Source organism: Pseudophryne corroboree, chromosome 12, assembly GCF_028390025.1.
Source record: "Pseudophryne corroboree isolate aPseCor3 chromosome 12, aPseCor3.hap2, whole genome shotgun sequence".
Classification (NCBI taxonomy): domain Eukaryota; kingdom Metazoa; phylum Chordata; class Amphibia; order Anura; family Myobatrachidae; genus Pseudophryne; species Pseudophryne corroboree.
In genome coordinates this window covers 37,794,264-37,866,352 of record NC_086455.1, presented here as the reverse complement: position 1 = coordinate 37,866,352, position 72,089 = coordinate 37,794,264, and the positions used below count along the sequence as shown (strand labels likewise).

Genomic DNA, 72,089 nt, shown 5'->3' with positions numbered 1-72,089 from the left:
ATAGCCCTCCCTGCATCGCGTACACAGACCCGCCGCCTCCTCCACACACATCCAGCTGTCCGCTCTCCTGCTGTGACAGGAGGCGAGTGCTGCAGTGACGTCATCTCCTGCAGCACTCGCCTCCTGTCACAGAGAAGAGCCGGCACACACACACTCCAGTCTCCGGGGGCTGCGAGCATCTACAGGCAAGTTGGAAACACCCCCGGAGCGATACCCGAGAGGCCACGCCCCTTTCACAGCAGACCACGCCCCCTTTTCGGCCGCGGGTGGGGGGAGAGATGTGTGTAACAGTAATACTGACCCGGTGACGCCTCTGGACACTACTGTTTACCAGCCTGCAGCAGCTGCCCACAGCCTCAACGGTGAGTCCCTCCGGCCATCCTACCCACTGATTCTATGTGTGGGCGCCACTTTACACAAGTCTCCTCTTCTGGTGCCCTCCCCCTCCACTACTTTCCCCCCTCTCTTCATCAGCTTCCTCACTGGGGACCCTCCCTGCCGACCCGCGTCTCTATATCCCCTCCCTACCGCCCCGCGTCTCTCTATCCCCTCCCTACCGCCCCGCGTCTTTCTATCCCCTCCCTACCGCCCCGCGTCTCTCTATCCCCTCCCTACCGCCCCGCGTCTCTCTATCCCCTCCCTACTGCCCCGCGTCTCTCTATCCCCTCCCAGCCGCCCCGCCTCTCTCTATCCCCACCCTACCGCCCCGCGTCTCTCTATCCCCTCCCTACCGCCCCGCGTCTCTATATCCCCTCCCTACTGCCCCGCGTCTCGATAGCCCCTCCCTACCGCCCCACGTCTTTCTATCCCCTCCCTACCGCCCCGCGTCTCTATATCCCCTTCCTACTGCCCTGCGTCTCTCTATCCCCTCCCAGCCTCCCCGCCTCTCTGTATCCCCTCCCTACCGCCCGCGTCTTTCTATCCCCTCCCTACCGCCCTGCGTCTTTCTATCCCCTCCCTACCGCCCGCGTCTCTATATCCCCTCCCTACCGCCCGCGTCTTTCTATCCCCTCCCTACCACCCGCGTCTTTCTATCCCCTCCCTACCGCCCCGCGTCTCTATATCCCCTCCCTACCGCCCCGGGTCTCTCTATCCCCTCCCAGCCGCCCCGCCTCTCTGTATCCCCTCCCTACCGCCCCGCGTCTCTCTATCCCCTCCCAGCCGCCCCGCCTCTCTGTATCTACCTGCTGCCCCGCGTCTCTGTATCCCCTCCCTAACACCCTGCATCTCTGTATCCCCTCCCTACCGCCCCACGTCTCTCTATCCCCTCCCTACCACCCCGCGTCTCTGTATCTCCTCCCTACCGCCCGCGTCTGTCTGTATCCCCTCCTCCCTACGCCTCTGTATCCCCACCCTACCACCCCGCGTCTCTCTAACCCCTCCCTACCGCCCGAGTCTCTCTATCCCCTCCCTACCGCCCACGTCTCTCTATCCCCTCCCTGCCACCCTGCATCTCTCTATCCCCTCCCTACCGCTCTGCGTCTCTCTATCCCCTCCCTACCGCCCTGCGTCTCTCTATCCCCTCCCTACCGCCCTGCGTCTCTCTATCCCCTCCCTACCGCCCGCATCTCTCCATCCCCTCCCTACCGCCCACGTCTCTCTATCCCCTCCCTGCCACCCTGCGTCTCTCTATCCCCTCCCTACCGCCCTGCGTCTCTCTATCCCCTCCCTACCGCCCCGCGTCTCTCTATCCCCTCCCAGCCACCCCGCCTCTCTGTATCCTCTACCTGCTGCCCCGCGTCTCTGTATCCCCTCCCCAACACCCTGCATCTCTGTACCCCCTCCCTACCGCCCACGTCTCTCTATCCCCTCCCTGCCACCCTGCGTCTCTCTATCCCCTCACAGCCGCCCCGCCTCTCTGTATCCTCTACCTGCTGCCCCGCGTCTCTGTACCCCTCCCTAACACCCTGCATCTCTGTATCCCCTCCCTACCGCCCCACGTCTTTCTATCCCCTCCCTACCACCCCGCGTCTCTATATCCCCTCCCTACTGCCCCGCGTCTCTCTATCCCCTCCCAGCCGCCCCGCCTCTTTGTATCCCCTCCCTACCGCCCGCGTCTTTCTATCCCCTCCCTACCGCCCTGCGTCTCTATATCCCCTCCCTACCGCCCGCATCTTTCTATCCCCTCCCTACCGCCCGCGTCTTTCTATCCCCTCCCTACCGCCCCGCGTCTCTATATCCCCTCCCTACTGCCCCGCGTCTCTCTATCCCCTCCCAGCCGCCCCGCCTCTCTGTATCCCCTCCCTACCGCCCCGCGTCTCTCTATCCCCTCCCAGCCGCCCCGCCTTTCTGTATCTACCTGCTGCCCCACGTCTCTGTATCCCCTCCCTAACACCCTGCATCTCTGTATCCCCTCCCTACCGCCCCACGTCTCTCTATCCCCTCCCTACCACCCCGCGTCTCTGTATCTCCTCCCTACCGCCCGCGTCTGTCTGTATCCCCTCCTCCCTACGCCTCTGTATCCCCACCCTACCACCCCGCGTCTCTCTAACCCCTCCCTACCGCCCGAGTCTCTCTATCCCCTCCCTACCGCCCACGTCTCTCTATCCCCTCCCTGCCACCCTGCGTCTCTCTATCCCCTCCCTACCGCTCTGCGTCTCTCTGTCCCCTCCCTACCGCCCTGCGTCTCTCTATCCCCTCCCTACCGCCCTGCGTCTCTCTATCCCCTCCCTACCGCCCGCATCTCTCTATCCCCTCCCTACCGCCCACATCTCTCTATCCCCTCCCTGCCACCCTGCGTCTCTCTATCCCCTCCCTACTGCCCTGCGTCTCTCTATCCCCTCCCTACCGCCCCGCGTCTCTCTATCCCCTCCCAGCCGCCCCGCCTCTCTGTATCCTCTACCTGCTGCCCCGCGTCTCTGTATCCCCTCCCCAACACCCTGCATCTCTGTACCCCCTCCCTACCGCCCACGTCTCTCTATCCCCTCCCTGCCACCCTGCGTCTCTCTATCCCCTCCCAGCCACCCCGCCTCTCTGTATCCTCTACCTGCTGCCCCGCGTCTCTGTATCCCCTCCCTAACACCCTGCATCTCTGTATCCCCTCCCTACCGCCCCGCGTCTCTCTATCCCCTCCCTACCGCCCCGCGTCTCTCTATCCCCTCCCTACCATCCCACGTCTCTGTATCCCCTCCTCCCTACGCCTCTGTATCCCCACCCTACCACCCCGCTTCTCTCTATCCCCTCCCTACCGCCCTGCGTCTCTCTATCCCCTCCCTACCGCCCTGCGTCTCTCTATCCCCTCCCTGCCGCCCTGCGTCTCTCTATCCCCTCCCTACCGCCCTGCGTCTCTCTATCCCCTCCCTACCGCCCTGCGTCTGTGTGCCCTCCCTACCGCCCTGTGTCTCTGTATCCCCTCCCTACCGCTCTGCGTCTCTGTATCCCATCCCTACCGCCCTGCGTCTCTGTATCCCCTCCCTACCGCTCTGTGTCTCTGTATCCCCTCCCTACCGCCCTGTGTCTCTGTATCCCCTCCCTACCGCTCTGCGTCTCTCTTTCCCCTCCCTACCGCCCTGTGTCTCTGTATCCCCTCCCTACCGCTCTGCGTCTCTGTATCCCCTCCCTACCGCCCTGTGTCTCTGTATCCCCTCCCTACTGCTCTGCGTCTCTCTTTCCCCTCCCTACCGCTCTGCGTCTCTGTATCACCTCCCTACCGCTCTGCGTTTCTGTATCCCCTCCCTACGGCCTTGCGTTTCTGTATCCCCTCCCTACCGCCTCGCGTCTCTGTATCCCCTCCCTACCGCCCTGTATCCCATACACGGTCCATACCACCGGCTCCTTGATACCTCCCTGACAAACCCTCACCAGGAGTACAGGAGCCATAACCCCCTGCGGTGCCCCCCATAGTTACCGGTATATCGGTGATGCTCCGCTCTGCCGCCTCCTCCCTATCCCTCACACAGCAAGCGCAGGGCGCAAGCCCAGCACCGAGCACATGACCGCGCTGTCCATGCCCATTGGCCCTGGTACCAGCTCCAGCCATCGCCCCCTCCTCCTACTGCACCTGAGGGGGGCGCGCACATAGCGCATGCAGAGGGGACTGGTGCACCTGCGGCCGCGTGGAGACCTTGCATGCGCAACATGTCCGTGTTGCTACACCTGAAGGATGGTACGGTGTAGAGAGAGGACACAGCTGCCCCTGCTCCGCATTGTACCAGCACTTCCCTCTGTGTCTAATGACACCATTTACCTCTTCATGCGGGTATGTCTATATCACATACATCCTTATCCGTGTCCTATATATTGTTACAAATAAAATGACATAGGTATAGGTCCCGCACCCCCTTCCCCCACACCTGCATCCACCTCCCCGTCCACTCGCAGCATCTACATACTCCCTGCCTCATCCGCGGTCCCCCCCGCACCCGCTACATTCGTGCTCTGCAGGCACTGTTTACGCCGTCGCAAGGGGCTACGCCCCCTTCACCATTGGAAGCACTTTTGTCGTGCAATATTTAACCACTAACAAACCTAGGAATGCAGGTAATACTCATACAAATATTGAACCGCAGCAAGGCGTGCAGGGGTTAAGGGGGCGTAGCCCCTTTCGACGGTGTGAAGAGCGCCCGTAGGTTGCGATGAAGCACCTAGTATATATATATATATATATATATATAAAAGAGAGAATGGTATGGCTTAGGCAGAGCCTCAGGAATGGATACATCGGATTTCTGCACAGGAATTATCTTCTGCAGGCACTGAGAGTGGCAGTCACTTCCCCAGGAAAGAAGTTGCATGGTGGTCCAGTCCACCTCTGGGTTATGCTGCTGGAGCCAGGGACCTCCGTCTTATTGGTGGCAGTGTTTTCTGTGTCTTTCCCCCCCCAGCTTCCGACCTGTGGGTCTAGCGTCAGGCGTTGCCGGGCAACGGACGGACGGGCACAGCACGGACGTCGGGCCACGTCATCTCCTGGCGCCTCCTCACACGCCGGACCAGGTCGCTCGGGGCTTTGCGTGCACGGGTGTTGTGGCGGGTTCCTGTCTCTTCATAAAGGTGAGTGGGTCTTTTCTTTCTTTTCACACAGGTACATCTTGAGAAAGGGGTTAAAATCCCCGAAACGTTGATGTTATTGATGTATTGCCTAATACATTAACTTTTTTCATCAGTCTCCGAGTGCCGCAGGTTTTTGCTTTTCTATGCCATACGTTTTCTGAGGGCACCGGGGCAAGTCATTATCCTTTGTGGGAGTGCCGGGCTATCTGTTTCAATATCCCTTTAGTAGCTGCCGCACCCGGACACCTCCTACTTGAGTCAGGGCACCCCTATTGTTTAACTTTATATTTTTTCAGGCTTAGCTCCTTTTGCCTGCAACCTTTTTTTTAAGGAGACAGTGTGCCAGTTGGACATTACTGCAGTGCTACATTTGGGACACATTTTTGGATTTTAACACATTAGCACTTAGCACTTTACACTGCAGTTTTTGCACACCCCAGCACTTGCACTTTTTCGGGAGACACAGCAGCACAGCGCTAATTAACATGGATGTTCACCCTTCTACCTCTACCTCTGATGGCACTAAAGGGTATGCACATTTGAGCATTAACAGAAGGGAAGTGTTTGGATTTACAGATGATGACGCTGATCGATTACGCTTTAAAGAGCAGCTGTCATCCACAGATCAACAATACAGTGCAGAGGACCTCTTTCAACAGCTATTCAAACTGAAACGTAGGGAAATTGACTTCATGCTTCACGGCATTTCCCTCTCCGACTACCATCGGGAATGCATGATCCCTAGGGGGTTCAGGGTAAGGAATACCCCCACAATCGGCAGATACAATCCAGAGTTCTGCAAGAAATGGATTGGTATTACCAATAAATGTAGTTTAGATCTCATGCTGCTGGTAATAGAGGAGGCTGGCAAGGAACTGTCGGCCACCAAAGACAAGATCAATGCATTCGAAACAACACATGCAGCTGTGCTATCACAGGAGGGGTTCCACAACTTGCAGCAGAAACTGCAAACACAGTGTGATACATACCGTCGGGACCTGATTAAATTCAAGAAAAACAAGCTCCACATTGTCCAGGAGGACTATGACACCAACAGGGTACACCGCTGGCTGATGGGGGGCAACTCTGGCAATCAACACACAGCTCAGCCCAAACCCAGACAAGGATGGCGGAGACGCAGAGAGAACAAGCAAAGATCTGGAGCCTCTTCCAATAGCGACAGTGAATTTGCTATGGGTGATTCAGATGTAGCTTTGGACAGCCCTGCGGTCCCTTTAGGGTCGATGCCACCGGCGGCACCCAAAGGAAGAGGTCGACCACCCGCAGGGCCGGTCAGAACACGCGACTCCTTCGATCGGGCCGCGAAAAACAAAACTTAGTTTATAACTTGTCCAAGCGTACCTTCTCCCCAGCGGAATTGGAGGTCCTGGGGAACGGTCTCTCCTTTGTCCCCACGAATCAGCACAAGGAGTTGGACTGGAAGGTCGATCTATATCAATTTTCCCGTAAATTGAGGAGACAAGAATTTTTTTCACTGCACCCCACCTCTGCCAATGCTACCACTACCCCAACCATTCTTCAACCTTTCCTCAATAAAAGAAGTAGGTCCACGTTTGACCCCCAGTCGTCCAACCCGTCCATCAAATCGTTTATTAGATTAATAGACGAATCTATGAATAAATACACCAAAGCATCTAAAATACAACATCACAATCTCTCTAAACAACAGTGGTCGGCTCTAAAGGATTTAGGATCATATACCGACGTTGTCATCCGCCCCGCGGACAAGGGGGGCGGGACTGTTATCCTTGACTTGGCCTACTACAAAACGGAAATTTTGGCCCAACTTTCAGATCTTGACACTTATTGCCAACTGGATACAGATCCATCCTTAGAATATAAACTGGAGCTGGACGGGATTCTAGCCGAAGCCAAGGACTCCGGCCTCATATCAGACAAGATTCACAAGGCATTGACACAGGACTTTCCTCTGGTCCCTATCCTCTTCACAGTCCCAAAAATACATAAAGATCTCAGCAAGCCTCCCGGCCGTCCAATCATTTCCGCACGCCAATCCTTATACCAACCTGTGTCCCAATTTTTGGACTGCATTCTGCAACCGCTTGTTCTAAGGCAACCCAGTTGTCTAAAAGACACCACGTCCTTTTTGTTGCTCCTAGACTCCATAGGGAAAGTACCCCATGGGACCCTACTATGCACGATTGACATCTGCAGTTTGTACACCAGTATTCCCCATGATGGAGGCCTGGGTGCCATGAGATCATTTCTACTCAGGGAGGACATGCAGGACGTGGACTTGGATCTATTCATGACCTTGTTGGAGCTAACTTTAACCAGGAATTTTTTTCTGTTTGACGGCAGATTTTATTTACAAAAATCGGGCTGTGCCATGGGAAGCAACGTGGCACCCTCGTATGCCAACATCTTTATGTTGCAGGAAGAGAAGTTGATGTTCTTCCAAGACCCCACGGTTTCCCAGTCCATCGCCCTCTTCACCAGGTACATTGATGATATCTTCATCCTTTGGACCGGGGGTGAACAAGCCCTAATAAATCTACTTGACTCCATCAACACCAGAGCTTCCCCCATCAGGATCACTTATCAGTGGTCCCCGTCTTCCATCAATTACCTAGATGTTCTGGTGTCCTTGGAAGCAGGGAAATTGATGACTAACATCTACAGCAAACCAACAGATAAGAACACCCTGCTGCGTGCAAACAGCCACCATCCTCGCCCCTTGAAGCAGGGCCTACCCAGATCCCAAATGCTGAGAGTGGCACGCATCTGTAACCAGCCAGACAAGATTGAGGGCGAATTGGACAAGATGGTCACCAAATTCACCGAAAGGGGATATTATTATTATTATTATTACATTTTATTTATAGGGCGCCACAAGTGTTTCGCAGCGCCGTACAAAGGACAGTACAGGGAGACAAAACTTAGCATAACAGTAAATAAATAACAAAAATGGAGTGCAGGTAACAAAGAGCAACACAGTTCTCAACATAATACAGCTTAGATGTAAGTAGCGAAGGAGTAATCATTGTACTACTTGGGGCTGGCGGCCATAGCTAGAGATGAGCCTTTACCAGCGGGAGAGAAAGCAGGTAAAGGTGGTCGCTGAGTGAAATGTGTCAAGAAGAGGACAAGAGGAAGGAGGGCCCTGCTCTGAAGAGCTAACAATCTAGTGGGGAGGGGCAACAGACCGATGACATGAGGTACAAGCAAGCAGGTAGAAGCCTGATAGTGGTATGCGAGCAAAGCAGAGATGTCCAAGGCATGGGGCAGGGGGATGGAGGAGCAGCTTAAGGACTAGGTTATGCATTGGAGGGGTACGCTTTGATAAATAGGTGGGTTTTCAATGCCCGTTTGAAGCTTTGCAAGGTCGGGGAGAGTCTAATGGAGCGGGGGAGCGCATTCCACTGAAGGGGTGCAGCACGGGTAAAATCCTGAACTCGTGCATGGGAAGCAGTGATCAAGGCAGAGGAGAGGCGACGGTCATCAGCCGACCGTAGTGGGCGGGAGGGAGTATGAAGGGAGAGGAGGTTGGAGATGTAGGGAGCAGTGGAATTAGAGATGGCCTTGTATGTGAGGGTGAGGAGTTTGAAGAGGATTCTGTAGGGGAATGGGAGCCAGTGTAGATTTTGTTGAAGGGGAGTGGCAGAAGTGGAGCGGCGGGAGAGGAAGATGAGCCTAGCTGCAGAGTTGAGGACAGATTGGAGGGGAGCGATGTGGGAGCAAGTGAGGCCAGCGAGGAGCACATTGCAGTAGTCAAGTCGTGAGATGACCAGTGAGTGGATGATAAGTTTAGTTGCACTCTGGGAGAGAAATGGCCTGATGCGCGCAATGTTGCGTAGCTGGAACCGACATGATTGCGCCAGAGCTTGGATGTAGGGTGCAATGACAAATCAACTTTGGTACGTACCAAACAAGAGGTGTTGTCGCAGAAACGAGACGAGCTTTTACGCCCCATGGCGAGATCCATGGGCAACAGAATCCCATGGACTACAACATTTGACACCTCCAGCCCCATTTTGAATAGAGCAAATCGAGCACTCTGGCCCATAGTGTCCACTGACCCTTCCCTCCCGTTTAAACACTCTACCCCCATGATGTGTTACAGGAGGGGCCGTAATATCAAGGACCTAGTGGTCCGTACGGACATTTCAAACCTTTCCAATTTAACAAAAGGGACCTTTTTGTCAAGAAAACCAGGATGCTACCGGTGCTTGGGGTGTACCACCTGCAGCCATATGATCACCGGGTCCTCTTTTACTCTCCCTATTACGGGTATTAAAATCACCATCAGGCATGTTGTCTCCTGCACATCTACGCATATCATCTACCTCATTATTTGTCCCTGCAATCTCTGTTATGTAGGGAAAACGATCAGAACTTTGAGGGAACGCATGGCCCTCCATCGGTCAGCCATAAAGGCTGCCATTGCAGGGTCCCCCTCTGACCAGCCGGTAGCCAGGCATTTTCAGGAGAACAAACACCTGTTGGGGGACTTGAAGCACGTAATCATCGATCACATCCCAAAATCCGTTCGAGGGGGCGACCGCGATGGTGCCCTCCTTCGTAAGGAAGCGTCCTGGATCTTCAGGCTTAACACCATCCACCCAGCGGGACTTAATGAAAGAATCGTGTGGAGTACCTTTGGGTAACCGGAACCCCCTTATGAGAGAGACCACCGGATGCTTCTATGATTTGGGACTTGTCATTTTGTGACAGAATATGTCGCCTCCCCTTTTTTTAATTTTTTTAATTTTTCCTTTTTTTTTAATTTTTCCTTTTTTTTGCTTTATTATGTATGTCTATTCTACGGGTCATGTAGATTTAGCTGTCTTTTGTTACACTACTTGTTGTCTCCCCTCTCTTCTTGCACCCATATGGACTATAATGGTCTTTGTCTCCGGGACACTCATATGGTGTCCTTTTATTGCATGCTAGATCTGATGGGAGTCTCCTTATCTCTATCTGTATATTTGCTATTGTATACTATGCATTGTGGACCTCCGTCTTATTGGTGGCAGTGTTTTCTGTGTCTTTCCCCCCCCAGCTTCCGACCTGTGGGTCTAGCGTCAGGCGTTGCCGGGCAACGGACGGACGGGCACAGCACGGACGTCGGGCCACGTCATCTCCTGGCGCCTCCTCACACGCCGGACCAGGTCGCTCGGGGCTTTGCGTGCACGGGTGTTGTGGCGGGTTCCTGTCTCTTCATAAAGGTGAGTGGGTCTTTTCTTTCTTTTCACACAGGTACATCTTGAGAAAGGGGTTAAAATCCCCGAAACGTTGATGTTATTGATGTATTGCCTAATACATTAACTTTTTTCATCAGTCTCCGAGTGCCGCAGGTTTTTGCTTTTCTATGCCATACGTTTTCTGAGGGCACCGGGGCAAGTCATTATCCTTTGTGGGAGTGCCGGGCTATCTGTTTCAATATATATATATATATATATATATATATATATAAAAGAGAGAATGGTATGGCTTAGGCAGAGCCTCAGGAATGGATACATCGGATTTCTGCACAGGAATTATCTTCTGCAGGCACTGAGAGTGGCAGTCACTTCCCCAGGAAAGAAGTTGCATGGTGGTCCAGTCCACCTCTGGGTTATGCTGCTGGAGCCAGGGAAGTCCGAAAACAATCGGCTGAGAGGACTTGGGTAATACCATGAACGAAAGGACATCAGAATGTAACACTCCCACTAAGAGAGTTATAGGATAAGTCTCATGGGTGATAGTCCCATGAGGAATAACACGCCCATCTACTGCTGTGAGAGTTATTGCTTGTGGAAGCTTTTTAACAGGTATTTGGTAATGAGAAACCCAGTCTGCTAAAATAAAGTTCCCTGCTGCACCGGAATCAAGGAGAGCAGACACAGTCTTGAGACCGGTGGGTAACTGCAAGGATACAGAATGAATGGATGTCTATTTAATTGCATGACCTTTTAAAACTTCCTGTGTGAAAAGGGGTGGTCTTCAGGTTGCCGACTGTCGGGATCCCGGCGTACAGTATACCGGCGCCGGAATCCCGACAGCCGGCATACCGACAGTTTTTCTCCCTCGTGGGGGTCCACGACCCCCCTGGAGGGAGAATAACACTGGGCCCGCAGCGTGGTGAGCGCAGCGAGCCCGCAAAGGGCTCATTTGCGCTCACCATGCTATCGGTATGCCGGCGCCGGTATGCTGGTCGCCGGGAGCCCGGCCGCCAGCATACCATACCACACCCGTGAAAAGGACATCGAAACATTTCCAGTGAATCATTCCTGTGAAATAAAGAGACACATGGGGGATATCCAACTGCCCGCGGTCGATGAAAGCAGGTAATTGTTTTGCCCCAAGTGCGGCAAGCTCCTTCCCCCGATGCCGGCACTTATCACTGATTATTATTCGGGTGCCTCAGACACCAAAGCATAATCCGCAATGAACAGCTGCTGGAGCCATGATAACACATGGGATCGGGGACTTATCCCCGATCCCATGTGTTATTGCTGGAACGGGGGTCCGTTTTCGCCCTGCCCGATGAAAACGGACTGTAATAGGATACCGCAAAAATGACCATCCGTTATTAATTGCGATATACTGCTGTTTTCACCAGGCGTAAACAGATCGTGGATAATAGGATACCCTCCTATTTTGCAACCAGTTGTTTTCCTTTAGTAAGAGATACAGTAATAAAATGAATAGAAGAAGCTGCTACCACTCTGGGCACGTGCATCAGCTCTGTTCTGCCACTTAAACTGCATGTTATGGCGGCAATTCTACTAATCGCATTATAAACTATTGTGGTCATAATTTGAGCCGCTGGGCAACGGGAGGGGAGTTTCTGGGCAACTAGAAACCCCCCTGCCTTTGCCCATTGTTACCATGTTCTTAAAAAAAAATGCCTGCACGTTGTTTTACATGTGTTGTAAATACAAATAAGTTATTTTTACTTCCCAAATACGGGAATAGGGACATTGGCAACGCATCCATGTAGAGCAGAGTGTCAGTAAATAAACTATGGAAAGGTTGATGCATATTATTACTGTCACGATCTATGACACGTATTGACTGTTACTCTGCTCCGATTTATTTACACATAAACACGCCAGATCCTGCTCCCAACCTACTTGTACATACATATTACTCAGAGCAGTGCCGGGGAAAAACGTGTATCATGTAATAACAGCACACACATACGTCCACGAGGCTGAAGTTAGCTTCTTATTCGGCCAGCTTCTTATTCCTCTGTTTATGTTTTTATGAAAGAAGTCAGTGAGCTGCGCGCGCCACCGCTGCGAGCATGCGCATTGCACACGCAGGCCGGCGACGCGGCTGTGAGAGCAGGAGAGACACGCCCACCGTCCGCCTGACCTATGATGGGAGGGGCTGTCTTTACCGGCATCACTGCGGGGAGTGTAGTTACCACGGGTACGGGTAGGCGTGGCTTACAGGTACTCCTGTGGCTCCGCCTACCTTATAAATAGCAGAGGCCGGCTGCCGGCTGCTGTAGTATACTGCCAGGCTAGGCTGTGTACCGGAAGTGCCAGTGCTCAGTATGGGCTCCCGGGCGTCTACTCTGCTGCGGGACGAGGAGATAGAGGAGATCAAGAAGGAGACCGGCTGTGAGTGATTATATCGGGGGGAGGGCGTAGGGGGACGTGGGTAACCCGCTGCCCGGCAGTGTCAGTGGTGCATAGGCCGCGTATATGCTCTAGGTTTCCTATGTCTGCTGTCATTGGCCATAGTTCACTCTCAGCTGCCCGCTCCCTATCTCCGCTGGCTCCTTACTGTTGTTTTATTAATTTCTGTTATTTCCTCCCTAATGTCCCCATATCATTTATTTTAGATGGCTCATATTAGCCTGTCCTGTACCTCCCATGTCACCTCTCTACTTACTAGTGCGTTCTCTGTAACTATTGGGCTGACAGGTTCTGGGGAAATGCTCAACAGTGTGTTCTGCTGAGCTTTGTAGTTCTACATGGCTTTATTATCTGCACTTACTCCTGACTGCCCCTGTGTAGCAATCCCAAAAAATAGTGGGGGGCATCAGGTGGCCCGCCAAGCTTTACGTGCAGCCCCAGCTTCTACTTGCTTTATTTATATATATATATATATATATATATATATATATATATATATATATATATATATATATATATTGTACCACTTGTTTAAAAGCCCAGCTGGTATCTTATCACAGGTGTCACTTTTATTGATTAGGTGTATTCTTTTACCTTATTATTGAGATTAGGGGTAATGTGTGGCCCTTTTTGAAGGTTAGTGGGCCACCCAGTAAGGCCCAGAAGGGAATCTGGTTGCCTGTCCACTGGTGTATTTATAATTGGTGCAGTGTGTGCTGTGCACATGGGTCCCCAGGGTACGGGGTGGCATACACCTTACAGCCTGTACCCATTTTTTTTCAATACCCTCCAGAGACCTGTGTTGCAGCAGCAGCGCTTCAGAAATCACTGGGAGAGTGGCACAGCGCCCATTTTCCCGGGTTTTCACACATGCGCAGTATAAAAATCACTGGCAAATGGCCCCCACACCATTTTCCTGTAGTTCTGCGCATGCACACTAGATTCTTGGACGGTGCTAGTGACCCTAGTGCCTGCTGTCGGCTATAGAGTGGTGGTGGGGGTCTGAAGGAGACTGTAGACAGGCCTCCTCCTCCTCTCTACAGACGCCCCAGTGCCTATTACTACTAATATAATGCTTTAAATCGTGTACTGGGCTATCACCTTATGCACATAGACCAGGAACCTGATGTACAACATTACTTTGCTGCATCGTTTTAACATTCTGTTATTGCCTTGTCTGTTCATTCTAGTTTAGTCTCTGCCCTTCCATGTCTGCGTGTTACAGCTCCTTGTGCACAGTTGTGTGCAAATTGCCATTTGGTTGGTTTGCTAAATAATACCACTTTCAGACATAAGTCTGAAAGTCCTGGCAGCTACCTGGCATTTCAATGCCAGGCCCTGCCTTACCCCCCCCTTTCACTCAGACATGCAGATTACCGGGTTGTGCATTTCAACCTGGTTATTTGCAGATCAACACTGGTATTTTGTCTGTGTGAAAGGGTCAACCCGTGTCGAAATTCCCGTGTCTCCGACCCTGGTAGATTCCGGGATTGAAGTCCTGGGAATTACAACACGGGTCGACCCTTTCATACAGAAAAAGGACCTGTGTGTTTGATGAAATTACCGGGTGGAACTGCTTCATCCGGTAACTTCTGTTTGTCTGAAAGAGGTATAATATAGGCATATATGGGAGCCTGTAGAATCTAGTATGGTCAAATAGGAATGACCAAGTGTGTTGATTATTGATTCAGCTTTAGTGAAAAACTTAAAATACATAAAATAAAATTTATTTTACGTCCAAGAGGATACTGAGGTTCACATTAGTACCATGGGGTATAGACTGGTCCAGTAGGAGCCTTGGGGGGTGGTATTCGGTATACGGGTTGTTGGGATCCCGCCGCACAGTATGCCGGCGCACCGACACCTTTTCTCCATTTTGGGGGTCCACGACCCCTCTTGAGGGAGAATATAGTGTGGCACAGTGCGCCACCGTGCCCGCAGTGTGGGGAGCGCAAGGAGCCAGCAAGGGGCTCATTTGCGCTCGCCCCGCTGTTGGCAAGCTGGCGTTAGGGATCCCGGTGCTGGTATGCTTGCCACAGGGGACCCGGCCGTCGGCAACTCATACCACACCCGCCTTGGGTACTTTAAAAAATCACTAATGTGCGCTCCCTCTATGCCTCTCCTACCGGACTCAGTTTAGAAAATGTGCCAGGAGGAGCCGGTCACGTTTCTGGAAGCTCCTTAAGAGTTTTCTGCATTTATTTTTCTGTTTGTTATTTTCAGGCTGTTCTGGTTGGCACCAGCCTACCTGCTTCATGGGACTTGGGGGGGGTGGAACGACCCAACCTCCTATAGGGTTAATGGTCCCGTTCCATGCTGACAGGACACTGAGCTCCTGAGGGAACCATTCGCAAGCCCCACCACTGCGAGCATATCCACAGCACACCTCCACCCCTAACATAGCCAGAAGACAGAAGAGTGGTTAGTACTATGTTGGCGTCCCGGTTAGCGGGTCGCCGGCTATTATGGCAGCATGAGGGTACGGAGCATTGCTCTGAGAGCAGGCTGTGTCTCCAGGCTCAGAACAGTGCGGCTGCACTGCTTATGAGGGGGCGAGCTGAGCCATCTACATCTGTACCCACACTGGCAATACGCTTACAGGGACCCTGGTTCACTGTTTTCAGCATCAAACACCACAGCCAGTATTAAAAAAAATAAAAATAAAAATGGGAAGACCGTGAGCCATTGAGGGGGCGGGGCTTCACTATGAGCGGATCCAGCAGCTCATCAGCGCCATTTTCCCTCTGCAGTTCCACAGTGACAGACTGTTAGAGAAGCACAGCTCCTCCTGAGGGACTCCAGATTACCTCAGGGGTACCAGGGGGTCATAGCAAGGGGAGGGGGGGGAGCGTTATTAGTGTACTAAGCACCTATCAGGGTACTTAGTCTGCGACCCTGCTAATCTTGCATTTATCAGTATGGGTGCTGTGTGGCTGGCTCCAATTTACTCCGTCTTCCTAGCAGGGCTCTGTGGGGGTTACTTGTGCTTAACCTTTTCTGTGGGGTGTGATTTCACATTTACAATGTCAAAGGAGTGTTTCATGCACGGCGGAGTGTTTTCCTTCCCCCAGGAGGATAACTACAGTGTACTCTGGATAGAACACACTGCGGCTAGTGGGTCCGAACCAGCATGGTTGGATTCACTAAAAGGGATGATCTCGCCTATTTCTAACAAATTGTCCCAGAATAAGAAAGAGATGCAGTCTGTGGATGACCTGATGAATAGAGATTCAGGCACCATACCAGCGCCTCGGACCCCTTCCACTTATCCACAAAAGCGTACACTGGCTCAAATCCTTCAGGCTGACACTGATTTCGTAGAGGAGGATGAGGTGTACTCAGTAGGGAGGGATGCAGCTCTGTCACAGGGGGTGCAGGCTCTGATAGAAGCTATTAGAGCCATTCTGCAGATTCCTGATTAGGTGACAGAGGAGGACGAGGTATCTTATTTTAATGTACAAAAGAAATCTCTGAATTCTCTGTTTGAAGAAACCTGGGTTAATCCTGATAAAAAGTTTCAGATCCCACAGAGATTGCTTACACCCTTTACATTTACATTCAGGATGATAGGAAAAAAATGGGAAAACCCACTGACGGTTGACACATCGGTTTCTAGGTTGTAACGAAAGATACTCTTACCTGTCCCTGGGGCAGCCTAAAAGGACACGACTGACCGCAAAATTGAGAACATTCTCAAATCTCTGTACACAGCTGCTGGGGTTGCCCAGAGAGCCACTATTGCTTGCGCATGGATCACTAGGGCCATTGCTAAATGGTCAGGTACTCTAATTGACAAGTTAGATTCCTTGTCCGGGGGGGGGGGGGGGAATAGTTTTACTCCTACAGCATATACAGGATTCTGCAAATTTTATGTTAGAGGCCATAAAAGAAATAGGTTTGCTCAATGCATGCTCCACGGCCATGGCAATGTCAGCTCGCAGGAGCCTATGGCTACGTCAGTGGACCGTGGATGCGGATTCCAGAAAGGCGTGGAAAACCTACCATTTACAGGTGAGGCCCTGTTTGGAGCTGAACTGGATACGTGGATTTTCAAGGCTACGGTGGGTAAGTCTACATTCCTTCCTTCCACAGCACCCCCATCTAGGAAAACCTACTCTGCTCCAATTTTGCAGTCCTTTCGGACAACAAAGTTTAATAACAAAAACAAAGGGTTCTTCTACGGCCTTCAAAGGCAATAGAGGTAAATCCAGAAAACCAGCAACTGCAGGTTCACAGGAACAGAACACCGGTTCTGCTTCCTCTAAGCCTTCAGCTTGACGGTGGACCGCACTGCCTGGAAGACAGGCAGGTGGGAGCACGTTTAAGATTCTTCAGTCACATATGGGCAACTTCATGCCAGGTTCACTGGGTCAAAGATCTTATAGCCCAGGGCTACAGAGTTTCAGGAACTCCCACCTCACAGATTCTTCAAATCAGGCTTACCAGCTTCTCAAGAAGCAAGTATGACTTTATAGGAAGCAATTCAAAAACTGACACAGACTCAGGTCATTGTTCCTGTTCCATGTCAACTTCAAAACCAGGGTTATTATTCCAACCTGTTTGTAGTACCAAAACCGGACTGTTCGGTAAGCCCCATTTTAAATCTCAAGTCGTTGAACACGTACTTAACCGGTGTTCAAGATGGAGTCTCTGAGAGCGGTGATCTCAGGTCTGGAGGAGGGGGAATTCTTGGTGTCTCTGGATATCAGGGATGCGTACCTTCATATTCCGATTTGGCTGCCTCATCAGGCTTATCTAAGGTTTGCCTTGCAGGACTGTCACTACCAGTTCCAGGCCCTGCCATTTGGCCTCTCTTCGGCACCGAGGGTGTTCACCAAGGTAATGGCAGAGATGATGATTCTCCCCCGCAAACAGGGAGTGAACATAATACCGTACCTGGACACTCTGCTGATAAAAGCACCATCCAGGGAGAGATTGTTGGCCGACATTGTCCTCTCAACCAGACTACTACAGGATCACGGATGGTTTCTGAACCTACCAAAATCTCATCTGGAACCAACACGGAGGCTTCCGTTCCTGGGGGATGATACTGGATACGGGGGCACAGAAGGTATTCCTTCCATTGGAAAAGGCATTGGTGATACAGTCGATGGTGCGTGATGTTCTACGACAAACCCGGATATTTGTGTATCTATGCATTTGTCTTCTTGGAAAGATGGTAGCCACTTACGAGGCACTGCAGTACGGAAGGTTTCATGCAAGGCCCTTCCAGCTGGATCTGTTGAACAAATGGTCCGGATCGCATCTTCACATGCCACAGAGGATATGTCTGTCACCAAACGCCGGGATTTCTCTTCTGTGGTGACTTCAGACTTCTCATCTGACCGAGGGCCGAAGGTTCGGGGTTCAAAATTTGATTCTGCTAACCACAGACGCAAGCCTCAGAGGTGGGGGAGCCATTCTTCCATTCAACATTCTGGAACTAAGGGCCGTATACAACGCCCTTCTACAGGCATCGCATCTTCAAGATCAAGCCATTCAAGTTCAGTCGGACAATGTGACAGCAGTAACGTACATAAACCGACAAGGCGGAACAAAGAGCAGAGCAGCAATGTCAGAAGTAACAAGGATCCTCCTCTGGGCAGAAAGACATGCTGTGGCGTTGTCCGTGATCTTCAGTCGGAAGTAGACAACTGGGAAGCAGACTTCCTCAGCACACATGACCTCCACCCAGGAGAGTGGGGCCTTTACCCGGAGGTGTTCGGGTGCTTGACACATCTGTGGGGATTGCCACAAATCGACATGATGGCCTCTCCTCTCAACAAGAAGCTAAAGCGGTATTGTTCCAGGTCGAGGGACCCACAAGCAGTGGTGGACGCCTTGGTGACTCCGTGGGTCTACCAGATGGTTTACATGTTTACACCACTCCCATTGATCCCAAAGATTCTCAAAAGAATAAAAAGGGAAAAGATTCAAGCAATTCTCATCACCCGGGGCTGGCCAAGAAGGGTCTGGTACGCGGATCTACTGGGGATGCTCCTAGAGGACCTGTGGCCTCTACCTCTTTGCGAGGACCTTCTCCAACAGGGGCTGTTCGTCTATCAAGACTTGCCATGGCTACGTTTGACGTCATGGAGGTTGAGCGTCAAATTCTAGCCCGGAAAATGATCCCGGATTGGGTTATTCCAACCCTGATCCAAGCCAGAAAGTGGGTAATGTCTAAAGATTACCACTGTATTTGGAAAAAATACGTCTCTTGGTGTGAGAACAGGAAATTTTCTGTGGTGGAATTTCAATTGGGTCGTTTTCTCCTGTTTTCTGCAATCAGGTGTGGATGTGGGCCTACGTTTGGGCTCCATAAAAGTCCAGATTTCGGCCTTATCTATTTTCTTCCAGAAACAATTGCTTTGTCTCCCTGAGGTTCAGACATTTTTGAAGGGGGTTCTGCACATCCAACTGCCCTTTGTGCCTCCTACCGCACCTTGGGATCTCAACGTGGTGTTGCAGTTCCTGCAATCGGAATGGTTTGTGCCTTTTACAGGATGTTGACGTCAAGTTTCTTACGTGGAAGGCCGTCACGCTGTTGGCCTTGGCTTCTGCGAGACGTGTGTCGGAGCTGAGGGCGTTGCCTCACAAAAGCTCCCATTTGATTTTTCATGAAGATAGAGCTGAACTCAGAACTCATCAGCAATTTCTTCCAAAGGTGGTGTCTGCATTTCGTATCAACCAACCTATTGTGGTTCTGGTGGTTACCGACACCTCTGCTACTTCAAAATCCTTGGATGTTGTGAGGGCTTTGAAGATTTATGTGAAGCGGACAACTCGTCACAGAAAATCTGACTCGCTGTTTGTTCTCTATGATCCTAATAAAATTGGGTTCCTGCTTCAAAGCAGACTATTGCACGCTAGATCAGACTTGCTATCCAGCATGCTTATTCCATGGAAGGTTTACAGTGTCCAAAATCTGTACAGGCCCACTCTACTAGGTCGGTGGGCTCTTCCTGGGCGGCTGCCTGGGGTATCTCGGCTTCACAGCTCTTGCCGAGCAGGTACTTGGTCAGGTTCGAACACGTTTGCTAACTTCTACAAGTTCGATACTTTGACCAAACTGAAGGTCCTCAGAGGCCAATCAGTTTTGCAGGCACCTCAGCACTCTCCCACCCGGTTTGGGAGCTTTGGTACATCCCCATGGTACTAATGTGGACCCCAGTATCCTCTAGGACACAGGTTCTCAAACTCGTTCCTCAGGACCCCACACGGTGCATGTTTTGCAGGTCTCCTCACAGCATCACAAGTGAAATAATTAGCTCCACCTGTGGACCTTTTAAAATGTCAGTGAGTAATTAATACACCTGTGCACTTGATGGGTTACCTGCAAAACATGCACTGTGTGGGGTCCTGAGAACCGAGTTTGAGAACCACTGCTCTAGGAAATAGGTTCTCAAACTTGGTCCTCAGGACCCCACCTGGTTCATGTTTTGCAGGTCACCTGTAGATTTTTAAAATGTGACAGTGATGTACAGTGCAGCTGCTGGGTGACATGGAAAACGTGAACCGTGTGGGGTCCTGAGGACAGAGTTTGAGAACCACTGCTCTAGGACGTAAGAGAATATAGGATTTTAATTACCTACCGGTAAATCCTTTCCTCGTAGTCCGTAGAGGATACTGGGCGCCCGCCCAGTGCTTTGTTTCTTCCTGCACTGTTGCTTGGTTAAGTATTGTTGGTTCAGCTGTTGCTGTTCCTGGTTTAATGTTTGGTTAGCTTGGCTTTCCTCTAGTTTAAAGGGCCCTACACACTCGGCGATGCGCCGCCGAGGTGCCCGACGGCCGATACGGCCGACGAGCAACCCGGCGGGGGGGGGGGGGGGCAGTGACGGGGGGAGTGAAGTTTCTTCACTCCCCCCGTCACCCGGCTGCATTGAAGTGCAGGCAAATATGGACGAGATCGTCCATATTGGCCTGCATGCACAGCCGACGGGAGATCAGCGATGAACGAGTGCGGGGCCGCGCATCGTTCATCGTTCATCGCTGGAGTCTCCACACTGAAAGATATGAACGAGTTCTCGTTCATTTATGAACGAGATCGTTCATATCTTTCAGAATATCGGCATGTGTGTAGGGCCTATAAGTGTTCTGGTTTGGAATCTCCCCACTATCCTTTTTATATCCTTCTCTCAAAGTATGTCCATCTCCTCGGTCACAGTTTCCTAGACTGAGTCTGGTAGGAGGAGCATAGAGGGAGGAGCCAGCCCACACACTCAATTTCATAAAGTGCCCATGGCTCCTAGTAGACCCGTCTATACCCTATGGTACTAAATGAAACCCCAGTATCCTCTACGGACTACGAGAAAAGGATTTACCGGTAGGTAATTAAAATCCTATTATAATTCACCTCATGTACTGTCTGCGGAGCCATACAATATATGCAGTTGTGTAATAAAGGAATAGTTGAAAGCAAATTGACATTTGCCTATTGTCCAATTGAAGCCTAATTGGCCAAACAATGTGCGTTTGCTCTGTCAGAACATAATGCAATTTATTCAAAGCCATTGTTCACTCTTGTGTTTTAGACTCAGATTAGAAAATATCAGGTTGCAGTGAGGGTGCATCCATTATATGTTGATGAACATGCAGAATTGCAACTCATTTGATATGTCCATGGTCAGCATTACCTGTGATAATGGCCTGTCTCAGCCGGGAGCAGTGAAAGTGTTGTTGCTCCGTTCTAGCACAGTGGTTTATCTTTATTTTTAAAGCACTGTACACACTGGGGAGATGTGTGCTGAGCGGTCTAGCACAAACCGCTCAGCACACATTACGATGTGTGCTGTGGGGAGTTGGGGGGGTGCTCAATTCACACAGCAGTGAAATGAGCGATCTATGGGTTATACAAACGGAGAGATCTGTGCTTAATTCTGAAGCAATCTAGCCAGATTGCTTTGAAATGAAGCACTCATATCTCCGTGTGCAGGCGACAGCGATACGCGGTCCCGCGCGTTACTATCGCTGACTCATGCATGCCAAATCTAGTGAGATCGGTTATTTCACTGCTGGGTGAAATGAGCGCCGCCCCCCCGCTCGCTCAGCACTCCGCGCTGCCTGTTGATCAGGGGAGAGATGTGTGCTGAAGTGGTCTGTGCTAGGCGGGTCTGTACACACGGAGAGCTCTGTGCTTGATTTCTAAGCAGTCTGACTAGATTGAGAGACCTGTTCTTGAATTCGAAGCAATCTGACTAGATTGCTTCGAAATTAAGCACGGACCTCTCCGTGTGTATGCCCCATCCCCATAGCGATGCGCAGCCCCACGCGGCGGTACTAGATTGTGCCTCCATGCCAATCTAGTAGATCGCTCACTTCACTGTGATGTGATGTGAGCGCTCCCCCCCCCCCATATTCCCTTGTTCCCCGCTCAGCACACATCGCGCAGAGTGTGGGGAGAGGCGTGCTGGGCGGTATTTGATCGCTCAGCACACCTCTTTTGTGTGTATCCCCTTTAGGTTCTAACCTATTATAATACTTTCTCTATCGTCCTAGTGGATGCTGGGGTTCCTGAAAGGACCATGGGGGGGTAGCGGCTCCGCAGGAGACAGGGCGCAAAAAGTAAAGCTTTACGATCAGGTGGTGTGTACTGGCTCCTCCCCCTATGACCCTCCTCCAAGCCTCAGTTAGATTTTTGTGCCCGGCCGAGAAGGGTGCAATCTAGGTGGCTCTCCTAAAGAGCTGCTTAGAAAAGTTTAGCTTAGGTTTTTTATTTTACAGTGAGTCCTGCTGGCAACAGGATCACTGCATCGAGGGACTTAGGGGAGAAGAAGTGAACTCACCTGCGTGCAGGATGGATTGGCTTCTTGGCTACTGGACATTAGCTCCAGAGGGACGATCACAGGTACAGCCTGGATGGTCACCGGAGCCTCGCCGCCGGCCCCCTTGCAGATGCTGAAACGAGAAGAGGTCCAGAATCGGCGGCAGAAGACTCCTCAGTCTTCTTAAGGTAGCGCACAGCACTGCAGCTGTGCGCCATTTTCCTCTCAGCACACTTCACACGGCAGTCACTGAGGGTGCAGGGCGCTGGGAGGGGGGCGCCCTGGGAGGCAAATGAAAACCTATTTTGGCTAAAAATACCTCACATATAGCCTCCGGGGGCTATATGGAGATATTTAACCCCTGCCAGAATCCACTAAAGAGCGGGAGACGAGCCCGCCGAAAAAGGGGCGGGGCCTATCTCCTCAGCACACAGCGCCATTTTCCTCACACAGCTCCGCTGGTCAGGAAGGCTCCCAGGCTCTCCCCTGCACTGCACTACAGAAACAGGGTAAAACAAGAGAGGGGGGGCAAAATTGTGGCAAAATTATATTATTAAAGCAGCTATACAGGGAGCACTTATTATAAGGCTATCCCTGTCATATATAGCGCTTTTTGGTGTGTGCTGGCAAACTCTCCCTCTGTCTCCCCAAAGGGCTAGTGGGGTCCTGTCTTCTTTAAGAGCATTCCCTGTGTGTCTGCTGTGGGTCGGTACGTGTGTGTCGACATGTATGAGGACGATATTGGTGTGGAGGCGGAGCAATTGCCAAATATGGGGATGTCACCCCCTAGGGGGTCGACACCAGAATGGATGCCTTTATTTATGGAATTACGGGATAGTGTCAACACGCTAAAGCAGTCGTTTGACGACATGAGACGGCCGGACAATCAATTAGCACCTGTCCAGGCGCCTCAAACACCGTCAGGGGCTGTAAAACGCCCTTTGCCTCAGTCGGTCGACACAGACCCAGACACAGGCACTGATTCCAGTGGCGACGGTGATGAATCAACCGTATTTTCCAGTAGGGCCACACGTTATATGATTTTGGCAATGAAGGAGGCGTTACATATTGCTGATACTACAGGTACCACAAAACAGGGTATTATGTGGGGTGTGAAAAAACTACCTATAGTTTTTCCTGAATCAGATGAATTAAATGAGGTGTGTGATGAAGCGTGGGTTGCCCCCGATAAAAAAAAATGCTAATTTCAAAGAAGTTATTGGCTTTATACCCTTTCCCGCCAGAGGTTAGGGCGCGCTGGGAAACACCTCCTAGGGTGGACAAGGCGCTCACACGCTTATCAAAACAAGTGGCGTTACCCTCTCCTGAGACGGCCGCACTTAAAGATCCAGCAGATAGGAGGATGGAAAATATCCAAAAAAGTATATACACACATACAGGTGTTATACTACGACCAGCTATAGCGACAGCCTGGATGTGCAGTGCTGGGGTAGCTTGGTCAGAGTCCCTGATTGAAAATATTGATACCCTGGATAGGGACAATGTTTTACTGTCTTTAGAGCAAATAAAGGATGCATTTCTTTATATGCGTGATGCACAGAGGGATATTTGCACACTGGCATCACGGGTAAGTGCTATGTCCATTTCGGCCAGAAGAAGTTTATGGACGCGACAGTGGTCAGGTGATGCGGACTCAAAACGGCATATGGAAGTTTTGCCGTATAAAGGGGAGGAGTTATTTGGTGTCGGTCTATAGGATTTGGTGGCCACGGCTACAGCCGGGAAATCCACCTTTTTACCTCAAGTCACTCCCCAACAGAAAAAGACACCGACTTTTCAACCGCAGCCCTTTCGTTCCTTTAAAAACAAGAGAGCAAAAGGAAAGGGTTATTATTCCACTCTAATTGTGGTACCGAAGCCGGATGGCTCGGTAAGACCTATTCTAAATCTGAAATCCTTGAACCTGTACATAAAGAAGTTCAAGTTCAAGATGGAGTCACTCAGAGCAGTGATAGCGAACCTGGAAGAAGGGGACTTTATGGTATCCTTGGACATCAAGGATGCGTATCTCCACGTTCCAATTTACCCCTCACACCAGGGGTACCTCAGGTTCGTCGTACAGAACTGTCACTATCAGTTTCAGACGCTGCCGTTTGGATTGTCCACGGCACCTCGGGTCTTTACCAAGGTAATGGCCGAGATGATGATTCTTCTTCGAAGAAAAGGCGTATTAATTATCCCATACTTGGACGATCTCCTAATAAGGGCAAGGTCCAGAGAACAGCTAGAGATGGGATTAGCACTGTCTCAAGAAGTGCTAAAACAGCACGGGTGGATTCTGAATATTCCAAAATCCCAGTTAATTCCGACAACACGTCTGCTGTTCCTAGGGATGATTCTGGACACGGTTCAGAAAAAGGTTTTTCTCCCGGAGGAAAAAGCCAAGGAGTTATCCGAACTTGTCAGGAACCTCCTAAAACCAGGAAAGGTGTCTGTACATCAATGCACAAGAGTCCTGGGAAAAATGGTGGCTTCTTACGAAGCAATTCCATTCGGCAGATTCCACGCAAGAATTTTCCAGAGGGATCTGTTGGACAAATGGTCAGGGTCGCATCTTCAGATGCACCAGCGGATAACCCTGTCTCCAAGGACAAGGGTATCTCTTCTGTGGTGGTTGCAGAGTGCTCATCTATTGGAGGGCCGCAGATTCGGCATACAGGATTGGATCCTGGTGACCACGGACGCCAGCCTGAGAGGCTGGGGAGCAGTCACACAAGGAAGAAACTTCCAGGGCGTGTGGTCGAGCCTGGAAACGTCTCTTCACATAAACATTCTGGAACTAAGAGCAATCTACAATGCTCTAAGCCAGGCAGAACCTCTGCTTCAAGGAAAACCGGTGTTGATCCAGTCGGACAACATCACGGCAGTCGCCCATGTGAACAGACAGGACGGCACAAGAAGCAGGAGTGCAATGGCAGAAGCTGCAAGGATTCTTCGCTGGGCAGAGAATCATGTGATAGCACTGTCAGCAGTGTTCATCCCGGGAGTGGACAACTGGGAAGCAGACTTCCTCAGCAGACACGACCTTCACCCGGGAGAGTGGGGTCTTCATCCAGAAGTTTTCCACATGCTGGTAACCCGTTGGGAAAGACCAATGGTGGACATGATGGCGTCTCGCCTCAACAAAAAACTGGACAGGTATTGCGCCAGGTCAAGAGATCCGCAGGCAATAGCTGTGGACGCGCTGGTAACGCCTTGGGTGTACCAGTCGGTGTATGTGTTTCCTCCTCTGCCTCTCATACCAAAAGTATTGAGAATTATACGGCAAAGAGGCGTAAGAACGATACTAGTGGTTCCGGATTGGCCAAGAAGGACTTGGTACCCGGAACTTCAAGAGATGATCACGGAAGATCCGTGGCCTCTACCTCTGAGAAGGGACTTGCTTCAGCAGGGTCCCTGTCTGTTTCAAGACTTACCACGGCTGCGTTTGACGGCATGGCGGTTGAACGCCGGATCCTAAAGGAAAAAGGCATGCCGGAAGAAGTCATTCCTACTTTGATTAAAGCAAGGAAGGAAGTAACCGCGCAACATTATCACCGCATTTGGCGAAAATATGTTGCGTGGTGCGAGGATCGGAGTGCTCCGACGGAGGAATTTCAACTGGGTCGATTCCTACATTTCCTGCAATCAGGATTGTCTATGGGTCTCAAATTGGGATCTATTAAGGTTCAAATTTCGGCCCTGTTGATTTTCTTCCAGAAAGAATTGGCTTCAGTTCCTGAAGTCCAGACTTTTGTTAAGGGAGTGCTGCATATACAGCCCCCTGTGGTGCCTCCAGTGGCACCGTGGGATCTCAATGTTGTTTTGGACTTTCTCAAATCTCATTGGTTTGAACCACTAAAAACTGTGGATTTGAAATATCTCACATGGAAAGTGACCATGCTACTAGCCCTGGCTTCGGCCAGGAGAGTGTCAGAACTGGCAGCTTTATCTTACAAAAGCCCATATCTGATTTTCCATTCGGACAGGGCAGAACTGCGGACTCGTCCGCATTTTCTCCCTAAGGTGGTGTCAGCATTTCATCTGAACCAGCCTATTGTAGTGCCTGCGGCTACAAGCGACTTGGAGGACTCCAAGTTGTTGGACGTTGTCAGAGCTTTAAAAATATACATTTCAAGGACAGCTGGAGTCAGGAAATCTGACTCACTGTTTATACTATATGCTCCCAACAAGTTGGGCGCTCCTGCGTCTAAGCAGACTATTGCTCGCTGGATTTGTAGTACGATTCAGCTTGCACATTCTGTGGCAGGCCTGCCACAGCCAAAATCGGTAAAAGCCCACTCCACAAGGAAGGTGGGTTCTTCTTGGGCGGCTGCCCGAGGGGTCTCGGCATTACAACTCTGCCGAGCGGCTACGTGGTCGGGGGAGAACACGTTTGTAAAATTCTACAAATTTGATACCCTGGCTAAGGAGGACCTGGAGTTCTCTCATTCGGTGCTGCAGAGTCATCCGCACTCTCCCGCCCGTTTGGGAGCTTTGGTATAATCCCCATGGTCCTTTCAGGAACCCCAGCATCCACTAGGACGATAGAGAAAATAAGAATTTACTTACCGATAATTCTATTTCTCGGAGTCCGTAGTGGATGCTGGGCGCCCATCCCAAGTGCGGATTATCTGCAATAATTGTACATAGTTATTGTTACCTAATTCGGGTTATTGTTGTAGGGAGCCATCTTTCAGAGGCTCCTCTGTTATCATACTGTTAACTGGGTTTAGATCACAGGTTGTACGGTGTGATTGGTGTGGCTGGTATGAGTCTTACCCGGGATTCATAAATCCTTCCTTATTGTGTACGCTCGTCCGGGCACAGTATCCTAACTGAGGCTTGGAGGAGGGTCATAGGGGGAGGAGCCAGTACACACCACCTGATCGTAAAGCTTTACTTTTTGTGCCCTGTCTCCTGCGGAGCCGCTACCCCCCCATGGTCCTTTCAGGAACCCCAGCATCCACTACGGACTCCGAGAAATAGAATTATCGGTAAGTAAATTCTTATTTTCTCACTACACTCAGAATTTGTATCCTTTTATGTGCCAGGGAATTACCTACTTCAGTGGTTCTCAAACTCGGTCCTCAGGACCCCACACAGTGCATGTTTTGCAGGTAACCCAGCAGGTGCACAGGTGTATTAATTACTTACTGACACATTTTAAAAGGTCCACAGATGGAGCTCATTATTTCACTTGTGATTCTGTGAGGAGACCTGCAAAACATGCACTGTGTGGGGTCCTGAGGACCGAGTTTGAGAACCTGTGACCTACTTCATTCTACACAACCTAAAATGACCTCCTCAGTTTTAGGATCTCAAATTAGCTATATACAGATGTGTCCTGATACGGCCTTGCTGTATAGCGTACACACTGCGACTGCTGGTTTCAAAATATCATTGGTACGGGCATACGCACCCGCGATCCATCTGCTTCTGTGGGAAAGCTGCGACTATGAATGGGTCACAGCCTCCCGCGGCATACTGCATCACGGGAGCAAATGCCAAAAGGAAGTAGCAGGACACACCTGTAATACCCCTTTCACACCGCACAAATAACCCAGTATATTGCCGGGCTGACACGGGGTCGCTGTGTGGTGTGACAGCGTCAGTCCCACATTCCCGGGTCGCCTGACCCAGTAATTTATCCCGGGAATAAAGAAGGGTTATTCCTGGGCAATTACCAGGTCAGGTGCAGCGTAAACGGGTTTCCCGGTTCCCGTACATTGCATAGGGAGAGGCGGCGCAGAGAAGATCTCATCTCCTAGTGTCGCCTCCACTCCGCACCCCATGCCGCCGTGGTCCCTGCCACAATGGCAACCCGACCCGGCAATATGCCAGGTACGGAAGCCAGTTCTCCGGGTCCAGTGGCTGGTTGCACCTGGGAAGGACCCGTCTCCAATTCCCCCGGTGCGATCTGGCATTGGCGATCTGAAAGCGGTATAATAACAGCACAGTGTTTCAGACATATGTTGCGTGGTTTTGTTTTATTCTCGGACAGCTTATTAAATTTCCAAACTGAAATTTTTAAAACCTATGAAATCTTAGACCATGGATTACAAAAACCCTATTTTTTTTTTTTTTTTTTTTTAGATCCTAAAAATCTAGGGCCTAGTTAATTTTGTTTCTGGCTTTGTCTTTTATCTGACACATGAAGAGTGATATGAAAACCTGGGGTATCAGAGGTTGCTTTGCTGAGCACATTATATTCTTAGCAATTCCTTTGTATAATATATGCAGTTGTGTAATAAGGTTATCAGTTCTCCACGGAACATAAATTCACGGAACAAAAGCGTGTCCTTTCCATTGTTTAGAAATAAATCGTATTTGTAAACCAAAATGCTAACTTGGCTTATTTCACGTTTTACTTAAATTTGCTAAATTTCCTTCCACCCTATAGGAGTACTGTCTCGTGTGTTCTTATGTATGGAGGCAAAGTGTTGGGATTTAGCAGGAGAATGATCCTTCCGTTCAGTAGGTGCTATTTTTTTCAGGAAGTCGTTCTTGGCTGACGGTTTAGCCAGCACAAATAGAATTCACATTATGTACTGTGCAAACCACAAAGGCAGACCATGGTGTAAGAGATAGAAGCGTGTTATGTCTTATAAACATTATAATAGCATTTGGGTGATTATGGAAGGACACTTTGTTCTTTGCCAGACACTCAGTCATTTGTAGGATCTGTCGTCATTGTAGTGAGGCTGTTATCATAGCAGCTGTGGTCTCGTTTTTCAAGATGGTCATAATTACTCAATGACATCTAATATCCTTATATATAACAGTATGTGGGAGGTGTGTTTATGGAATATCAGAGTCTTGCCATTATGTTCTTAAGTGACAGCACTTAAAGGTTACACTTGACGTTGAGCTTGTGTAACATGGTGTAAGGGCGCTTAAGTGGTGATTTAGGTGACCTCCCAGTGATCGTTGAACCTTGTCCTATTCTGCTTGATTGTGCAGGGTAATAGCTTTCATTATGTGCCAGTAGGATTAGTTGTACGTGCCTATGGATACACCCAGAGCTCGGACACTAATGTATCTGATCAACTGAAGAATCCTATCATGTAACAGCACAGTGTCCGATATATATTATATAATAGCTGCATCAAACTATTTTAAGTTTCTGACCTTGCATTGAAGTTCACAATGTCTAGGTCGGTGGTTCTCAAACTTTCGTGAATCACAGCGTCTGAGAGTATCGCCATTTTTATCATGAGACGCCTAGTCCAAAAGTTTCTTATTGAGAAATGCAGCAATAATTATTAAATTAAGTAAATTCTTGATTTCCTACCTTAGGCTCAGTTGTGTGGTGTGGTCAGGGTTCGGCTTCTGTGTGTCCTTATATTCTCTGGCAGCCACCAGTAGTTTCAGCCAGGTGGTATTCAGTATGCTGGCTGTTAGGATCCTGGCGCTCGGTATACCGGCGCCGGAATCCCGACACCCGGCATAGACACCTGTTCTCCCTCTTGGCGGCCACGACCCCCCTGGAGGGAGTATAAATAGCGTAGCGCGCCACTGTGCCCGCAGCGTGCCCGCAAGGGACTCATTTCCGCTTGCCCAGCTGCCTGTATGCCGGCGGTTGGGATCCCGGCGCCGGTATGCTGGCCGCCGGTATACCATACTAAACCAGTGACAGCCGGCCTTGTTTTCTTGCGCTGCTTCCACAACGCATTGTTGGGTCACAACCAGGTATTGCAAATGGGTCCTTCCTGAGTCGCACCCGGGATTAGACCCTTTCACACTGGCTTCCCGACCCGGCAATATGCCGACATGGGGAGGTGGGGACAGAGGCGGCATCGAGTGTGGAGGCGGTGCTGGGAGATGAGATCCTCTCCATGCCGCCTCTGCCTAAACTGTGCGCAGGTCCGGCAACCCGTTCACGCTGCTCCTGACCCGGTGGTAACTCTGGATTAACCCTTCTTTATCCCCGGGTTGAAATACCAGGTCAGGCGACCCGGGAATTCGGAACTGACCCCTTTGACACCGCACAGTGACCCGCGTAGAGCCGGGATTATACCGGGTCGATAACGGGTTATTTGTGTGGTGTGAAAGGGGTATCAATATGGCATCACAGCATTTCTGTGCGACTAGACAAGGAAAATGGTGTAATAAACTTTACAGATGTAATATTGCAGTTTGTGGTAATTATTTCTACAGCTTCACATTTTTGTTAATAATTTAAGATAATAGTTACTGTTGTGACTTTCTGCAGCTAGGAATTCACACCCAAACACCACCGTCCTATGAAGAAGCGTCTGTTGCTGCTTTACTGAATAACGGCACCCTATTATTCCCGTTACATTTATTTCCAAAGTTTACTTTTCTTTTAGTTGGCGCAGAAAGTTCCAAACTTTTTTTTTTTTTAATTCCCCCAATTCTGTGTCCTGTTTGCATCAAATTGACTTCAGTTTTCTTAGATGTAGTATTTTTTAAATGTATAATGTAAAAGTATTTTGTTTAATTAGGTTTTCTAATGCTTATTTCCTTCTTTCCAGTCTCTCACAGCCAAATAACACGTTTGTACAGTCGATTTACCAGCCTTGATAAGGGGGAGAATGGAACATTAAGGTAGGTGCATTTCAATAGACCATAAACAAAGGTGAAACACAGAATTGATTGTCAGGCCTGACATGGGTAGCCCTTATATTTAATCTGCAGTGTATCAGGAACCCTTTTATCCTAGCCTGGCACTGCTGGGCCCAATGAAGAGCACTCAAAATGAATTTGCAATCCGTAGCCTTTTTTTGCTCTTTGTCTGCCGTTTATGATTAGATCGGTGCGGGCGATGGGGAGGCGATGGTTTGCTTTTATCTTGGTCGTCCTTCAGCTGCAGTTGCTGACTTTAGGTTTGAGCTTATTTAGACTGATGAGTGCCCTGACATTTGTGTCCAGGCTGGTCATAGGTCCAGCCGTTCGGCCGACCATATATGTTGCAATTTTAGTTAGACACTGCTGGCAACGTTTCCACATCATGATCTGCTGGCCAGACCGCTGCTAACGTGCAAGTATCTGCTACTTGTTTACAGTAATTGTCAGTTTTAGTATGTGAGCATTTATACATCAGTAACTACACAGCCATCTACGGAGGGACTGCAGCATTATGGCCTCAGTCCTGAACTCTGGTTACTTTGTGCAGTCAATTTCATCAGGTTTGCAAATAAACACAACCTTGTGGCTTATCATTGGTTCATCCCAACACACAACGGTCTGATTTCTGGATAGGCCAACTGCTGTGCGTCGCCTGTTCAAAAGATTTCAGAAATTTCTGCTGCGGGGTACACTGGGCTCCACAAGGATTAACATCAGGGGGTGTAGAGTAGGATCTTGATCCGAGGTACCAACAGGCTCAAAGCTTTGACTGTTCCCAAGATGCACAGCGCCGCCGCCGCCTCCTCTATAACCCCACCTTCGTGCACAGGAGCTCAGGTGCCATGCAGATGGCAGGCAATCAACAGGAGGGCTGCTCTTGCAGCACATATTATAAGCTATTTCAGCAGAAATCTGAAGACTTCAAGGGCTGCAGCAGTGTTAGATGTCAGTCAGACATCCCCTGCTGAAGCTCCATCACTCCCCCAGCGGCGCTGTATACTCCCGCGCCCTGGGTGCCGGCTAACTACAGCGGAGGCTCCGGTGTCTTTCTTAGTCAGTCAAACACACTCGCCGCTGCCCTCCGGGATCGCGTGGCCGCAGGTACATGGAGAGGTAAGGGGTCTCTTTAGCCCGCTGTTATCGCGATCCAGCACGGCCGTGGGAGGCAGGCCGCGCGCGCTGGCGTGGACACTGTAAAGGGCAGCCGCTCCACTAGCCATCGGGACACAGGGCACAGGTGGTTTTTTTTATCTCCATGAAACCCGTTTTCTCTGACGTCCTAGTGGATGCTGGGAACTCCGTAAGGACCATGGGAATAGCGGCTCCGCAGGAGACTGGGCACAAAAGTAAAGCTTTAGGACTACCTGGTGTGCACTGGCTCCTCCCCCTATGACCCTCCTCCAAGCCTCAGTTAGATTTTTGTGCCCGGCCGAGAAGGGTGCATTCTAGGAGGCTCTCCTGAGTTTCTTAGTAAAAGTTTAGTTTTAGGTTTTTTATTTTCAGTGAGACCTGCTGGCAACAGGCTCACTGCATCGAGGGACTAAGGGGAGAAGAAGCGAACCTGCCTGCTTGCAGCCAGCTTGGGCTTCTTGGCTACTGGACACCATTAGCTCCAGAGGGACCGAACACAGGCCCAGCCTCGGAGTCCGGTCCCAGAGCCGCGCCGCCGGCCCCCTTACAGAGCCAGAAGCAAGAAGAGGTCCGGAAAATCGGCGGCAGAAGACATCAGTCTTCACCAAGGTAGCGCACAGCACTGCAGCTGTGCGCCATTGCTCCTCTGGCACACTTCACACTCCGGTCACTGAGGGTGCAGGGCGCTGGGGGGGGGGCGCCCTGAGCAGCAATAGAAACACCTTGGCTGGCGAAAATACATCACATATAACCCCCAGGGCTATATGGATGTATTTTAACCCCTGCCAGAATACAGCAAAAAGCGGGAGAAAAGTCCGCCGAGAAGGGGGCGGAGCCTATCTTCTCAGCACACGGGCGCCATTTTCCCTCACAGCTTCGCTGGAAGGACGTCTCCCTGACTCTCCCCTGCAGTCCTGCACTACAGAAAAGGTTAAAACAAGAGAGGGGGGCACTAATTAGGCGCAGTATAAATAAAACAGCAGCTATAAGGGGAAAAACACTTCTATAAGGTTATCCCTGTATATATATATATAGCGCTCTGGTGTGTGCTGGCATACTCTCCCTCTGTCTCCCCAAAGGGCTAGTGGGGTCCTGTCCTCTATCAGAGCATTCCCTGTGTGTGTGCTGTGTGTCGGTACGATTGTGTCGACATGTATGAGGAGGAAAATGGTGTGGAGGCGGAGCAATTGCCTGTAATGGAGATGTCACCCCCTAGGGAGTCGACACCGGAGTGGCTGAGCTTATGGAAGGAATTACGTGACAGTGTCAGCTCTTTATAAAAGACGGTTGATGACATGAGACAGCCGGCTACTCAGCTCGTGCCTGTCTAGGCGTCTCAAAAGCCATCAGGGGCTCTAAAACGCCCGTTACCTCAGATGGCAGATACAGACGCCGACACGGATACTGACTCCAGTGTCGACGATGAAGAGACGAATGTGACTTCCAGTAGGGCCACACGTTACATGATTGATGCTATGAAAAATGTTTTACATATTTCTGATAATACAAGTACCACTAAAAAGGGTATTATGTTTGGTGAGAAAAAACTGCATGTAGTTTTTCCTGCATCTGAGGAATTAAATGAAGTGTGTGATGAAGCGTGGGTTTCCCCCGATGATAAACTGATAATTCCTAAAAGGTTATTAGCATCATACCCCTTCCCGCCAGAGGATAGGGCACGTTGGGAAACACCCCCTAAGGTGGATAAAGCGCTCACACGTTTGTCAAAACAGGTGGCACTACCGTCTCCTGATAGGGCCGCCCTTAAGGAACCTGCTGACAGAAAGCAGGAGAATATCCTAAAATGTATATACACTCACACGGGTGTTATACTGCGACCAGCAATCGCCTCAGCCTGGATGTGCAGTGCTGGGGGTGGCTTGGTCGGATTCCCTGACTGACAATATTGATACCCTAGATAGGGACAGTATATTACTGACTATAGAGCATTTGAAAGATGCATTTCTATATATGCGTGATGCACAGAGGGATATTTGCCGACTGGCATCAAGAGTAAGTGCGCTGTCCATTTCTGCCAGAAGAGGGTTATGGACGAGGCAGTGGTCAGGTGATGCTGATTCCAAAAGGCATATGGAAGTATTGCCTTACAAAGGGGAGGCGTTATTTGGGGTAGGTCTATCAGACCTGGTGGCCACGGCAACTGCTGGGAAATCCACATTTTTACCCCAGGTAGCCTCTCAACATAAGAAGACGCCGTATTATCAGGCGCAGTCCTTTCGGCCCCATAAGGGCAAGCGGGCAAAAGGCTCCTCATTTCTGCCCCGTGGCAGAGGGAGAGGAAAAAGGCTGCAGCAAACAGCCAGTTCCCAGGAACAGAAGCCCTCTCCCGTTTTCTGCCAAGTCCTCAGCATGACGCTGGGGCTTTACAAGCGGACTCAGGCACTCCCCTAAAGTCTGCTTTACCGACGTCTCCCTCCGACAGGGAGGCGGTATTGGAAGCCATTCACAAGCTGTATTCCCAGCAGGTGATAATCAAGATACCCCTCCTGCAACAGGGACAGGGGTATTATTCCACGCTGTTTGTGGTACCGAAGCCGGACGGCTCGGTGAGACCTATTTTAAATCTGAAATCCTTGAACACTTACATACACAGGTTCAAATTCAAGATGGAGTCACTCAGAGCGGTGATTGCGAACTTGGAAGAAGGGGATTATATGGTGTCTTTGGACATCAAGGAGGCTTACCTCCATGTCCCAATTTACCCTTCTCACCAAGGATACCTCAGGTTTGTGGTACAGAACTGTCACTATCAGTTTCAGACGCTGCCGTTTGGTTTGTCCACGGCACCCCGGGTCTTTACCAAGGTAATGGCCGAAATGATGATACTCCTTCGAAGGAAGGGAGTTTTAGTTATCCCGTACTTGGACGATCTCCTGATAAAGGCAAGATCCAGGGAACAATTGGTAGTCGGGGTAGCACTATCTCAAGTAGTGTTGCGGCAGCACGGTTGGATTCTCAATATTCCAAAATCGCAGCTGATCCCGACGACACGTCTTCTTTTCCTAGGGATGATCCTGGACACAGTCCAGAAAAAGGTGTTTCTCCTGGAGGAGAAAGCCAGGGAGTTATCCGAACTAGTCAGAAACCTCCTAAAACCAGGCCAAGTGTCAGTGCATCAATGCACAAGGGTCCTGGGAAAAATGGTGGATTCCTACGAAGCAATCCCTTTCGGCAGATTCCACGCAAGAACTTTCCAGTGGGACCTGCTGGACAAATGGTCCGGATCGCATCTTCAGATGCATCAGCGGATAACCCTGTCCCCAAAGACAAGGGTGCTCATCTTCTAGAGGGCCGCAGTTTCGGCATTCAGGACTGGGTCCTGGTGACCACGGATGCCAGCCTGCGAGGCTGGGGAGCAGTCACACAGGGAAGAAATTTCCAGGGCTTGTGGTCAAGCCTGGAGACATCACTTCACATAAATATCCTGGAGCTGAGGGCCATTTACAATGCCCTAAGCCAAGCAAGACCTCTGCTTCAAGGTCAGCCGGTGCTGATCCAGTCGGACAACATCACGGCAGTCGCCCACGTGAACAGACAGGGCTGCACAAGAAGCAGGAGGGCAATGGCAGAAGCTGCAAGGATTCTTCGCTGGGCGGAAAATCATGTGATAGCACTGTCAGCAGTGTTCATTCCGGGAGTGGACAACTGGGAAGCAGACTTCCTCAGCAGGCACGACCTCCACCCGGGAGAGTGGGGACTTCACCCAGAAGTCTTCCACGTGATTGTAAACCGTTGGAAAAAACCAAAGGTGGACATGATGGCGTCCCGCCTCAACAAAAAATTGGACAGGTATTGCGCCAGGTCAAGGGACCCTCAGACAATAGCTGTGGACGCTCTGGTAACACCATGGGTGTACCAGTCAGTGTATGCGTTTCCCTCCTCTGCCTCTCATACCCAAGGTACTGAGAATTATAAGACGGAGAGGAGTAAGAACTATACTCGTGGCTCCGGATTGGCCAAGAAGGACTTGGTACCCGGAACTTCAAGAGATGCTCACAGAGGACCCGTGGCCTCTACCTCTAAGAAGGGACCTGCTCCAGCAAGGACCCTGTCTGTTCCAAGACTTACCGCGGCTGCGTTTGACGGCATGGCGGTTGAACGCCGGATCCTGAAGGAAAAAAGCATTCCGGAAGAAGTCATTCCTACCCTGATCAAAGCCAGGAAGGATGTGACCGCAAAGCATTATCACCGCATTTGGCGGAAATATGTTGCGTGGTGCGAGGCCAGGAAGGCCCCAACGGAGGAATTTCAACTGGGTCGATTCCTGCATTTCCTGCAAACAGGAGTGTCTATGGGCCTAAAATTAGGATCCATTAAGGTTCAGATTTCGGCCCTGTCGATTTTCTTCCAGAAAGAACTGGCTTCAGTTCCTGAAGTGCAGACGTTTGTCAAGGGGGTGCTGCATATACAGCCTCCTTTTGTGCCTCCAGTGGCACCTTGGGATCTCAATGTAGTTTTGGGGTTCCTAAAATCACATTGGTTTGAACCGCTTAAATCTGTGGATTTGAAATATCTCACATGGAAAGTGGTCATGCTGTTGGTCCTGGCTTCGGCCAGGCGCGTGTCAGAATTGGCGGCTTTATCTTATAAAAGCCCTTACCTGATTTTTCATACGGACAGGGCAGAATTGAGGACTCGTCCACAATTTCTCCCTAAGGTGGTTTCAGCGTTTCACCTGAACCAGCCTATTGTGGTGCCTGCGGCTACTAGGGACTTGGAGGACTCCAAGTTGCTGGACGTTGTCAGGGCCCTGAAAATATGTTTCCAGGACGGCTGGAGTCAGAAAATCTGACTCCCTGTTTATCCTGTATGCACCCAACAAGCTGGGTGCTCCTGCTTCTAAGCAGACTATTGCTCGTGGGATTTGTAGTACAATTCAGCTTGCACATTCTGTGGCAGGCCTGCCACAGCCAAAATCTGTAAAAGCCCATTCCACAAGGAAGGTGGGCTCATCTTGGGCGGCTGCCCGAGGGGTCTCGGCTTTACAACTTTGCCGAGCAGCTACTTGGTCAGGGGCAAACACGTTTGCTAAATTCTACAAATTTGATACCCTGGCTGAGGAGGACCTGGAGTTCTCTCATTCGGTGCTGCAGAGTCATCCGCACTCTCCCACCCGTTTGGGAGCTTTGGTATAATCCCCATGGTCCTTACGGAGTTCCCAGCATCCACTAGGACGTCAGAGAAAATAAGAATTTACTTACCGATAATTCTATTTCTCGTAGTCCGTAGTGGATGCTGGGCGCCCATCCCAAGTGCGGATTGTCTGCAATACTTGTACATAGTTATTGTTAACTAAATCGGGTTATTGTTGTTGTGAGCCATCTTTCCAGAGGCTCCTCTGTTATCATGCTGTTAACTGGGTTCAGATCACAAGTTGTACGGTGTGATTGGTGTGGCTGGTATGAGTCTTACCCGGGATTCAAAATCCTTCCTTATTGTGTACGCTCGTCCGGGCACAGTATCCTAACTGAGGCTTGGAGGAGGGTCATAGGGGGAGGAGCCAGTGCACACCAGGTAGTCCTAAAGCTTTACTTTTGTGCCCAGTCTCCTGCGGAGCCGCTATTCCCATGGTCCTTACGGAGTTCCCAGCACTACGGACTACGAGAAATAGAATTATCGGTAAGTAAATTCTTATTTTTATTATATCCCGCAGTGCCCGGTGGGAAAGCCAGCAGGGGGATAAGGCCTAACCTGTAGCCCCTCCCCCAGGGTGCCATTTGGGTAAATGTTCCCACCCTGGAGCTGCATATCTCTCCCTCACTCCTTGTCAGCCGCCATTACACGGAGCTGCGCAGTTCCTGGGACTGCTTGGGCAAATCCTCCTCTGTAAAGCCGCCTGCTCACCGGGGCTGTGCATTTTACAGGACACTTAAGTATTCTACCTGTCAGGGGACAGTGTTAAGAATTTTGGCTTTAATTATTTATAATTAGGCCAGTAAATGCTCAATTTACATAAACACACAATATATAGGATTTGATGGCAGATAAGAACCACTTGGCCCATCTAGTCTTCCTTAAACACGTGTATATGCAAACACTTACACAGTAGGGTTCATCATTTTGTTGGAAGTCAATAACCATCCTGCTAGGTTATTTTGTTTCCCCCTTTCCCTCCGCCTTGTAATTAGCTTGAGAATATTGGTACTTCATCTACAATTGTTTACTTGTAGTAATTAGTTTTAAGTAAGATCACACTTTACTGTTTGGATGTCTTTATGTTGTGCTTCTGTTCGTGAATGGCTTTGTTTTTTTATTGATGTTTGAGAATTCTAGTATAATATAAGCACATGGTTTAATACTGTAAGAAGTTGAGAATTTGGGTTCATTCTAGCACCCTGCACCTGTCACAACCCGTGCAGTTAATCTTTCCTGCCTGGGGTGTCGCTTTCTGCTCTGGTGCTTCTAGCGCACACTGCTCTGTAACCTCTGTGCTAAGATACAGACCAGAGTGTGCTAGGAGCACCAGAGCAGACAGCAACACCCCAAGCAGGTAAGACTAACTGCACAGGTTGTGACAGGTGCAGGGTGCTAGAATGAACACTAAGAATATTTGATGATATTAATATTTGAGACCTAAGGGATAAACATCACTGCTATTTTGATTCTTTGCTTCCAACACCACAAAATATTCACCACTTTAGGTGGTAGTGCAGCATTGAGCTAGGATGTCTGATGCTATTCAGTCTGTATTTCTCTGACGTCCTATTGGATGCTGGGAACTCCGTAAGGACCATGGGGAATAGCGGGCTCCGAAGGAGGCTGGGCACTCTAGAAAGATCTTAGACTACCTGGTGTGCACTGGCTCCTCCCACTATGACCCTCCTCCAAGCCTCAGTTAGATTTTCGTGCCCGGCCGAGGTTGGATGCACACTAGGGGCTCTCCTGAGCTCTTAGAAAGAAATAGACTTAGGTTTTTTTATTTTCAGTGAGACCTGCTGGCAACAGGCTCACTGCAGCGAGGGACTAAGGGGAGAAGAAGCAAACTCGCCTGCTTGCAGCCGGATTGGGCTTCTTAGGCTACTGGACACCATTAGCTCCAGAGGGATCGACCGCAGGCCCAGTCCTTGGTGTTCGATCCCGGAGCAGCGCAGCCGTCCCCCTTACAGAGCCAGAAGCAAGAAGATGGTCCGGAAAATCGGCGGCATGAAGACTCAGTCTTCACCAAGGTAGCGCACAGCACTGCAGCTGTGCGCCATTGCTCCTCTCACACACTTCACACTCCGGTCACTGAGGGTGCAGGGCGCTGGGGGGGGGGGGCGCCCTGAGGCAGCAATAAAAACACCTTGGCTGGCAAAAATACCTCAATATATAGCCCCAGGGGCTATATATGAGGTAAATACCCCTGCCAGATTCCATAAAAAAGCGGGAGAATAGGCCGCGGAAAAGGGGCGGAGCTATCTCCCTCAAGCACACTGGCGCCATTTTCCCTCACAGCTCCGTTGGAGGGAAGCTCCCTAGCTCTCCCCTGCAGTTTACAACACAGAAACGGGTTAAAAAAGAGAGGGGGGGCATTTAATTTAGGCGCAGTATACATTATATAAAAAAAAAAGCAGCTATAGGGGACATAACTCAGTTAGTCCCTGCATTATATAGCGCTCTGGTGTGTGCTGGCATACTCTCACTCTGTCCCCCCAAAGGGCTTTTGTGGGTCCTGTCCTCGTTTAGAGCATTCCCTGTGTGTCTGCGGTGTGTCGGTACGGCTGTGTCGACATGTTGAATGAGGAGGCTTATATGGTGACGGAGCAGAGGCCGATATATGTGATGTAGCCCCCTGTGGGGCCGACACCAGAGTGGATGGATAGGTAAAAGGTATTAACCGACAGTGTCAACTCCTTACATAAAAGGATGGATGACGTAACAGCTGTGGGACAGCCGGCTTCTCAGCCCGCGCCTGCCCAGGCATCTCAAAGGCCATCAGGGGCTCAAAAACGCCCGCTCTCTCAGATGGCAGACACAGATGTCGACACGGAGTCTGACTCCAGTGTCGACAAGGTTGAGACATATACACAATCCACTAGGAGCATCCGTGACTTGATCCCGGCAATAAAAAATGTTACACATTTCTGACATTAACCCAAGCACCTCTATAAATGGGTTTTTAGGTTTGGGGAGAAAAAACAGGCAGTGTTTTGTTCCCCCATCAGATGAATAAATGAAGTGTGTGAAAAGCGTGGGTTCCCCCGTTTAGAAACTGGTAATTTCTAAAAAGTTACTGATGGCGTACCCTTTCCCGCCAGGAGGATAAGTTACGCTGGGAGATATCCTCTAGGGTGGATAAGGCGCTCACACGGTTGTCAAAAAAGGTGGCACTGCCGTTTTAGGAACGGCCACTTTGAAGGTACCTGTTGATAAAAGACAGGAGGATATCCTGAAGTCTGTATTTACACACTCAGGTACTAGATGGAGACCTGCAGATCGTGCTGCTGCAGCGTGGTCGGTGACCCTGTCAAACATGAGAACATATTAAAGACGTCGTCTTATATATGAGGGATGCACAGAGGGATATTTTGCCGGCTGGCATCCAAAATTAATGTATTGTCCATTCTGTCAGGAGGGTATTAGAGACCTGTCACGGGACAGGTGATGCTGACTTTAAAAGGATTCTGCCTTATAAGGGTGAGGAATTATTTGGGGATGGTCTCTGGGACCTCGTATCCACAGCCACAGCTGGGAAGTAATATTTTTACCTCGGGTTTCCTCACAGACTAAGAAAGCACTGTATCGGGTACAGTCCTTTCGGCTTCAGAAAAGCAAGCGGGTCAAAGGCGTTTCCCTTCTGTACAGAGACAAGGGAAGAGGGAAAATCCTCTGAGCCCACAGCATGACGCGGGGGCTCCACAGGTGTAGCCAGGTACGGTGGGGGGCCGTCTAAAAAATTTCAGAGATAAGTGGGCTCGCTCACAGGTGGATCCCTGTTTCTTTCAAGAAGTATGTCAGGGGTACAAGCTGGAATTCGAGATATCTCCCCCCAGCCGTTTCCTAGATTATGGCTTGCCGACAACTCCCTCGGGCAGGGAGGCTGTACTAAAGGCAATTAATAAGCAGTATTCCCAACAGGTAATACTCAAGTGCCCCTACTTCAACAAGGACGGGGTTACTATTTTACACGGGTTGGGGTACCGAAACCGCATGGTTCGGTGTGACCCATTTATATTAAAATCCTTGAACACATACATAAAAAAATTCAAGTTCAAGATGGAATCGCTCGGGGCGGTTATTGCAAGCCTGGACGAGGGGGATTACATGGTATCCCAGGACATCAAGGATGCTTACCTGCATGTCCCCATTTACCATCCTCGCCAGAAGTACCTCAGATTTGTGGTACAGGATTACCATTACCAAGTCCAGACAGGACTGTACAAGGCACAGAGGGTGTTTACCGGGGTAATGGCCGAAATGATGATACTCCTTTGAAAAGGGAGTTTTTAATTATCCCGTACTTGGACAATCTCCTTATAAGGGCGAGGTCCAAGGAGCAGTTGCTAGTCGGGGTAGCACTATTTTGGAAAGTGCTACAACAGCAGTTGGATTCTAAACAGTCCAAAGTCACAGCTGGTTCCTATGACACGTCTACTGTTCCTGGGGATGGTTCTGGACGCAGACCAGAAATAAGTGTTTTTCCGGGAGGAGAAAGCCAAGGAGCTGTCATCTCTAGTCAGAGACCTCCTGAAGCCAAAACAGGTAACGGTGCATCATTGCACGCGAATCCTGGGAATAAGGGTAGCTTCCTACGAAGCAATCCCATTCGGCAGGTTCCATGCAAGAATTTTTCAGTGGGACCTGTTGGACAAGTGGTCCGGATCGCATCTTCAAATGCATCGGCTGATACCCTGGTCCTTGGAGACAGGGTTATCTCTAAAATGGTGGCTGCAGAGTGCCCATCTTAAGGAGGGGCCGCAGGTTCGACATACTGGACTAGGTCCTAGTGACCATGGAGGCCAGCCTTTGAGGCTGGGGGCAGTAACACAGGGAAGAAAATTCCAAGGACTTTGGTCAAGTCAGGTGACTTCTCTACACAGGCAAGACCTCTGCTTCAAAACCAGCCGGTACTGATCCAATCAGACAACATCACGGCGGTCGCCCATGTAGACCAACAGGGCGACACAGGAAGCAGGATGGCGATGGCAAAAAGCCACAGGGATTCTCCGATGGGCGGAAAATCATGTGTTAGCACTGTCAACAGTGTTCATTCCCGGAGTGGACAACTGGGAAGCTGATCTTCTCAGCAGACGACCTCCTCCCGGGAGAGTGGGGACTTCATCCAGAAGTCTTCCAAAGGATTGTACACCTTTGGGAAAGGCCACAGGTGGACATGATGGCGTCCCGCCTCAACAAAAAGCTATAAAAGATATTGCGCAAGGTCAAGGGACCCTCAGGCGATAGTTGTGGACGCTCTGGTAACACCGTGGGTGTACCAGTCGTTTTATGTGTTCCCTCCTCTGCCCCTCATACCAAAGGTATTGAGAATAATAATAAGAAGGCGAGGAGTAAGAACGATACTCGTGGTTCCGGATTGGCCAAGAAGAGCTTGGTACCCAGAACTTCAAAAAATTATATCAGAGGACCCATGGCCTCTGCCGCTCAGACAGGACCTGCGGCAGCAGGGGCCCTGTCTGTTCCAAAACTTACCGCGGCTGCGTTTGACGGCATGGCGGTTGAACGCCGGATCCTGAAGGAAAAGGGCAGTCCGGAGGAAGTCATTCCTACGCTTATTAAAGCTAGGAAAGAGGTTACAGCAAATCATTATCACCGCATATGGCGGAAGTATGTTACATGGTGTGAGGCCAAAAAGGCCCCAACAGCGGAATTTCAACTAGGTCGATTTCTGCATTTCCTGCAAGCAGGAGTGAATATGGGCCTAAAACTGGGCTCCATTAAGGTACAGATCTCGGCTCTGTCGATTTTCTTTCAAAAAGAACTAGCTTCAGTACCTGAAGTTCAGACTTTTGTAAAGGGAGTGCTGCATATTCAGCCCCCGTTTGTGCCCCCTGTGGCACCTTGGGATCTCAACGTGGTGTTGAGTTTCTTAAAATCACTTTGGTTTGAACCACTAAAAACCGTGGATCTGAAATATCTCACGTGGAAGGTGGTCATTGGCGGCTTTGTCCTGTAAAAGCCCTTATCTGATTTTCCATATGGATAGGGCAGAATTGAGGACACGTCCCCAGTTTCTCCCTAAGGTGGTGTCAGCGTTTCACCTGAACCAGCCTATTGTGGTGCCTGCGGCTACTAGGGACTTGGAGGGCTCCAAGTTGTTAGACGTGGTCAGGGCCCTGAAAATATATGTTTCCAGGACGGCTGGAGTCAGAAAATCTGACTCGCTGTTTATCCTATATGCACCCAACAAGCTGGGTGCTCCTGCTTCTACGCAGACTATTGCTCGTTGGATTTGTAGTACAATTCAGCTTGCACATTCTGTGGCAGGCCTGCCACAGCCAAAATCTGTCAATGCCCATTCCACAAGGAAGGTGGGCTCATCTTGGGCAGCTGCCCGAGGGGTCTCGGCTTTACAACTTTGCCGAGCTGCTACTTGGTCAGGGGCAAACACGTTTGCAAAATTCTATAAATTTGATACCCTGGCTGAGGAGGACCTGGAGTTCTCTCATTCGGTGTTGCAGAGTCATCCACACTCTCCCGCCCGTTTGGGAGCTTTGGTATAATCCCCATGGTCCTTACGGAGTTCCCAGCATCCACTAGGACGTCAGAGAAAATAAGAATTTACTCACCGGTAATTCTATTTCTCGTAGTTCGTAGTGGATGCTGGGCGCCCGTCCCAAGTGCGGTGTATCTGCAATACTTGTACGTAGTTATTGTTAACTAAATCGGGTTATTGTTGAGCCATCTGTTGAGAGGCTCGGTTGTTTCATACTGTTAACTGGGTTTCATATCACGAGTTATACGGTGTGATTGGTGTGGCTGGTATGAGTCTTACCCGGGATTCAAAATCCTTCCTTATTGTGTACGCTCGTCCGGGCACGGTGTCCTAACTGAGGCTTGGAGGAGGGTCATAGTGGGAGGAGCCAGTGCACACCAGATAGTCTAAGATCTTTCTAGAGTGCCCAGCCTCCTTCGGAGCCCGCTATTCCCCATGGTCCTTACGGAGTTCCCAGCATCCACTACGGACTACGAGAAATAGAATTACCGGTGAGTAAATTCTTATTTTTATTCCACTTTAAAGACTTGTAAAAACATAAGGTGTGTACACACGGTGAGATCCTTGCTATGCCCGACTTTGACTATGCGATTTCCCTTGAACTCCCCCAGAGCCCAGATAGCACAGATTTTTACTATCTGTACTTTCGATTTTGTCTATTTACTATTTTTCATGCAGGGTCCACAGGATACACTGGGCTATAATGGAGCGACAGCGGATTTGCACAAGTCAAAGCTTTTTGGCCTCCCACCATGCAACGAGCCCATCCATATAGCCTGACTCGGGCAAATCGTTTTTTTGTTTGGTGCGGCAGGAGCCGGGCCATGGTCAGAGGGCTGCTGGTTATTAGCAGCCATAAGCTTTCTTATTTTGTTTTTATAGTCTTACTATTTTTTCTGAGTGATCTTTCTAAACAGTGTCTTATACGTACCATAGAAAGTTTCACTCCAACAACTCTCCGCCAGGTCGCGACAACGCTTACCCACGAGTACAGTGCTGCTTCGGCGGGCGTCTGTGTCGGATATACTAGCAGGTCCAGCAGACATTACCAGGCTGTGGCCGGAGCACGGGCAGAAGGTAAGGCATCTGTTCCGCTTAGAGGGGGAACGCGGACACAGCCACACTGTTTTAGGAGGAGACTACCAAACAGTTGCTGATGCGGCTGCCACCGAGAGTGCACCAGCGCTAGGCCTTAGGGATCATAGGCTTCAGGGGTAGTATGAGGGCACGGCCCTAGGGTTGATGTCAGCAGGGGGGAGTCGGACGCTCCCCTGGTCGCCCTTCCCCCTAGTTCATGACCAGTTTCCTCAGTGTCTCCCGCCATGAACTGCTTTTCCCGCTTCCGTCTCAGGCGCTGTGTACTCAGGGGACCCAGTCGCAGCATAGGCGGCTGTGTGACTGGTGCTTCGGTGTTCACTTGGGCGTCTGTGTTCAGTATAGGTTCACGGAGCGATTGTGTACGCTAGCAGCGTCTGGATCCACTCGGCGTTCGCAAATGTATTGTTCGGTCTTGGAAGCGGGGTGAGTCTCCCTGTATCCCACTCTGAGTGGGTAATACAGCACTAAGGGGGTCATTCAAACCTGATCGCACGCCAGGTTTTTTCGCGGCGCTGCTATCAGGTTAGAACTGCACATGTATGACACGCCTGCGCATTGCGGTGCATACACAAGTACAAAGCGGATCGATGCCCAGTGATGGATTGTACCAAGAATCCGTTCACACAGCCGATCGCAAGGAGATTGACAGGAAGAGGGCGTTTGTGGGTGTCAACTGACCATTTGCTGGGAGTGTTTGGTAAAATGCAGGCGTGTCCAGGCGTTTGCAGGGCGGGTGTCTGACGTCAATTCTGGCCCCGGACAGGATGAAGTGATCGCAGCGGCTGAGTAAGTTCTGAGCTACTCAGAAACTGCACAGAACTTTTTTTGTACTGCCCGGCTGCACATGCGATCGCACACTTGCAAAGCGAAAAAAACAACTCCCCTATAACAGTTGATAACAGTATTTCTCCGAAGTCCACAGGTTCCACAGGGATCCCACCCTGACGCACCTGATTTGAGGATCCTTTTACTCACTAAACTCTTCCCTTTTGTACGGTAAGGTGTGCATGTGTGTTCTGGCGTGATTAGGGCTCTACATGATGCTCCTGCCTTGAGCTTCGGAATATAATTGATTTGCCGGAGGCAGGATATATGGACAGGCCTGTTGCATGCTGGGAGACCGAAAAGCTTTGACCGTTTGGTGCAAATCCGCTGTCGCTCCACTATATCCCAATGTATCCTGTGGACTTGGGAGAAATACTGTTATCAACGGTAAGTTCTTACCATAACGTATATTTTGACTAAGTGGCAATTTTAACTATACTTTGTACTAGATAGTATACTAGATAGTCTAGATTGACTTGCCTGCACAGTCTATCTAGCCTTACGATACCGACCCCTCGGGAGCGCGAATCTGTATCGCAAGCTGTCTAACACCTTGAGATATGCACAAACTTTCTTTAAGATTTTGACTATATAGTTAAAATCTTAGATTTATCTCACCGCGTGTACACACCTTTAGTTTACTTCTGTATAAAAAGTTCAAATAAAATGTTTTATGTGCCGTTAGGTATTTGCAATATAATCTCACTACCTGGTTTATTATTTTAAGAAAATGAGAATATTGTAAAGACTGTTTTATTATAATATATCTGAGAAATAAACATCTCGGCTATTTTGTGGCCCCAACTCCCCTGTTCTGCATCCATTCTAAAGTAGTGGAGAAATATGTTTACCACCTTAGGTGTTAGCTTGTAAAAACTAAACTTTCAAATAAAATGTTTTATATGCAGTCAGGTATTTGCAATGATCACTTTTTAACAGACACTGGTGCTAGAAGTATTCCAGAAATAGAAGGGTAAGTTGTTTTAATGTGTGTTTGCTTTGCCACGGGTCACTGGCTCATTAACCAGGTGTAGCAGTTGATTTACAGACGGACACAATACTGACGGTCAAAATACCGTCATTCATTATACCGACATGTTCAAAATGCAGACATAGTCAGAATACCGATATTTGATATGCCCATCTGTTGCGGGTGTGTAAAGGTCCGTACACACTGGCCGATATATCGGCCGTTCTCTTGAACGGCCGATATATATATCGCGGGTCCGTCGGCCAGTGTGTACGGCCGATACGTCTGTGAACTCCGTAGTTTAGCCGTATCGCGTCGGCCCCGCAGCACAGCCGACGGCCAATATATCTACCGATATATTGGCGCGTCGCTGTGTGTACGGCGGTCGGCCGACCGCCCATACACATGCTGCGGCGGTGGTTGACAGCTGAACTGGTCGGGTGTGTGTACACGCCCGCCCAGTTCATGACGTCAGTCCCCGACAGATCGGGCAGTGTGTATGCTCAACACACTGCCCGATCCGTCCATAGATATATCTGCCGATCAATTGATCGGCAGATATATCTACCAGTGTGTACCCACCTTAAGATGGGGTATACTATTAGCGGTGAAAAACTGACTTGCCAATTTTTTTTATTTTTTTTTAAATCCTTTTAGGACGCCAGAAAAAAAAAATACCTGAGCGAGAATACAGTTTTGGTGAAATGTGTGTATTCGCAGTCCCAGCCCCGTTTTTTACTGCTTTCGGGGGTTTTGTTTTGGCTGTCTGCACAGATCTAGTTAGCTCACCTTGCATGTACATAAAGAACACTGGGTAGCACAGATCACTCGGCACACATCACTGTGTGTATAGCGGTGTGTGCGCTGAGCGATCTGTGCGAACCTAGATCACTTAGCACGCAGGCACAAGTTGCCCGCGTGTATGGCCCCTTAGTCAATTCAATTTTACTATCTGCGCTTAAGTATGGCTATCCTTAAAACGTGGACTGTTAAGGTGCGTTATTGTCCGAGGTTGGGAACCACTGAGTTACACTGAAGCCACGCGTCCTGTTGTATTCCTGCTGCATCCGTTCCTGTAATTTGTGGAGGGAGGCCGGCGCTTTTCCTGTCTGCAGCCAAATCTACATAGGTAGCAAAATGGGTCCTGTTCCAAGCACTTTTTATGTTTGCACTAACAATTGCATCCAATTCTGCATGAAGCCCTCTATCTGAAAAATATCGTATTGGTTTGAGTGTTAAAAAAAAGAAAATGACAAATTTTTTTGATACCATCTGAAAAATGACAGTTGAACCAATTTACCTATTTTCTAGCAGCAGAAAGTGTTAAAGGCTGTAGCAGCCTAATACGGCATAACTTGCTTAAACTGGTAAAAGCTGGATGTTGTGTTCCTAATTGCCTCCTGAGTAATTATGTCATGGGGGCAACCAATTAATTTCCTTGCTCATAAACTAATTGCAAACCATTCTGCGATTTAGTGTTTAATGTAGTATACTCATTTATTTAAGGCATGTTATTGTCTTGCTCTTAAAGACATTAAGTAACTTTTTAACTCCATAAGCATGTTATGAGGAACATAAAGGCTAACCATATTTTATAGCATTCTGCGTTTTGTGATATATAGTTTCTATTTGTGTGGGGTATGGGTGACCTTTTACTTGTGTTTATTGACAATATAATAAAGAGAGAGAGGGTCTGCATAAGACACACTAGATATGTATTACAAGATAACTTATTTAATTATAGTCGCGCCGGACACCGGCACCCACTTACTGGTCTGTAACCGCTCGTCTATGGTGGATCCTGCGGGGCAGTGGGAGGGCGGTTTCCGGCTCCCGCTCCTTTTCCAACTCTTTGCTGCTTCCATAGGGATGCGCGCCGCTCTGCACTAAATGTAAAGGGGCGAGTGTTATTTTTGTGCCCAAATTGGAACTCCTAAATAAGGAAGTCCTTGACAACACTCCTGTATCAGAGGCTACACTCATTCCAGTGTTCTGCGTTAGCGTCCTGATCCTGGTTCCTGCCTTCCCTGTGCTCTGTTCCTGGGTCCTGCCTTACGTGTGCGCCATTCCTGCCACCCTAGTGTTTGTCTCCTGACTCCATACCCGTTCCTAACCTAGCCGTTCGTCTCTGACCCGTTCAGTTGTCAGTCATCTCTGTGTTTAAAACCTCACAGCAAATAATGTCCATTTTCCACTGATCCCTAAATCTGGGGGTTATTGCGGGGACCCGTGACCCTTTCACAGCCTGGAGAGAGTCGCTTTCCCGTTGCAAGGAGATAATGTCATCTCTAAGCACCGACACTGCACCCATGTGCAGTGTCAACAGTGCTGACCTAGGAGTAACTTAGTCAGTGTCGGCGATTCGTCAGGTCTCCCGTACACATATGCAGATGTGCAGCTATCTTTTCAGCGTTGTGTGCTCCAGGTCCGATCTGATATATATGTGAGCCTTGTAATATATGATTTGTGGACATTACAAACAATATATCAACCAGTGTGTACCCAGCATCATACCCTGTCGTCACTTTTACACTCCAGATCAATACAGGATGTTCAGACTACTAGACCTCCATAACTTGAGGTTTAATAAGCCAACAAGGCAGGCACTGAGGTAATCCTATAATCATTCAGTGTTATGTCCCTTAATTGTTTGTTGTGGGATTATTTATTCATTACCAGTTATTTGTATAGCGCACGCATATTCCGTAGCACTTTACAGACAATATTTGGCCATTCACATCAGTCCCTGCACCAGTGGAGCTTACAATCTATATTCCCTATCACATGTACACACCCATTCATGCTAGGGTTGATTTTTGTTTGGAGCCAATTAACCTACCAGTATATTTTTGGGTTGTGGAAGGAAATAGGAGTACCTGGAGGAAACCCACTCAAGCATGTAGAGAATATATAAACTCCACACAGGGTCATGATGGGTATCGAACACATGACCTCAGTGCTGTGAGGCGGTAATGCTAACCATTACACCTTTCCATGGAACGGGATAGTACTCGAGAACAGTGTCCGTTTCACCACTAAGGAAAAAAGAACTAAACCAGTATAATGGGGCCCTGTCATTTAGTCGGGTTGGTATCACGAGACCGACGTTTGGGATCACATCTAGTCATGCTATATACCGCTGCAGCTGTATTCTGGGTGTGGCACCCCTAAAGATTGAGGGTTGCATTGCTGTTGGAATACAACCCTTGGGAATGCTTATCCGAACTGCTGCACTGTTTGTTGTTGTATAGGTTCTAAAGGTAGTTATATGGTCACTCTTCCCACTACTAAGGGTGTTAGTAGTTATGGGGTGCAGTCTAGGGCCCCTTCCCTATATGGTGTGCGTCTAAGGCCCTTTCCCTATATATTCTTCCCACTGCTGTCTGCTATGATTGATAAATGGAGCTATATTGGTGCTATGACTGAAAGTCCCTGTATGTATAATATGCATTGGTTTCACGAATATCAATAAACTCCAACTGAAGTTTACTTTTGTGCTGATAAAATCCTCAAGATGTTTGTGTTCCAGCGGAAACGTGTTCTATAGCAGACTGTCCTAATGTAATGTGTGTATTGGCACACTACCATTATTGTATTTGTATATACTTTAGGGAGTGCTATTACACTGTGATAGTCCTATGTAAGCAACCTTGCTTTATACCAGTTTTGAGAAAGTTCTAATGTGGAATTTAACCCTAGCAACACAGGGCACGGAATATTGTCACGTTCCATTGGACCATGTGTAATGTACTTCGTTTGGATTGTAGATCACTGTTGGTTCATTACTCAGCATTTGTTTTCATTTCCTCATATTACTGAAGTTAGATTAAAGCGGAGTGATCGTCTTAGTTCATAGGAATACTCGGATGTCTGACGCAGACATGTAACACAAGAACATATAAAATCTTGGGATATTGTAAATGTTTTTAATTTTGTTCAGAAACCGATCATCCTTATTTTCTTTTGTCCGTGAAAAATTGTGTAAGCGGTGTACACGCATAAACGACTGTGTGACCAGGCAATAATATCTAATACATCTCATCGCAATACACACTACATGATCCACCGCACAATTGCTCATTGTATCATTACATGCTGCATGTAGCACGACGACGGTGGTAGAATCGTCCCATTGGACATGAAGCACATCCGATGGAATGGTTCAATGAAAAAAGTGAACAGTGGATTGAGTAAGCACACTATGGGGTCTATTCAATTGAAGTCGGAACCGCCGTCTAGTTGGAAAGACGGCAGTTTCCAACTTTTTTAGGTCGAATCATGATTTGACCTATTCAATGGTCCTGCCGTTTTTCCAACTTGTCGGAAAACTTGTGGATCGGCGGATTAGCCGCGGATCCACGTGTTTTGTCGGATTTGCGGCCAAATCTGACAGGTTTTTGTCCCGTTTCAAAAAGTCAGATTGGGTTTGTCGAAAACGGACAAAAACAGTCGTATTTGCCCATAAATTGAATACTGCATTGTCAGATAGACCCCTGTGATGGGAATCCAATTAGCTCCAATATTTTTTTTTCCGAATGATAAAAATGGGACTTTACTATAAAAATTACCTGTTTTTGGGCCAAAACAGACTCCGTGACTTTTTTTTTTTTTGCTGCCGCAATTGTGTAAACAATTATCAGGTATTTTTGGGGGGATGTTAGCAGGCTCCCCCAAAAAATTCCGGGATAAGTGCCGGCACCAGGCTGACTTTATTTGCAAAGCTCCAGGTGATTAATTAGCCACCAGGAAATCCAATTAAATCCCCCGCCCCCCCCAATACAGTGTTCATGTGGATTGGTCGAAAGTACCAATATAGCAGCAAATATCCCATAGCTTGTACCCAGCTTAAGCTTGCAACAAAAGGCACTTTTTTTTTCTTTTTTTTTCTTCTATTGCAAAGCATTTACTTGTTTTACTTCATACTTTGAGTGAATTTGGCTGATGTAGACCATTTAAAATTCTGTCTTCATCTAGAAAGCAATTAACATTACTACAGTAACAGGCTTGGCAGACGGAGTTAGATTTACTATGCAGAGTAATGTAGACCTTTTGGCTTGGGACAGTAATTGTCGTTGCTAGTGACCGAAACACAGAAATGTCTAGCTTTGCTCACAATTATGTTGTTTTTTTTTACTAATCTACCACTTCAGTGCTTTGATGTTTGCCTGCCTATCCCTTCATACTGTTCTCCTTATCTCGCTGGCCTTTTTATTAATCTATTTAAATTAGTAGAGAAGTGAACTTTGCACTGCTTAATGTGGGAGGAATAAACGGTCACTTATTGCAATCTTGCAACACAGTACTAAGTATAATACCATTGCTGCTGCAGTGATAAGATGTTGTAAGATTGTTATTTGCTTTTCAGATGTCTTAAGTATAACTTAGCAATGTTCTAGAAGTGCATGAAACCTAAACACCATTATTTTTTTTACTAACTTAACCACCTTAAAGAAAAATAACTAGATATTAAAATATATACTGTTAAATCTGAATACGAGAAGGTAAAATCCTTGTAGAACCATCCTCATTCCATAGATTCCGTAATGTGTGTTGTCTCCCGTGTGGAGTGTCCGTCACATTGGGACGTTCTGTGTGCAGGCATTTCATTACATGCAGGTTTGTTTTCCAAGCTCATGTTTTAGGTGGCATTTAGGCAATGTTTGTCTCTTTACTGTAGGTACCAGCTATTGACACTTACCGTCATGTTTAAAGATATGATGCTGACACTGTTGAAATGCTTTAAAGAACATTACTGTGTCGACATTGACGGCAGCGTTTTGACATATCATGCCAAGCCTATTACAATAAATACAAAAGTAATATATCTTTTTCTCTTACGTCCTAGAGGATGCTGGGGACTCCGTAAGGACCATGGGAAATAGACGGGCTCCACAGGAGACATAGGCACTAAAAAGAACTTTAGGTATGGGTGTGCACTGGCTCCTCCCTCTATGCCCCTCCTCCAGACCTCAGTTTAATACTGTGCCCAGAGGAGACTGGGTGCACTACAGAGAGCTCTCTTGAGCTTCTTGAAAAGAAAGTATATTTGTTAGGTTTTATTTTCAGGGAGACCTGCTGGCAACAGGCTCCCTGCATCGTGGGACTAAGGAGAGAGAAGCAGACATACTTAAATGCTAGGCTTTGCTTCTTAGGCTACTGGACACCATTAGCTCCAGAGGGAGTCAGAACGCAGGTCTTCCCTAGCGGTTCGTCCCGGAGCCGCGCCGCCATCCTCCTCGCAGAGCCGGAAGATAGAAGCCGGGTGAGTATAGGAAGGCAGAAGACTTCACAGGCGGCAGAAGACTTCAGAGCTTCGGAGAGGTAACGCGCAGTGGTAACGCTGCGCGCCATTGCTCCCACAACACACAAAGCGCGCACACTGGAGGTGCGGGGGGGGGGGTGCGCCCTGGGCTGCAATGTAGACCTCAGCACTGGCTTTTTGGAATATAATTACTCAGTTTGATATTATTTCAGAGCCCCCGCCAGTTTAAAGAGAGAGCGGGACCGAAGCCCGCCACTGAGGGGGCGGGGCTTCTCCCTCAGCACTCGCCAGCGCCATTTTCTCCTCAAGCACACACTGAGAAGCTGGCTCCCCGGACTCTCCCCTGCTGATCACCGGTGACCGAGGGTTTTAAAGAAGGGGCACATAATTGGGCGCAGTGAATAGCGCTGTATCTGGGTAATAATTTTTCTTTTTCCCAAGATTATTGGCGCTGGGTGTGTGCTGGCATACTCTCTCTCTGTCTCTCCAAAGGGCCTTGTGGGGGAACTGTCTCCAGATAGAGCTTTCCCTGAGTGTGTGGTGTCAGTACGTGCGTGTCGGCATGTCTGAAGCGGAAGGCTCTCCTAGGGAGGAGGTGGAGCGCATGAGTGTGGTGTCGCCGTCGGCAACGGCAACGCCGACACATGACTGGATGGATATGTGGAATATTTTAAATGCAATTGTGAATTTATTGCACAAACGTTTGGACAAAGCAGAGTCCAGGGACAACACAGAGGGTCATACCCTGCCTTTCCCTATGTCACAGGGACCTTCTGGGTCTCAAAAGCGGCCGCTTTCTCAGTTAGTTGACACAGATACCAACACAGAGTCTGACTCTAGTGTCGATTATGATGATGCGAGGTTGCAGCCAAAATTGGCAAAGAGTATTCATTATATGATTATTGCTATAAAGGATGTGCTGCATATTATATATGACCCTGCGGGGCCTAATCCTAAAATGCACATGTTTAAAGAAAAGAAGCCTGAGGTTACCTTTCCACCTTCTTTTGAGTTAAATGAGTAATTTGAAAGTGCTTGGGAAACTCCAGATAAGAAGCTGCAGATTCCCAAAAGGATTCTTATGGCGTATCCTTTCCCTATCAAGGACAGGATACGGTAGGAATCCTCCCCAAGGGTGGACAAGGCGTTGACGCGCTTTTCCAAAAAGGTGGCGCTGCCGTCTCAGGATACAGCGGCCCTCAGGGATCCTGCTGACCGCAAGCAGGAAACTACTTTGAATTCAATTTACACACATACTGGTACATTACTCAGACCGGCAATAGCGTCGGCTTGGGTTTGTAGTGCTGTATTAGCGTGGACCGATACCTTATCATTCAAATGAATGTCGGAATGGATCTGACTTCAATTGAATATACCCCTAGGGAGGAAATGAGGAGCCAAGCATCTGTCCTGTAACAGTTCTCAGGTCAGGTTGCTGGTTTCCTTTGCTTCGGTGCTAATTTTCCAGAAGAACGCTGATTGTTCCAATACGATACGCCACAGTGATACTAAGCTAAGGAGAACTCTAGGTTTGTCTTACGTTACCTGTTTAGGTGCTGTGTTCTGTATATATTCATATACAGGTTGAGTATCCCATATCCAAATATTCCGAAATACGGAATATTCCGAAATACGGATTTTTTTTACTGAGAGTGAGATAGTGAAACCTTTGTTTTCTGATGGCTCAATGTACACAAACTTTGTTTAACACACAAAGTTATTAAACATATTGTATTACATGACTTTCAGGCTGTGTGTATAAGGTGTATTGAAACATAAATGAATCGTGTGTATGTACACAAACTTTGTTCAGTGCAAAAAGTTATTAAAAATATTGACTAAAATCACCCTCAGGCTGTGTGTAAAAGGTGTATATGAAACATAAATGTATTCTGTGCTTAGACTTAGGTCCCATCACCATGATATTTCATTATGATATACAATTATTCCAAAATACGGAATAATCCGATATCCAAAATACTTCTGGTCCCAAGCATTTTGGATAAGGGATACTCAACCTGTACTATATTTACTTGGTAATAACTCGTTTTTATAAAGGTAGAATTTTTAATTGGATATTTTCTTGTGCTCTTAAAATATTTTTTGAAGGGAAGGAAAAAGATTGGACTTTTGGGTGGCGCACAAGAAGTAAATAATCATACAATAAAATCTAACTTTTATTTTCATTAAATTAAGAGCCAATAACTGTGAAATATTAAAATTGCTAAAAACAGGTGCAGGACACAGTGCAACATATATTGTTAAAAAGCCACACTCTTAGTCCACTGTGCTGTGCAATGTCCAATGTAATCAGTGAAATAGTTTTAGGTCCTATGACCTTATACATAAATTGAGTCAGTGCTGTCAGACTATAATTCCAATAATCAATTGGGTTTATTAAGTGCGAACTCTAATATGGAAATCACATATGTGTTGTCTGATGTTTTTAGATCTCAGGCAACTATCCTCTGATACATTAAGTGATCCGCAATGGGAAAAATTAATAGACAGCTAGTGTTGCCACATATAAACTTTTAATATAAATGCTCTATATTCCTTTATGAAAGATGTTCCCCAGTTGTGAAACAATTAAGAGATTTCCAGACATCACATATATTAATGGGTATAGCATAAAAGGTGCCTTTGCATGCCCAGCTGGTTGGCGCTCTCAGTCTATGCTGTCAGCGCCTATGAATGAACATGCATCTATAACATGTATGTGTGAAATTAGCTGGTTAATGCCAATATTCAGACCATAATATTCATTAGGGTATTGGTAGACTATTCTGCATATAGTGTTGCTCAACGTTCTCAGTCTATGCTGTCAACGTATGCAGAACCACCCTTTTAGGCAATGACCAACTGTATGTATAAAGCTGATTAACTGGCGTTCTCAGTCACTGCTGTCAGCGCCTTTCTATTGTAACCTACACAAAACATGTATTCATATGGTAAAATAGGTTAATCTAAATGTAGTATTAGGCAGCGCTCTCAGTCCTGCTGTCAGTGCTCACGATTTCACCTATAATAAATATATCCACCAACAATGGATGTCATTCCTATATGTGAGTCTATTTAATTAATTATGAGATTTATTGTTTCACCATAATTGGAGTACTTGTAAACTGGGTAAAGCAATACACTATCAGTATGAATGCTTTCAAGTCAAAAAGAATGAGCCTGTATTCCTTTTATAGCAGAGAATGGTATTCACAATAATAGCTAATAGGTATGTGATACACTAGACTTATGTCAATAGTTGAACCTGTCTTTGCAACATAATATATTTCAACATAAGTTTTAGTTCCAATATATCTATACAATGTTGCATTGACTTTGAATTGTTGCATATGTGATTCACAGTCAAGGAGCCGTTTCTGCAAGCATTTATATAGTGATTATTGGTGCCTCTGCACTGCTTAAGCCTTATCAGGTATAAACATCCTGTGTGTGTCCTGAAAATAGATACATTCACTGCATGCTGAGCTGTATTAACAATGTTGCTTTCTATCACTGCTACCTAGTGATTCTCAATCTATGTATTACAGTAGCAGCTGCACTCCCATTGTGTACATGTACCAGGTAGGATTCCCCAGTATATGGTATGCAGGTCAGCTATTCATTCAGTGCTAGGCTATATCTTGCATAATGGAATGAACTTGACTGAAAAGGCTAGTTAGAGAGCCTGTTTTGCCTTGACAAAGGCAAGTGAGGTCCCTCATAAGACTAGGTCCGCACATGAAAATCTTAAAGTTCTGACAAACACATCTAAATATGACATGCACAATTTGTTAGGCACATGGACGGAGTGTGAATCGCCGACGCGCGTTTCACAGTTAGTTTCGTCAGGGCTAACCAGAATGCCTCCAATGATTAGAATATCACCATAAGACCGCACCAATCACGGTGCCGTTTCCCGGTCACGTGACAACTCTGGCCTGTCATGGTGCGGCACCCGTCATTCGGGATCTAGCACCACAGCAAGTCCGATCACATGACTACTGCGGACCAATCACGGTCCTGATAATGAATTCACTAGAGGGAAAATCTAATGTAAAATGTCTGTCAGTATGGGCTCCTTTTCTCTGGTTGAAGAATCTAGGTATTAACGTACCTTCTATACTGTAATTATATATTCCAAGGGGTTATGTTCTATGGGCTGATTCATCATTGCCCCCTTCTAATAATACTATCCTTTTTAAAGAGAGACTCCATAAAATTCCTAACTATATACCATACTTAATGTATATCTTAGAAATGAAGGACGTGAAATTTATAAAACGTGAGTGTGATAAACCACTGCAACCAAAATTATGTGCAAACTTCAACGTGATAAATAATGTGAATGAGGTATTACATAAAATAATGTGAACTTCATGATCTTTATGCTGTGAGTGATAAAATTAAAAATTGTGACTGATTATAAAGAAAATATTTTATTAGAAATTTTTATTTTTTTTATTTTTTTATTTTTTTTATTATAGTGTAAGGGATAAGTGTGAGGCTGGGTAAGCCTCACACTTATCCCTTACACTATAATAAAAAATAAATAAATATAAAAAATAAAAAAAAAATTCTAATAAAATATTTTCTTTATAATCAGTCACAATTTTTAATTTTCTCACTCACAGCATAAAGATCATGAAGTTCACATTATTTTATGTAATACCTCATTTACATTATTTGTTTATCACGTTGAAGTTTGCACATAATTTTGGTTGCAGTGGTTTATCACACTCACGTTTTAGAAATTTCACGTCCTTCATTTCTAAGATATACATTAAGTATGGTATATAGTTAGGAATTTTATGGAGTCTCTTTAAAAAGGATAGTATTATTAGAAGGGGGCAATGATGAATCAGCCCATAGAACATAACCCCTTGGAATATATAATTACAGTATAGAAGGTACGTTAATACCTAGATTCTTCAACCAGAGAAAAGGAGCCCATACTGACAGCCAGACATTTTACATTAGATTTTCCCTCTAGTGAATTCAGTATCAGGACCGTGATTGGTCCGCAGTAGTCATGTGATCGGACTTGCTGTGGTGCTAGATCCCGAATGACGGGTGCCGCACCATGACAGGCCAGAGTTGTCACGTGACCGGGAAACGGCACTGTGATTGGTGCGGTCTTATGGTGATATTCTAATCATTGGAGGCATTCTGGTTAGCCCTGACGAAACTAACTGTGAAACGCGCGTCGGCGATTCACACTCCGTCCATGTGCCTAACAAATTGTGCATGTCATATTTAGATGTGTTTGTTAGAACTTTAAGATTTTCATGTGCGGACCTAGTCTTATGAGGGACCTCACTTGCCTTTGTCAAGGCAAAACAGGCTCTCTAACTAGCCTTTTCAGTCAAGTTCATTCCATTATGCAAGATATAGCCTAGCACTGAATGAATAGCTGACCTGCATACCATATACTGGGGAATCCTACCTGGTACATGTACACAATGGGAGCGCAGCTGCTACTGTAATACATAGATTGAGAATCACTAGGTAGCAGTGATAGAAAGCAACATTGTTAATACAGCTCAGCGTGCAGTGAATGTATCTATTTTCAGGACACACACAGGATGTTTATACCTGATAAGGCTTAAGCAGTGCAGAGGCACCAATAATCACTATATAAATGCTTGCGGAAACGGCTCCTTGACTGTGAATCACATATGCAACAATTCAAAGTCAATGCAACATTGTATAGATATATTGGAACTAAAACTTATGTTGAAATATACTATGTTGCAAAGACAGGTTCAACTATTGACATAAGTCTAGTGTATCACATACCTATTAGCTATTATTGTGAATACCATTCTCTGCTATAAAAGGAATACAGGCTCATTCTTTTTGACTTGAAAGCATTCATACTGATAGTGTATTGCTTTCCCCAGTTTACAAGTACTCCAATTATGGTGAAACAATAAATCTCATAATTAATTAAATAGACTCACATATAGGAATGACATCCATTGTTGGTGGATATATTTATTATAGGTGAAATCGTGAGCACTGACAGCAGGACTGAGAGCGCTGCCTAATACTACATTTAGATTAACCTATTTTACCATATGAATACATGTTTTGTGTAGGTTACAATAGAAAGGCGCTGACAGCAGTGACTGAGAACGCCAGTTAATCAGCTTTATACATACAGTTGGTCATTGCCTAAAAGGGTGGTTCTGCATACGTTGACAGCATAGACTGAGAACGTTGAGCAACACTATATGCAGAATAGTCTACCAATACCCTAATGAATATTATGGTCTGAATATTGGCATTAACCAGCTAATTTCACACATACATGTTATAGATGCATGTTCATTCATAGGCGCTGACCGCATAGACTGAGAGCGCCAACCAGCTGGGCATACAAAGGCACCTTTTATGCTATACCCATTAATATATGTGATGTCTGGAAATCTCTTAATTGTTTCACAACTGGGGAACATCTTTCATAAAGGAATATAGAGCATTTATATTAAAAGTTTATATGTGGCAACACTAGCTGTCTATTAATTTTTCCCATTGCGGATCACTTAATGTATCAGAGGATAGTTGCCTGAGATCTAAAAACCTCAGACAACACATATGTGATTACCATATTAGAGTTCGCACTTAATAAACCCAATTGATTATTGGAATTATAGTCTGACAGCACTGACTCAATTTATGTATAAGGTCATAGAACCTAAAACTATTTCACTGATTACATTGGACATTGCACAGCACAGTGGACTAAGGGAGTGTGGCTTTTTAACAATATATGTTACACTGTGTCCTGCACCTGTTTTTAGCAATTTTAATATTTCACAGTTATTGGCTCTTTTAATTTAATGAAAATAAAAGTTATATTTTATTGTATGATTATTTACTTCTTGTGCGCCACCCAAAAGTCCAATCTTTTTCCTTCCCTTCAAAACTTGTTTCATATATTGGCAACAATATATGGTGTGGCAGCACCCCCACAAACTGTGACCAGATATTAGACGGCATAATATAATTTGGGGCATCTTGTATGCAATTGTTATATATTTCAATACTAGTGCAGTAGACTTCCCACTTCCCCTTTTCCCTGTGATTAATGCTCTTAAAATATTTTAGGGCACAGCGATACAGTTTATGAAACAAACCCTCTTCATCTTATCTGCAAAATTGTAGATCTTGTGCCTTCAGGGACAGAAGATCTACTACTACTACCTGTATGTGGGTACACAATATGGGGGTGTAACTTGTTAAACTGAGCGCTGACTGAGTTAGTGAATTAATAGGTTTGTAGTTATGGCCTTGCTGCGTACGGGCTGATTTAGCATAGAAATGCACAAGCAAATGTGTTACATAGTGCAGCGTGCGGTGATATAAATACATGACATGTGGTTGGTTACATTACTACTTTAGAGTGCAATAACCTAAAAAAACAAAACATGTTTCTGCTGTGGGCAAGGTACGTTCTTCAGATCTCTTAAATTGTCAGAGCTTCAATTAAGAGTTAATGGTCCCTTTAAGATATGGTCAGTGGATGTTGATCGGATATGAAACTCCTGATGTAGTTGTTGCATTTTGTAGAACTTCTGGTTTTCAAGTTAATTTTTCTTTCATCTCTCAACAGCCGAGAAGATTTCCAGCGAATACCTGAACTAGCCATTAACCCTTTGGGAGACCGAATTATAAATGCGTTTTTCATTGAAGGGTGAGTGCAGTGTTTTTTATTCTTTCTCCTCTGCTTATTGTTTTATTAGTAACCGATCATATCTGTAAAGATAAGGCTCAAGGGGGTCTTCTGGTACTCTGTGAACTTTGTAAAGAGTCATCGGAGACCAAATCATTTATTCAGTTAACTGGGTCCGTATTCCTGGCTGAGGGGTCCAGCTGGGATCTTGCAGGATCATCTACCGTGTAACCGCATTGTGACCTATGTACGGTTTCCACCACTTATCACTGAGACAATGGCGTGGGGGCCAAGAGAGCCTGGGAGCTCCTGGGTTAGCCCTTCTGGCACTTTTGAAGGCCAGGATCCTAATATTGTCGTCCCCGTTTTGCTTCCTTCCATGTCCAAGAAGTTTACTCTAATCCGCCTTTTGTATGTGTTCTGTGTTGTGGTCATGTCAACTGTGACCATAGCTGTGGTGGATACTTCTGTGTATCAGTAAAGGGGGGTACACACGGAGCGATTTTTAATTAATTTCTAAGCAATCTGGCAAGATTGCTTAGTAAAGAAGCATACATCGCTCCGTGTGTATGCCCCATAGCGTTAGCACTGTCGCTGACACTTGATTGTCCTGCATGCACGCAGAATCTAGTTACATCGCTCACTTTGCCGCTGGGTAAAGTCAGTGCCCTCCTCCCCCTCGCTCAGCGCACATCGGTACGTATGTACCCCCCTTAAGATTTATCATGTCAGTCTCCTGTGAGTTTGAGATAGTGGAAGACTTGTTGGCCATAAGTATAGGGAGGGTGCTTGTCCTAGCTCTCCTGCAGTGTAATAATAAAGCCGCACCTTATTTGTGTGCTACTGTACATGCAAAAAATAATGTGCATCTTTTTGCAGCTCTAGATGTAACATGTGGTGCTTCTAGCCTGCATAGCAGCTGTGTGCAAGTCGAGGGTAGTGTAAAGCTGGGTACACACTGGAGTGATGTGTAGCTGGACGATATTTTATTTATTTATTGCCACCCTTTCTTATAGCGCACACGTATTCCGCAGCGCTTTACAGAGAATACTTAGCCATTCACATCAGTCCCTGCCCCAGTGGAGCTAACTGTTACAGATCCGACAGGTATTGAATACAGCCCTATATGGTGTCCGAGGAAGGGTAGTAGCTTAAGGTCTGTAGTCCAAACCTTCAGGTGACTCTCAGATATAGTCTATGACGTGAGCAGACAGCATTCACTACTTTGCCTTGTTACTGTACGAATTTGCGCAGGTATTCTTTGCAGCTCTAAAATCATCTTTTATAAGCTACATGTTCCACCATGCACTATCCCGGTGTGCAATACAATTCTACGCACAAGGTGTATACGGGGAAAGCAAAAGCCTGGCTGCTTTGTGTGATCACATTCTGCTACGGGAGTGCTCCGTAAAGTTAGAGATGAGCAAGCGGTGAGCATGCAAACTCCATGCTGACATTGGAATCCAATCCATGACCCTAGAACTGTGGAACAGCAGTGCTGACCACTGTGCCACTGCAAAGCTTTTCGTACAGGGAATGGTGTCTCCGCTATAGTAGATGAGGTTAGGGGGTGATGGATCCCAGGGCATAGATCAGGTGGCCACTTTTTCCTGTGTCAGGAAGTATTTCTGCCCTCTCTTCTATGACAAAATGGCAGCTGTTCCGCTAGGGGTTTTGGTTAACTTCCTGTGTCTTTATCACTTTGGTAGTAAAACATAATTGTGGTGACATACGTTTATCAGCATTGTGTTCATATTATTCCTGTAACATTGTCATTTTTACTTTTAAAGTTGTATGGCTAATTGTCTTGTCTGTTTCCTCAGGGAGGACCAAGTTAATTTCCGTGGCTTCATGAGGACTCTGGCTCATTTCAGGCCTATTGAAGATAATGAGAAGACCAAAGATGCCAGCAGCTCGGAGCCCCTGAACAGTAGAAGCAATAAACTCTTGTGTAAGATGAATGTTCCCTCTTACCGTCCCAAAACCACTGAAACATCTGATGAGATATTCTCTATTATAAGCATGGTGTGTGTTGGTGGGGGGGGGGGGGGGAGATCTAGAGCAGAAGTAAAGCTCAGAAGGGGAAACGGCGTGATACCGGACCCGACATGGTACTAATGTGATATAAAGGGCGGTAACCAAGGGGGTAATCCAGATCTGATCGCCGCTGTGCATTTTCGCACAGCGGGCGATCAGGCCGTAACTGCGTGTGCACCGCAATGCGCATGCACGACGGACAACAAAGGGCATCGGTGGTCAGCGACGGGATGGTGCGAAAAATCCGATCGCACAGGTGTTCGCAAAGTGACTGACAGGATGGAGCTGTTTGTGGGAGGTATCTGAGCGTTTATAGTAAGTGTACGGAAAAACGCAGGCGTTCCCTAGCGTTTTCAGGGACGGTGTCTGACGTCGGCTCTGACCCCGACCAACCTCTTATCGCACTGGAGGAGTAAGTCCTGGGCTGCGCACAGATTTTAGCAGCTCAGCGTACACATGCGATCACACACTTGCACGGCGAATTTACACTCCCCCTGGAGGCGGCGACTGTCTGATCGCAGGACAGCAAAATTAGCAGCCCAGCAATCAGATCTGAATTACCCCCATGTCCGCTTTGGAGCTTTAAACAAGATGATCAAGCATCACGCTTACAGTTCCAGAGCCGACATGGTTACAGTGCTATACATTGCATTAGTACCATGTCGGCATGCTGGGACTGACGACATGCAGTCCCCCTTCTCGCTATGACATTCCGAATGTCTAGACCTTTACTAGATCCCCTTCATATTTGCCAGTGTTTTACCGCTATAATTCACCATTGCCCAGGTGAGTTTGTGCACCTGGTGTACAGCGCCATATATAGGACCATTGGGTGTGATCTTATTGCAATTTGTGTTTTTCATGTTTTTTTTTTTTTTTTCTTCCTAATATCACACTAGAACAGATAATTAAAATCCTATCCAATGACCAAAGCACAGGGAGTCTTAGCAGGTGCTGTTCCTGCATTTCCAATGAAACCTCCTGGCTAAGGAGGCCAATCCCAGGATCGGGATCGCCGGGATTTGGGCCCAAAAATGCCGGGATTGGAGCCTCCAATCCCGGGATTCACGGGATTAGAGTGCGTATGCGCAGTGTTGCCGGACAGCACTGAGCACTATAGCACAGTTCTGCCTGGCTGTCAGCGTGGTAGTTCCACACACACACTGACCGCGCTGGCGGCATTTCAAATGTAGCGCTGGACGCCAGCCAATCAGGGAAGCGGCCACGGCTCCTGATTGGCTGCCGGACTGCCAGTTTTGACTGGCTGGCGGCCAGCGCTACATTTGAAATGCGGCCAGCGCGGTCAGTGTATGTGTGTGTCCATGGCTGCTGCCCGCGGCCCGCCTAATTAGTAAGTAGTATCGCTACACTCCCTCCCTGCTCCTGACATCCTCCCTCCCTGCTCCTGACATCCTCCCTGCTCGCTACACCCACCTTCCCTTCCTGCTCCTTACATGCTCCCTACACACCCACTGTCCCGCTGCTCCCTACACCCACCCTCCCTTCCTGCTCCTTACATGCTCCCTACACCCACCCTCCCTCCCTCGCTGCTCTCCACATATACTCTCCCTGCTCCCTATACTGATCCCTACTGCAATCCCGGGATTGAGCATTTTTCAATCCCGGGATTGAGAAAATGCCCCGGGATTGGCCTCCCTACACCTGGCACTGGCCCTGGAAATCATGGACGGGTGGCAGCTATGTCATTTTTACATACAAATCACAGCATGTTGGAGATCTATTGATCCTGCACACTTCCAAACATCCACTTGTAATATTTTGGTCCGATTGTATTGCATGATAGACTAACAGTCTGATAGACTCATTCTGTACAGCACTGCACCTCACAAATGGAATAATTATACCGGCATGGTTTCCTACCCAGGCATGTAATATCTGGGTCAAAAAGTTACCTCTACTACTTTATATAGAGTGTTCAACCTGAAAATGCATCTAGACCAGTGGTTCCCATTCTTTTTTGAATGACCGCACCCTAAAGCAGACCTGGCCAACCTATGGCACTCCAGCTACTGTGAAACTACACATCCCAGCATGCCCTGACAAAAGCTTTAGCATTCCCTAATAACACAGTGGCTGGCCATGCTGGGGCTTGTAGTTTCCTAACAGCTGGAGAGACACTGATTGTCCAGGCCTGCCCTAGTGTCAGCATTTTGATTTCATTGCACCCTAAAGCTAAAAGTTTCTCATTGAGAAGTAAATTGTGCTCACCTGTCATTCTTAGGGCCAGGTATGTGGTGCTGGACAGGGCTTTTGTGCTTTGTCCACCTTTTTATGATAGGCATAGTCGGTGCCGGCGGTTGCCAATCACATTGACCATCAATAGTTTGATTTGGTCCTGGACCACCAACCCGTGGCACCCAGTTTTGGAACCACTGATCTAGACACTCTGAGATTGTGTTCAGCATGCGGTATGGGCGGGTGTAGTATGTGTAGCCGGCGGTAGGGCTCCCAGCATACCGGCGCCAGAATCCCGACCGCCGGCATTCCGACAGCTGGGCGAGCGCAAATAAGCCCCTTGCGGGCTCGCTACGCTGTGGGCACGGTGGTGCACCACGCTATCTATTCTCCCTCCAGGGAGTCGTGGACCCCCCAAGAGGGAGAAATGTTGTCTGTATGCCGGCGGTTGGGATTCCGGCGCCGGTGTGGTGGTCATCGGGAGCCCGGCCGCCGGCAACCTGAAGACCACCTGGTCTGGACAACCAGATCTGTGTAATCTGCGCCTCCATGTTTAAGTTCTTATTGCTCACTGACCTTTTGGCAATATTGCCCGTCAAACAGATTGCTTTGTATGAAGACTTGGAAAGTGTAAAAATAACTTGCGTTGTAAACCATATCAGTATCTGTAATGGCTGTATTGTGTTTATTTCTTTTTTGCAGTTGCTTTTCGGCTGTATGACCTGGACAAAGATGACAAAATCTCCCGGGATGAGCTCCTGCAGGTAACACTTGCTGTGTAAACCCTGTTTTACAGTCTTAGCTGGTATGTGTAGGTAGGTGTGCGTGTGTGTCGTTTTTATTAAACTAGATACAGGTATATGGGTCAGGTCCATATAATCAAATAAAGGTAAGGAGGAGATTCCAATATCCTCTAGGCAGCCCCTTCATATTTGACATTGAAAGCTATCATACTAATAATTTGGTAAAATAGTGCAAAGGCTGTCCGACTAAATAAAGAAGGAAACATCAGTAAGTATATTGTAAGCCTCGGGTATTCGACATGCGGCCTTTCAGCTACTGTGCCACTACACATCCCAGCATGCCTTAATAACAAAAAAGTCAGGGAATGCTTAAACATGTAGTTCCATTTCAGCTGATGTGTCCCATATTGAATTACACCTTTCCTAAACCTATCCATACACAAGCTAACACAGGCTGCACAGTTGGGAATAAGATGGCAATGATCGTTTAAACAGAATTACCCAAACATATACTAACCACAGAACGTTCACTGCTTTATCTTCTGGACAGGAATTAGTACAGAACCACATTGGGTCCTATTTGGCATTGGCTGCAATCTTCTGGACAGGAATTAGTACAGAACCACATTGGGTCCTATTTGGCATTGGCTGCATTTGTTCCCCAAATCCAAGTGGGAAACTCACACTTACATGTATATGTTCAGATGTCAAGCGGTACAACACCAGCACGTGGGACATATCAGCCTATTGTGGGCTCTGGAAGCCAGGTGATGCCATGTTTTCCCACTCAGTCTAAACAGGCAACTCTTGTACTGGGTCAGCACAATTACAGTTTATGGAAGGTTGGACCTGATGTACTGAAATCTTTATATATTGACAGCCCACTCTTGTTAGTGATTTGACTGGACGTTTTCAGGTATTAATGGGATGCATTTTGCTTTTCACTGGCAGGTCCTGCGAATGATGGTGGGAGTGAACATATCAGATGAGCAACTGGGAAGCATTGCTGACCGCACTATCCAGGAGGCAGACCAGAATGGAGACTGTGCAATATCCTTCACTGAATTTGTCAATGTATGTATCTGTTCCATTGCTTAGTACTTGATGGGGAAGGGGGGTGGGGGGGGGGGGGTGTAATGCGGGACCAGCGGTCAATGCTGCGCCTCCCCCCTCTTTCAAGGGAATTCAAGTGTCAAGTGTTTTGCATGCTGGCGGCCACTAGATCGTGCCTGATGGAGCAATTCAAGTGGTGCTCTCAGGCACGCACAGCCGCCGGCGCTGTCAGAACTAGAATGTTGATTCGTCATTTTGATGGGCTGGGAACTAGTTTTTATATATTCAGTTTCCTTTGGTTACAATGTGTGACCCTAAAATCTGTAAAGGAGATTAACCAAGAAGTAACATATTTTAAACATGTTTTTGTTTTTCTCCCATTACCCTTGCTTTGGCTGTTGGATTGCCTAGTATTCTATGCAGCTAGAAATATGCATTGCATGTAATTTCCTCTGTCAGGTTAATTTTTTGCACAAGATTGACAGTAGTGATCCCTATACAGTCCTAAATATCATTGTGTAGACATTGGTGGTCATTCCGAGTTGATCGCTAGCTGCATTCGTTCGCTGTGCAGCGATGAGGCAAAAAAAACTGCGCTTCTGCGCATGCGGCGCAATGCGCACGCGTGAAGTACTATTACAACGAACTAAGTAGTTTCACACAAGGTCTAGAGAAGCTTTTCAGTCGCACTGCTGGCCGCAGAGTGATTGACAGGAAGTGGGCGTTTCTGGGTGTCAACTGACCGTTTTCAGGGAGCGTTCGAAAAAACGCAGGCGTGCCAGAAAAAACGCAGGCGTGGCTGGGCTAACGCAGAGCGTGTTTGTGATGTCAAAACAGGAACTGAACAGTCTGAAGTCATCGCAAGCGCTGAGTAGGTATTGAGCTACTCTAAAACTACATACAAAAATTTTGCCGCCGCTGTGCGATCCTTTCGTTCGCACTTCTCTAAGCTAAAATACACTCCCAGTGGGAGGCGGCATAGCGTTTGCACGGCTGCTAAAAACTGCTAGCGAGCGAACAACTCTGAATGACCACCATTGTCTTTTCCAAACAATCCTTTTTATTCCATTTTTGTCCCCCTCTTCCCACAGGTTCTGGAAAAGGTTGACGTGGAGCAAAAAATGAGCATCAGGTTCCTGCATTAACCTATGTGACTTCCCAGCAAATCTAGCAGTAGAACATAGAACCGTGCTTCAAGGCTGAAGATGTTACCTCCTAAGAACACTGAGGCTCACCTTAAAGAGAATCACAATGTAATTGGGAACAAAGTACTGCCCCTATGCTATGGACCCTTGTTTCCTGCCCAATGATTGGTTGCTGTAACTCTGCTAGTGGTACTACTGGCACTTCTCTCCTCACACTATTAATTGCTCCGTGCTCATAGTAACAGCTGCAGGGCCTAATGCTATAAGCTGTTCTGCAGCCACGTCTGTGAATCAGTTTTGTTTGCCACTACAAAACATTTGAACCATATTTAACGTGTTGTAAATAAATGCACCATTTTATGATTTAAACATGCATGTCGCTTAATATAATCTTTATGCTTTGGGGGGTATCGGTCCAGGGCAAAAATATTGGGAGTTGTGATTTTCTGTTAAGTAGATGGTTACACCTGCTGAGAGAACTATGGGGGGATATTTACCAAAGCTTGGAGAGAGAAAGTACTAATCAGTCAGCTACTAACTGCCATATTACAGGCTGTGCTAGAAAAATGAGTTAAGAGCTGATTGGTACTTTATCTCTCTCCAAACTTTGAACTAATATTCGGATCAGTGCTTATTATATCCAGATGTCCACAGTTAGTAGGAAGAGTCTTAATATATGAGGACCCCATCCCTGATAATGTGGGTGGTATGTACTGCAGTATAGCCAGAGCTGGCATAGGAAGTGTTAAACGCTAAAGTGCGGGTTAGATACGTAATGCTAGGAAGCACAAATAAATCTAAGCAATGGCTGATGTGCTTGGAATCTGTTTCAGGGTGGCAACATCTTGCAAAAAAAAAAAACTTGACAGCAGTCTGCTTTTATCTATATACTGGCTGTTCTACCAGTTGTTCGCACGGGAGTTTCTGATTTTCACGGTTGTAAATATAAAGGAGTGTTAATGTGGTAAATCTATAGAGATGTGAATTTGAGACGTCTTAATGTAAGTAAATTTTTATCCATGGTTCTTGGTGTTGCCCGAGGAACACCCATAGCAGGTACGGTATAAAGTGACAGGAATATTTTTGTAGTTTATTAAATTCTACACACTGGAGGTGCAATCCAAATTTTGATCCGATTGTCCGTTTGGGGGTTATCGTTCCCGCAACGCAATCCATGCATCGGTGATGGTGTCATAATGTCAACCCCCTTTTCATCCCCTTAGAGGAGGTTTATTAAAATTCTAATGCCCTAGTTTTCAAGTTTCCCACCTGAAGAATACCTATGTTATATTTCAGCTTCCTAACATATCGGGAAGTGAGAGAATTAGTGATGAGTCAGTCAGTGGGGGCTTTTGCATATATATACTAGTATGTCTCCAGACTATCATTTATTGGCGAGTGCCGCACCAATGGTATTCCATTTATATACGTCTGTATATGTGAGGGCACCGGCGTGATAAGATTTTACAAGGGGAGTGACGGTCCTGTGCAGATAGATAGATAGATAGATATCTATAGATAGATATCTATATATATATATATAGATATAGATATAGATATCTATCTATCTAAGAGAGAGAGATTCAAATGTTCGAAAAGTCGGTTAGGTGTGTTTTTTTTTTTTTTTTCTTTTCTCCTGTTTGAGATAGGAAAAAAAAACAGACACCCAACTGACTTTTCAAACATTTGAATCTCCCCCCCAATGTCTTTTCATAAAGAGTAAAATTCTCAATTGGTAAGGGTATAAAGGGATTACCAGGGCAGCGTTCTGTATGTCTGTCTGCCCTACTGGTGGGATGTCTTGAAGAAGGCTGTGTTTAGCAGACGAAACGTCGACCTGTATGTCTGCACTGGTGATGTGAGTAAATAAAGGCTAATTGGAATTACTCTTTATGGAAAGAATTAATATTTTCTTCCCCGATTAGAGACCTGACATGAGTTAAACAACTGCTTTACTGACTAATATAATTGATTTATTGAGGCATGTATAAGAAATGACTGTTGGCCAATGAAGACTGTACTGCTCTGTTTTAGGCCTGTTACCCAAACTCCTATTTTTACTAGCGGTTTCCCTTAAGTGGGATTTGCTGTGGACCCTATTGGTCCCAATAATCCCATATCCCTTGCAGTCAGTTCTTGTGGCAACTCTGTTGTGGTACTTGCTCAATTTATATGTGATCACCAAAAAGTCTCCTCTGCCTGCTGAAAGGACCTGTTCCTTACTGCACTGTTCCGTGAAGTTACTCTGCTGCTGTGGGATATAGGAGACGGTGATCAAGTCTGTGTGTGACTGAATGACAATGTTTTCTTTATCATTATTTAATCTTTCTATTTTGTTGTTTGTAGCTATCTAGACAAGCTCTTATACCTGTATTTGCAAAACTAAAAGCAGACGTGCATTTATTAAATAATCAGACAAGCTGCACATATAATTTAATTCAAGTGTGTGTATGTATATGTGTGTGTATATGTGTACTATATATTTTTTTTTTTTTTTTAAATATCAACTTTCATATAATATGTAGGGTATGTGTTTCCCTCCTTTCTGTCCCTGTACACAGTGGGGATTATTTAGAAAATGGGGAGTACAAATCTGGACTGGAAAGCAGTATTTTATTATTGCAAAGTCCCGATTTATTGGAGAGGAACCGATCAGCTTGTCATTTTTCTAGCACAGCCTGTAATATGACAGAAGCTAATTGGTTGTTATAGGCAACTTCCCCACTTTATCGCTTTCCAAAATGTGTTAAATCTCCCCTATAATTAGTTTTCCATGGTACTGGGAAGAAATGTGTGCTGCAGGTGTATGGTCATTGCATTTCACTGTACTTGCTGTCAGAGTTCTATCAAAACCACCCTGCAAATAATTGCTTTGGTTATTGGATCATTCGTATTTTATATACTTGGTAATATTTATTAGTTCACGAGTCCTGTTTTAAGTACTTTGTTAGTGATTCATAGTTGTACACAAACCCTATAGTGTACTACGAAGGTGAGTAGACTGTGCAGGACACGTTCTGCGACACATGCAGTGTCCTCTAAGCCGCAGCCTACCATTTGGGTGTGCGGAGCGGGTGCCACTGGGCAGCATTCCTGGAAACAGGAACATGTTCCCGTTTTCTGTGATTGCCGAGGCCAGTGTCTGTCTTTTTTCCGTTGAAGCGGCCAACCTTAGTAGCCTTAAGCTTACTCAGATGGCCGATGCTGCAAGCATTGCAATTGGTGATGATGATCCGACGCTGCATACCCAGACACAGTACTAAAATCTGCATTGCCAGCAGTAGGCATCTTTTACCTTCAGACGCTACCTGCAGCATTAGCATAATTTGGACCCAGCAGCGATGCACATTTGTCAGTCTCTGAATCGCCCCTTTGTTTTAATGTTGTGTGCTTAATGGGGTTTCCCTAAAACACAAGTTCTCAATCTCGGTCCTCAGGACCCCACATGGATCATGTTTTGCAGGTCACCTGTAGGTTTTTGAAATGTGACAGTTGGTGATACACAGTGCAGCTGCTGGGTGACATGGAAAACGTGAACCGTGTGGGGTCCTGAGGACAGAGTTTGAGAACCACTGCCCTAAAACATTGCAGAATTAAAAAAAAAAAAAAAATGTAAACTGACATCTTATGACGAGTTGGCCTCAAATTTGTAAACTGGGGGGGAAAGTATTTCGTACTTCTAGCATGAGAAATATACCACGCTGTAAAACTTAAAGCCTAACATTACTTACAAGTACACAGTAGTGGTATTGTCACGGTTTCCTTGTTTTGAATGCACATTTCATACGCTTTATTGACCATACAAAGTGCAAAAAATGGTGGATAGATGTAAATGAGCCGCTAATGTTAGGAGTACATAACGGGAGTATTTTATGTAAACAATCATCAAAAGTCAAGATTTTCAGATGTATAAATTTTGATTATCAATACAATGGTGTCTTTGTGGGTTTTTGTTTGATTTTTTTTTTTTTTTTATGAAAACCCTTTTTTAAGTTTACTTTTTATTTCTGGAACCTGAGACGTCTTCTGTTATCTCATACCACCCCGAGTTATCTCTTTGTGTATTTTTTTTATTTTTATTCTCCTAATTACAATCATAGTAACATGGAATAAAGTACAAAGGTATCTTTCTTTAATACATACAGATAGATGTGTTCTCATACATCGTTGCTGTAGTCACGTTAAACACCCTTTTAGTCAAACCTAGTTCTTGGTGTGTTTTACGAACGTCAAGTGTTTTTGTGAATTATTTCCCTAAAAATCTTATTCCCCTTTTTCAGGTGAGGGGGGACAGTGTAATGTAGCATTGTATGCAGATACAGCAG

The 72,089-nt window shown here is 47.4% G+C and overlaps 1 protein-coding gene across 1 annotated transcript; it reads left to right on the top strand.

Annotated features, from left to right (window-relative positions):
* Positions 1 to 12,432: 12,432 nt before the first annotated feature.
* Positions 12,433 to 68,133, top strand: CHP1 (calcineurin like EF-hand protein 1). The gene is made up of 7 exons (XM_063947348.1): positions 12,433 to 12,584; positions 30,862 to 30,934; positions 60,531 to 60,611; positions 62,414 to 62,541; positions 65,526 to 65,587; positions 66,518 to 66,640; positions 67,711 to 68,133. The coding sequence occupies exons 1-7, from the start codon at positions 12,518 to 12,520 to the stop codon at positions 67,762 to 67,764; spliced, it is 588 nt and encodes a 195-aa protein (XP_063803418.1). The 5' UTR covers positions 12,433 to 12,517; the 3' UTR covers positions 67,765 to 68,133.
* The last annotated feature ends 3,956 nt before the right edge of the window (positions 68,134 to 72,089 follow it).

Bases quoted from the DNA above. Each gene is read 5' to 3' on its own strand.
- CHP1 (XM_063947348.1), top strand. From the start codon at position 12,518: ATGGGCTCCCGGGCGTCTACTCTGCTGCGGGACGAGGAGATAGAGGAG. The intron at 30,935-60,530 runs GTAGGTGCATTT...ATCTCTCAACAG, and splicing joins GGGGAGAATGGAACATTAAG to CCGAGAAGATTTCCAGCGAA. The intron at 60,612-62,413 runs GTGAGTGCAGTG...CTGTTTCCTCAG, and splicing joins AATGCGTTTTTCATTGAAGG to GGAGGACCAAGTTAATTTCC.